Below are 71,800 nucleotides of genomic sequence, written 5' to 3' on the forward strand. Positions count from 1 at the left end.
TCAAAGTCCACAAGTGCATCACAAATATATCACAAGTCCATCACCAAGTGAACAACAAATATAAAAAATACAACATGCACTCATCTCGGCCACTGCGACTGTGGTGAAGGCCCAGATGCATCATTCGAAGGTGCATGAGGTGGATTATTCGAACCACCGTCAGATGAAGACTGCACAAAGGAGAAAAGATTGCATGTGAGATAAGATTATTTTGATAGCTAATCTAGGATGATAGAGGCCATACAAGTAAAGCACAAGCGAAAGTAAAAAACTTTGATACTCACAGGAGTAGCTGCAGGACACGGAGGCGGAGGTGGAACCAACAGCCCAGGTGGCAGAGACAAGGCCATACGTTGCCCAAGCCCTTGTAGGAAATCCGTAATGTCCATCAGCCTCTGCGTCTGGGCCTGCCGCTTGGCCCGCTCGGCCTCCATCTGGGCCCTCAGCTCCTGACGTTCCTTCATTTCTTATTCCAGCCGGGCCTGCAATATTTTCACTTCAATGTTTCAGTAATGCAAAGCTAATTAAGGTGTGTAAAGATCAATGTATGACGAGTAAAACAGGAATAACCTCGAGTGCGTCGACCCGGTGCTGTGCAGCGGTCGGCCATGTGCGAATGGCCGGGCTCTCGCTCGTGCTCCGTGCTCGGATCTAGGAGAGAGAGGGAGTAGAGACCGTGTCGATGACGCCGTCGCCAAGCCAGAACCGCCCATGCTTCTTGCCTTGCCCCGCCCTCATGACGGCCTCTCCATCGAAGTCCTGGGTGCTCGGATCGTGGTCTGACCCATGAAGCGACCTCGCCACCTCAGTGTACTCACTGATGCAGGAGTGGACGCTCGGGTTTATGTATGCCTCGGGCGGGTCCTCCAGGTTGAAGGAGACGTCAGGGCGTCGCCTTGCCCTTGTGGGCCATACACCATGCCTAGAAGTCCGAGCAAGCCTGGCCACTATGTGACGCCGACTACGAGAAAGACAGCACGATGATTAGAAATTAGGCAGAACTGAGCGTGACAATAGATAAATCAATTCGCGTACCCATGCTTGTTTGTATCCGGCGAGGTTGCGGCTGCCTTGATGGTGTGCTGGATCTTGCATCAGCAAACGACGGTCCCAGACATCCCTATGCATCTTGAGGTACTCCTCCGTGAACCACCTCTCCACCATCATCGCCCAGCACTCGGGATACGCTTGGCACCACCAGGGAATCATCTACACGTCATCAAGTATTGGACATATAAGAAGATCAAATTATGCCAACTTAATCTCAAAACGAATCAATATTGATGTTCTTCATTTACCTCAAGGTACTGCTCCCGGGTCAGCTGCATCTCTCTTGCGTCTTTCTTGGTTTTCCTCTCTCCAAACTTCGACCCATAGTAGGTTACGATGGCCTGGATGCGCACCTCGTGATGCATGTCGGTGACAAGTTTTTTACAGGCTTTGGTAGTCACCTGCTCCGCCCTGGCCTCAAATCCCTCCTCGCATCTGTAATAAGTATGCATACAAAAGCGATGTATCCATTCATTATTTCAAGAAAAGTTCAATGAATGCGACGTATTTAGCAATGTTGTGCGAGAGAGGCTTACCCAAAACTCTGCCTTCACCCGCGCCGCCTTGTTGGGGTACTCCACATCGGAGGCGACGACGTAGTGGTCAAACGAGTAGGCCGGCTCCGTCTTCGATGCGTACGTGACAATGCCGGGGAAGTGTTGCCTGCACAAAAGACCCAGGATGCCGTTGACTAGCCGTGCGCTACCATCCGACACAACCACCTAGTTCCTGCATAAGTGATTAAGAAAAATTATTAGTTTTTTTCATCATATCATATGAAGTAGTGGTGATAACATATACAGTTACTTACTTTTGTCCTTCGGGGCGAATCACTGGGCGTTGGTGAGGAAGCGGAATCTGTGGGAGGCTCGTGGGACCTCGCAAGTAGACACTCGAAGAGGAGTTGGAGGAAGCGGAACCCGTGCCTGCTGCCTCCCCCTCCTCATCCTCCTCCTCCTCCGTCTACCGAACCAGCTCCTCGTCTGACTCGTCCATGGGTGCCACCTCCTCCTGCGGCTGGCGGTCCTCCTCACGTGGCGTGGGAGGAGACGGCCCCCTCCTGCGGCTAGCGGTCCTCCTCCTCCTCCTGTTCGATCCCTCTGCCGCCCCCTCTGCCCCCTCCTGCGGCCGGCGTGGTCTTTGGTAAATCGAGTTCACGGACCTATGACGGTCGTCCGCCATCTTTGTTCAATCACCTGCAATAAAAAGGAAAAACAAGACGTAATTAGAAATAGGTGCAAAAATAAACAAAACATAATTACAAAAAATATAGTAATACATGTATTAGAAATATATGCAAAAATGAATAAAACATAATTACAAAAAACATAGTATTACATGCATTAGAAATAATCTTCATGATTGAGATTAGCTGGATCATAGGTCTCGTCATCACTATCAACATTGTCCAACTCATCAACACTATCCGAAGGAGGAATGTTGTCTTCATTGTCATTGCCCACATGTAATCGCTCAAGCAGTTGTATGTCCTTCAGATTTCGCACCTCGTCACCAGCGTCCTCGTCATCATCCCTTTCATTGTCTACTTCCATTCCTATCTCTTCAGTTAAGTCTATGTCAAACCTCCCTTGTAGCCCCTCTTCTTGATAGAACTCTCCATCATATGTGTTTGGGTTGAAGTTGTAATCTTCATCGTTTGAGACACGGTAGTTTACCGTGTGGCGATACCTTGTGCACAATAGACCAACCCTTAAGATGCTCGGCGTCTTTGCACGCGTATGACGTATAATAAACCTGGACGACCTGTTAAGCCACAATGTAGACATCTTTTCCTGGATAGACGGAATCCTGTCGAATCTCGACTAGCCCAAGCTTAGGGGTCCGTCTCGTTACACCAGGATAAAACCAGTGGCATTTGAATATGACAGGAGTAAGAGGTTTGGAACCATAAAATGATAGTTCGTAGATTTCTTCAATTCTTCCATAATAGTCGAGTCCATCAGTGCCGGGCGTAACAACTCCGATGTTTGTGGTTTGTCGATTGGGCCGACTCTGCTCGTAGCTTGCTGTGTGAAAACGATATCCATTCACATCATAACCGGTAAATGACTTGACCCTAACGGCACAGCCGTTTGCAACCTGTCTCAACTCATCACTTATAGTGCCCATGTTTCGGCAAAGAACTCTTTGCCGAGTGCAGCACTCGGCAAAGAAGGTCTTTGCTGAGTGTCCGATTTTTGACACTTGACAAAGAATTTTGTACTCGGTAAAGTCTCTGTTTCCAGTAGTGTATCCTCTCCTCCGACTCTCCGAGTGCACATCGTGTCATCGGGCACCATGCACCTAATGGTCACCATCGATCATCCACTGGTGGTGCAGCCTTGCTATCTAGTTTTTCTGTGGCAGTAGCAACGTAACTAGCAACGCACCATGCTGGCCCCCGAAGCCACGAGCCAGCAGATGGGTGGCGATGGAGGAGGCCACGGAGGAGGGATTGCAGGGTCATCAGCCTAAGTCACCTGCCCTGCCCGGCGGATGATTGGCCGACGGCCAGCCCAGTAGCGCTAACCGCTAGGAAGTGGGCCGGGGGAGCCAGCCACTGGATGCCGGTGGCCGCGACATGCCACAAAAAAGATCTGCGTCGTGACTCGTGACAACAAGATTCTTTGCTTTGCTTCCGTGACCGTCTCCATCGCACGTACAATGGCGTGTCACCGTCACATTCAGCCGCCGCCAGATATTCAGGCTGTCTGCGTACGTACGTGCAGCCACCAGATCAAACGACGGATCGGACGATCGGAGCTAGTAGATCCACACGCTGCTCGCTGGCTGGCTGGCTCACCTGGGCCAGTCCTCCGATGTCTACTACTGGCCTGTGGCCTCTGACTTAGCTCGTCGGCGGTCGGCCTCACCGGCTGCCGTCGTCTTCGCTTTCCCTCTCCTCAACCAGTGCCTCTCGTTTCTACTCTCCCTTCCCAATTAAATGCCCGATGCGGTTGGTGCCAAGAGCAAGGAACAAACCATCTGACATCTGAGCATGCGTGTGTTGTGTGCTTTATTAGCTACTGGGATTGTATTTGGATATTTTCTTCCACTAAGATTATTTAGACCAATTTAAAATCTGTATTTTTCAAATGTTCAAGGTTTCGTCGTGGCTCTACATCCCAAAATTTGTTGGACAAAAAGAACAAAAAGAATACAATAAGTTCGCGATGACATACATCACGTGCATCGCTACGTACGTTGTCTCATAGTGCCAAATTTTAGTTAGTTTATGGCGTGGTTTTTTTCGCGTGGCAAGGCGATGATGCACGAGAGGATTTATGAGACGATACAACTGATTTAGAGCTATGTAATAAGTTCAAATGTTAAAGTGCTACAAAACCAATCCTTCCGAAGTCGTAGGTGTGTATGGCTCTATGGTATGGTCTTGCTTAATTAGTGATAGCTGAGGCAGGCTAGAGTGCCTAGAAAAAAGCAGCTCGCCGCTCGTACTAGGGTTTGCTACTAAACCCATTATTGAGCCCACTAACAACCTCCCACCAGGCGAACTCACCGCTATCTCCAACTGTTCCTGCTACTACCTTTGTCTTTGGGCACTGGTATTGTGCTGCCATGCGACACACAACTTGCATGCGCCACCATCTCTTGCGCCCCTCTCCTCCTCTCGATAACGTGTCAGGAGGGCCAATAGTGCATCCCAGATGGCGCTCCTCCTAGCCTATAGTGTGTCCTGATACCTCCTCGTGGTTGTCAGCATCCATTGTTGTAGCCTTGCTGCTATAGCTTCTGTGGTAGTTGCATCGCATTGAGATGTCCTCAAGGATTCCATTTAGAAGGGCATACATGGAGTAAAGGAGCACGACGGTAACATCCACAACCACAAAGACAACAACCAACTCCAAGGAAGCCGCACCCACAGAGGTCACATGGAGGGGCAAGGTGTCTCACCCAATGATAGGAGCAAAACAAGGGTATGCATGCCACATCCGCCACCTGGGAGGGGTTTTGCCTTTGCTATCACTCGATCCTCCACGCTCTCGACCAGAACCACCACGTTGTCGTACCTCTGACTGGATGCCTTCGGGTAGTGGGAAGGTGGAGAGACGGGCTGTGGGAAAGTGGAGTGTATGGACTATGGAGCCCTGCTACGGGGAGAGAGGGGGAGAGAGAGAGAGAGAGAGAGCCAAGAGAAGAGATAGGAGGAGGACGCGGCTGAGAACTCTACATTGGGCTTTGGTCTATTTTCTGAGATGGACCTCTTAAGAGGTTCGTCTATAAAATCAGCTATTTTTAGTTTTTCCCTAAAAAAATAAGCTATTTTTAGATAGGCTCGTCTATGTAAGACATGGTTATTTTTGCACTACCTCTGTAAATGGAACAGAGAGACTCTAAAATTTGCTAGATATTTTCGGAGAGCAGTGGTAAGAGGTTCCATTTGCAGCGATTCACATGCAAAGGTTATAGGCAAAGTTGGGAAGCTGCATGTGAGCCATCCGAAATTCTGAACAAAGATGCTTGCCTCACATCTATGCTCAGATATTCATGTCGTTCCCTTTCGATTTACTAGTAGCAAATGGATCCTTGCGCCGGTCGATGTCGAGGCTTATATACACATGCACATGCACATGCACATCGACTCATGATGGACGTACTGGTGCGCGGTGTCATCATCTTCAGAAACACCCACATGTCCCGGGAAGCTTCCCCGTGGACCGTATGGTGTGCGCCTTGTCCCTGGCCTTCCTCTCGGCGCTCCTCCTCTTCTCCTCCGCCGTCAGCCTCGACGCGGCGGCCACCTTGTTGATCCTCGACATCTCCTCGTTGTACTCCTCCAGCGCCTTCGCACGCTTCCTATCTGACTCACTCTACAATGCAAGAGATCGGATCGATCGGCAAGATTAATGAAAACTAAACAAGGTCGTACGTTCCGATAAATCTTCTGAACAAAGCAGAACGAAATGAACCTCATCTTTCAGCTCCTTTTGGCGCCTGGCCTTGGCCTTCTTCTCGGACTCCCATTCAGCAATCGTCTGCATCGTCTCGTCGTACCTGCCAGAAATTAAATCGGTGGCAAATCAAACAAAACCAGTCGATTTTGCCTCCAAACAAAACCAAACTGATCACCAGCCGCTAGCTTACTGCTTCTTGATCTTCGCCAGCTTCTCCTTCTCCCAGGCATCTGCCATGGCTTCGTTTTCGCTGGAGAACGCCACTCCACCACCAGACGTGGTAGCAGCTCCACCACTCTCTCTACCGGCCGCCGAATACGAGCTCGACGTCTTGCTGTCCATTGGCCGTGCCGTTGGCTGCGCCGCCACCGTCTGGTTCCCCTGATCTTGCTCGAATCTCCTGCTTCCTCTCTTTTCTGAAGGTTTCCGGCTGAAACTGGGGTCCTTCCTTACGCGTGGTGCAGGGTCAGTGAAAGCAGGGGGCCTTTCATCTGAAACTGCACCCTCTGCTGGCTTCTTCTGAGCCGGTCTTAGTGGCCGATTCACTGACACATTAGCTGAAAATTTACCCAAATGAATATGACACATTAGCAAAAAGAAAATCTCAAAATTACAGTTAGATATTCTTTCAAAAAAATTACAGTTAGATAGTATATATACCACCTTGTTCATCTTGGTAATCGTCGTCTATGGGCTCTTTACCAGTGAACCATCTCGACGAAGAGGATCTGCTGCCTTCGAAAATTGGCTTCTTCAGGCTCTCGCCTCGCTTGGGTGTACGTGGTGACTTGCTGGACTGCGGCGTGGTCCGAGCAGGTCCATCATCCATGGAAGAAGAAGCAGCAGGACGCTGCTTGTTTCCATTTCCACGCGCAAGCTTGTCCGCGACAGCATACGGCGGCCTCTCTTGAGACGCTAACAGCCTCTCCTCCTCTCGCGCGGCGATGGCGTACGCGACTGCTGCCACCGTGGCTGCATACGCCGCGTCGTACTCCTCTGCATTGCTCATTGGCCCTAAACAAAAATGCGAGCTTGGATTAGCCATCAATCAACTGCCTTAACAGTTTTTTTTATGAAGTGCCTTAACAGTTTTTCAACCGTTGAAAAATGAAAACATAGTAGATCAGATGAAAGCAACACATGTCTCAACTATTTTAGTTTCACCTCTGCGTGAACTCGTCCTTTGCTGAGATGGCACTGGTATCGTCTCGCCGCCGGCGCCATGATCTTGCTGCCTCACCCCAGAGAAGCTTACCCTGTGCATGTGGAGAGCAAAGCAAACACCGCATATATGGTTATGGTTATGAATTTGAGCACCAAGATGGAGGAATGGAGGTAGTAGAAACCAACAGACGAACAAAGTGACAAAAGCCTCTTGCAATTTACTACCTCAGATGTTTCAGGTCGTCATCCATGGTGCATGCAACAACAACAGTTTGTGAACAAATCAAACTAAAAGCTCGATCTTCGTCGTTCGTGTAATGCGCTACTCCGAACCGAACTCCAATTTCCAATAAGCTTAAGTAGTAAGCTATGCACTTGAACGCTATATAGAGAGGAGACGAGGAAGAAGAAGAGGAGGAGGTTAGAGAGGGTACCAGGGTAAGTAAGAGCTGCAATACACGACACGAAAGCGCTAGTCTCGGAGGCACGGAATGCATAGGAGAGGAGACAGGGCGGAATCACTTTGCCCAGTTGAAATCTCAAAGAATCTTTCAATCCAGGGGGCAGCCCTTTGCCTGCCTTGTCCTGCCGATCGATTAGGAGAAATTCTTTCCTTGTCTTGCTGAGCCATATCTTGCGTGAGCGTGAGCGTGACTGACTGACACAGTGACACTCCAGCTGTCCTGTCCTGTTCCTGCTGCACAGAATCAGCGTAAGCAATCCGCATAAGTCAAATTTCAGCGAAACCGAACAGACCTGATCGAACAATGGAGGAAGCAGAGCCATACAGTGACGGAGGCAACGGTGGGGCTACCGATCCTGGGCACGTAGAGCTCCTCTAAGTCTTCTCTTGAAATTTTATGCATATATATATTAGGTAGGAGACTAAGGCTAACAAAATTTTTTCTAGCTTCATCACTGGAGCCACACATACCGCACGCTGGCTAGCTCACCTCGGCCCGTCCGATGGGCGCCGACGGCTACGGCCCGTGCCCCCTGACACCAGTCACGACATGGCTAGCACGTCGGCGTCACCTCACCGGTTGGCTGGCACTTGCTTGCCAGAGCCGTCGTCTTCACTCTAGCTAGTGCTAGCTACCTCCTCCCTCCTCCTCCTCTTTCCTTGCGCACCTCAAAACCAGCGCCTCTCGTTCACTTCCTCCTCTGCCTTCTTCTTCTTCTTCCCAAGCAGCGCACTCACCGATGCGACTGGTAGTGGTGCTCCCGGCGGCGGCGGCGCCCACCGTGCTTTAGATAGCTAGTGCGTGGCCGGCGCTTGGGTTGGGGCTGGTGATGGGCGGTGTGGCTCAATTGGTGGTGGTTACTGTGCTCTTGGCCACTGCCGCCGCCGCTGCGCGGACGGCGTCGGCGGCGGGGGCAAGGCCGAGCGAGGTGGCCGTGGGCGCCCTCTTCACGTACGACTCCACGATTGGCCGCGCCGCGCAGCTTGCCATCGAGCTCGCCGTCGGACGACGTCAACGCGGACGCCAAGGTGCTCTCCGGGACCAAGCTCAACTTGATGCCCATGGACACCAACTGCAGTGGCTTCCTTGGGACCATCAAAGGTTAGTTTCTCTTTTCGCTTCATCTATCTCTTTTTTGCTCGTTCATGCATGTGTCAACTAAGGATTTGGATTTTCGCAAAAGTTTTTTTTTCACAGCTGTATATAGAAATATATATTATGGTCAGCACTAATCCTAATATCTATGGGAGAATCTCTATAGGGTTTTTTTCCTCAGTTAACCTTTTATGACTTTAAATTTACTTAGTAAAGAAAGCATAAAAGAGCATGAAAGTCTACATTGTAATCCGCCCACAAAAAAAAAAATTGCCCACCCCACCTAAAACCCAAATAAAATTGTGATTTATCCTGTCCTAAACAATGCGTACAAATCATAATGGATGGAGCCATTCTATCCCTACCCTCTCACCACATAGGAGGCTGAAGGAAGGGGACCTTATGACTGCTGAGTGCAGCAGTGGAGCACTCAGTTCACATCGTGTGAGATGCCCACGAGCATGGTTCAAATTTTAGTTGAAAATTACATGGATGTTTATAAGATCTCGCAAAGCAGATAATGGTATTCCTTCAATACGCATTGGACACCAATATGTGTTGGTACCTATTATTTTTGTCATTTTTGAACATCATGGACGCTTTCGTATGATATGAACCCTAATCCCTTGTTCTACTCCTAAAATCCCACTTTCTATATCACATTACTACATGAAGTGCCTCCTATTTTTTCAGGGAGGGTTCACTGAGCAATGCATTTCTAACTAGTCTTAGGAGCACTATAGCTTATAGACCACCCTGAAAATATATTTTTAGGTACGGTTCTATTGAGTAAACTGTCCCCGGAAATATAGACATTTTCAGAGGCGGTCAGCTTAAGAAAATTGTCTCTAAAAATATGATTTCTAATGGCGGTTGCTTATGTCAACTACCATTTTAATGGGTGATCTTTAGGTGAAGTTAACTTAATCAACGGTATCTAAATATTGATTTTCATGGACAGGTACTAAGTCAATCGTCTTTAAAAATAGCCATAGAATTCGTAATTTTTTAAATGATGTCAGATGAAGACATAATTTATATAACAAGTATAGACAACAATGAGATTTAGAACTTTGCGGTTGAAGACTTTTTCATTTAAGATTGTTTAAGATCTCATATTTCTTAATTTTTAAAATTCAATTTGTTGAAATTTTTCAAATAATCTCGAATGGAGACACACACTTTATAAAAGTTATAGTGATAGACAAGATCGAAAACATTTAGTTGGAAATTTTTCTATTATTAAGATTGCTTTAAAGCCAAAATATTCAATATAAGAATATTCTGCTATCCTGATTTCCCTGGCAATATCCGTATGTGTGTTCGCATATTCGAATCCGTATCATTCTATCCGGCCAACATTACCTAAGAATATTATGCTAAATTGATTTCCTGGCAATATATAGAAGAGAAAAAGACAAAAAAAAATACCGGTGCAGTGGCATAACTTATGACATTGGTTAAGGTATTTTGTAAGGTGCAAAACATATTTTAGCCTGTTGGGGAGCATCAAATTCTTTACTTTATTCTAATGCAAGATTCCTTATCCTTTGCGTCATGTTTGAACCCCACAATAAAGTACAACAAATAGGTTTCATGAGACTTCTTTGTTTTAACACAATGCAACAACTAGTTTCCATTTTCTTTCAGAAAATAAAGTTTTGCTTGACATGCATAAAGTTTTAGGACAAAATAATTGGTTCAATCTTATAGTTACGGCTCGTTTATTTCAATTCGGCCCGAGATAAAACTAAACCGGTCAAAATATTTCAGGCCCGATTCAAACTTTTAGCCCATTCGAGCCCACAAACATTCCTCCGCAGCGCCGTCTCCGGTCGCCGCCGCCGGCGCCAGCTCTCCCACAGCCACCGCGAGACCGTGATCGCTTCCCGACGTCCGAGCTCGCTGCCATGGACGCTCCTCGACGCCGCCCTCGTGCCATGGCCGCTCCTCGACGCCCGCCGCCGCGCCGTCACCAACTCTGCCGCGTCGTCACTGCCATCTGCACCCCCTGCTGCCACCACCGCGTCGTCGCCGCCCTCCCCGCCGCCTGAGCGTTCCACACCGGCGCCGCATGCACCCTCTCCAGGCCCACTGCCATGTCTAACCGGTTGGGGAAATTTTGTTCAGATTTGCTCAAATTTCATTCAAATCTGTAGTGGACACCGGTCCGAAATTTCCGAATTTCGTCCGATTCGGTGTGCTCCGATTTTTTCAGAGAATCCGAGAACCTTGGCTACGAGTAGAATAAGTTATCTTTTCTTGGGATCCAATTGCAAGACATCCGAATTTAACTTCAGTTCATCAACTTTCACTGCTACTCACTTTGATGGTGCATGCATGAACTGATTCATAGAAACCTTACTTGGTTGCAGCTTTGGAGCTAATGGAGAAAAATGTAGTTGCTGTGATTGGCCCACAGTCCTCTGGGATAGGCCATGTCATCTCTCAAGTTGTCAATGAGTTACATGTTCCTCTTCTATCATTTGCGGCAACGGATCCAACTCTTTCTGCATCAGAGTATCCTTACTTCTTAAGGACAACCACAAGTGACTACTTCCAAATGAATGCCGTTGCTAGCATTGTTGATTACTATCAGTGGAAAAGGGTGACTGCTATATATGTCGACGACGATTATGGGCGAGGTGGCGTCTCGGCTCTCGGTGATGCCCTTGCATTGAAGAGGGCACAGGTTTCATATAAAGCAGCTATTCCTCCAAATTCAAACACAGATGTGATCCGTGATGTACTGTTTAGAGCAAACATGATGGAATCAAGGGTCATGGTTGTGCATGTCAATCCTGACACAGGTTTGAGGGTATTTTCTGCAGCTAAGAAGCTCCAGATGATGGCCAGTGGCTATGTCTGGATAGTAACTGATTGGCTAGCTGCTGTCCTCGATTCCTCCCCCGCATCTAGAGATCCTAAATACATAAGTAATATTCAGGGAGTAATTGTTCTTCGTCAGCACACTCCTGATTCTGATGCCAAGAAAAAGTTCATATCTAGATGGAACACTGTGGCTCGTAACAGAAGTATGACTTCTGGACTGAACTCATATGCTTTCTATGCTTATGACTCAGTTTGGGCCATTGCTCGCTCTGTCGACCAATTTCTCAATGCTGGGCAACAGATCAACTTCTCTACAGATCCAAGGCTGCATGATGCAAACGGCACCACTTTGCGTCTGTCAACTCTCAAGATATTCGATGGTGGTGACCAGATGCTGCAGCAACTTCTCCTCACAAACTTCACAGGTCTAACAGGTCCAGTCCGATTTGATTCAGGCGGCAATTTGGTACGCCCAGCTTATGATATCCTCAATGTTGGCCGTTCCGGCGCCAGCTTAGTCGGCTATTGGTCCAACTATTCAGGCCTTTCTGTGGCTGCTCCTGAAATTTTGTATCAGATGCCATCAAATGCATCCAGTGCCTATCAGCTGAAGACTGTGGTATGGCCTGGTGATTCAACTGATATACCTAGGGGCTGGGTGTTTCCAAACAATGGCCAGCCTCTCAGAGTTGGGGTCCCAGTTAAACCAAGCTTCAAGACATTGGTGTCAGGCAGTAGCCCTGATACTGTGAGGGGTTACTGCATTGATGTTTTCAAGTCAGCAATTAAACTGCTCCCTTACCCAGTTCCTTACCGGTTTGTACCTATTGGGGATGGCACAAATAACCCTAGTTACGTCGGCATTGTTGGGATGGTTGCTTCCAATGTATGTCCTCATTCTTTGTCATCCCAGTTTGTTTCACCATTAGCTTTAATTTGTTGAAAATCGTCTGATTTGTTTGTTTCATTTTCATTCAGACACTTGATGCAGCTGTAGGCGACTTTGCGATAGTGAGAAATGGAACACGGCTTGCAGAGTACACACAGCCTTACATTGATTCAGGGCTTGTGATAGTGGCGCCGGTGAAACATGTAAGCTCAAGTGCCTGGGCTTTCCTTAAACCTTTCACATGGGAGATGTGGTTTGTCACAGGCGCTCTTTTCATTTTGGTGGGAATTGTGGTGTGGCTACTCGAACATCGGACTAATGAGGAATTTCGAGGGCCTCCACGTAATCAAATCATAACAATATTCTGGTACGTCGTCTCTGTTGCTTCTGAGCCTCTATCTAAGGATGTGTTTTATCCTAGTTTATTACCATACCTGGCTTTAGTCAAAATTCATACTGGCAGTACCATTATATGGGTCAAAATGGTTGTAGCTTTATTCAATTTTCTCCTTTTCTATTTGTGTTCTTTTCTGAATGCTTAGTTGCTAACTTAGGAGTTAACCATATATACATTGTGTGCTTCTCTTTCAGGTTCAGCTTCTCAACAATGTTCTTCTCACACAGTAAGACCACTACTAGATGCCTCAATGACATCAACTTCCCCATGATTTTTTTTTTCACTGCATGGGGAGAAATTTCTTGACTAAAAAACTCTCACCTTCAGGGCAGAACACTGGAACCGCGCTTGGGCGTTTCGTGCTGATCATATGGATGTTCGTCGTGTTGATCATCACTTCAAGTTACACTGCCAGCTTGACGTCAATCCTGACGGTCCAACAGCTCGCGACAGGAATTACAGGACTTGACAGTCTCATATCAAGCTCTTTACCTATTGGATACCAGACCGGAAAATTCACCAAGAAATACCTGATGATAAACCTCAACGTTCCTGAGTCTCGATTGGTGCAACTGAACACGATCCAGGAATACGCTGATGCCCTTACCCGTGGACCAAAAAATGGCGGTGTTGCTGCGATTATCGATGAGAAGCCGTATATCGATATTTTCCTGTCACACTACTGCAACTTCAAGATTGTGGGACAGCAGTTCACAAGGGAAGGATGGGGATTTGTATGTTCATCGCCCTTTATCTTGTTCTGTGCCTTCTTTTTTTAGTAATTTGTTATATATGCCTTTCATTCGCTTTCATTTGGGCATTTGTCCTGTTACATTGCATCTCAAGGAAGCATGTGTCCATTGTTTTTTCTTTGCAGGCATTCCAGAAAGACTCCCCCCTTGCTGCAGATATGTCAACCGCCATCCTTCAGCTTTCAGAGAGTGGCAAGCTTCAGAGCATCCATGATGAGTGGTTCACAAAGCCGAGCTGCGCCACCGATGATGAGAGCAATCTGGGAGCAACCAGGCTTGGCCTCGGAAGCTTCTGGGGCCTTTTCCTCATCTGTGCCCTGATCTGTCTCTTAGCTCTGGTGATGTTCTTCATTCAAGTCTGCTGGCAGTACAAGCAGTACTCCAATTCTGAAGATGCTGACGAGCCCAATGCAGCTGGCGCTGATGGTGCTGGCAAAAGACAGCGGAGGCTGTCAGGCCTTGGCAGCTGCAAAGAGATCGTAAAGTTTGTCGACATGAAGGAGGAGGAAATCATGAAGAAGTTGATGAAACGACGGTCAGGCGAGAAAGATAACCATGCTGCAGGATTGTCAGATGCTCAATCGGTGGCTTCAGCATAGAACATGCATTCTTGCTGATCGACTTCAATGCTTCAGAAGGCAAAGCAAGGAAGCACAAGACCGATGACATATGTATATTGAATTGGGTTCTCCGCCCAAAAGAAAAGTAGTACGATGATCTAACTTTTTTTCCAGGACAAAAGGCTTTGGTTTTTTGTTGTAGGAGGATCTGAGAATCCATCTTTTATCACGGTTATTAGAATTTTGTCTCCGGTAACTTTTTTATGTTTACCTGCTATATCGATTGTACTAATTTACGATATTTATTATAGTTTCTCAAATAATTTATTATCGTAATATAGTAAATTTCATCATATATATGTGTCTACTTGGTTCATAGCCGTTACACGCCACGTCCTATTTTGTGGCGTCACCGTGGCACAGTGGGCTCCACACCTGTGGAAGTTTATACGTGAATCAAATATGAATCTTGTGCCATGTTGCAGCCCACAGCTTATGGAACAACCAACCAACAACCAAGTTTTTGTGGTGAGCCATAAGCATAGTGTGGCAAAGCTAGGCGGTGAACCAAACACACCTTTAGCTTATATTTATTACCTTTCTGTTCTAAATTATAAGCCATAGTACGTAGCAAAAGTTGTAACATACCTAGAAAAGACAACATGACTTATCCACCTTGCTCTTTCAGACACCTTGATATTGTGTCCGCTATGGAGCTTACCCACACGAAAGAGGATGTCTCCTCATTTCCTCCACACAGATACGACGCCGCTCCACATTAAAAATGGGGGTCACCGCCTTGAGCCACTGTGCCTTCACCAGAAGGTCACAAAAATCTCGAGCACTCTGAATCGCCAAGATATGGTAACACGCTCTAATTACTCAAAGCTCTCAAGCTCTAAGACCTAAATCTTACAAGGATGCACTATAGTGTCTATCTTAGTCTTAGATGTGATCTTGAATGACTTGAGACGGTGGATGGATTGTAGAAACACAATATTCAACTCTGCCAGTTATCTGATGTGCACCGGATGATCCGTAGGGTGATTTTTTTCGTCGTATCATCTGATAGGCACTGTTTCCTAGTTGACTTACTGGACTCCACCATATGGTCCTGTCTAGCAAGGAAATTTCGCCATTTCTTCTCTATTTCAACTCAGATCTTGATCAAATTTTAATGTCTAACACATCTTTAGCATACATGTTAGATCTAAGTTTGTATTGTCACCTTGATCACCAGAACTAAAAGATGATTACAAATGCAGCAAGGCCCCAAGGAGACGAGGGCAGGTCGAGGCGGCAGCTGGGGCCACGTCCACTCCTCGTCGTCGGTCCTCGCCGAGTTCTTGTGCTCGAGCGAGGTGGGATCGAGCCACATCTCTACTCCTCGCCGCCCAGCTAGAGAGAGTTGTGCCATGCTCTTACCATCGGGCGGGGTAGACTTGGACTTGGTGGCGGTGGCAAGCAAGCCCGAGGAGGCGAGGGCAGGGATAGGGCTGCTGAAGGCGGGCGGGGGTCGATAGTGATGGTGCACTTGTGGGGGCACAACGGAGGATGAAGACGGTGAAATTGGAGCAACGGGTGAAATGGGTGAACACCAAGCATGAGTGACGACAACAAGAACATTATGCACTTTTTATAAGTGAGTAATATATATTCCATCTGTCCTATAATATAAAGTATCTTAGGAATTTAGGATAAATTATTAGATAAGCCAAATGGACACATGTAGCCTTCACTTAAATATGGAGAGACCTTGTGCTTACCATATTTTGAGTCCGGTGGTTGACACTTATGGTGGATACACATGTGATTGGTGTTTTGGGGAGTTAATTCACCTATAATACCTTATAATCTGTAACAAATTTTAAATACTTTTTTTTGAACACAATGGCAGGAGCTCTGCCTTTCAATTAAGATAGGGAAAGAAAGTTTATGTACAAGCAAAGACAGACGAGGTTAAGGTTTCATCCCCCCCTTCCCCCCATACGCCCGTGAGCTAAACGTACTCAAGAGCTCTCCTCCTTTGGTGGATGTCCTCCTTTATCCTTGCGGCTACCTGCGGCCCCGTTTGTATCAAGTTGTCAAAAATTCTCCTATTTCTCTCCTTCCATATATTCCAGATGGTGTAGATAACTACCCCGTTGAGCCGCCTCCGCTCAGATCTTGGCACTTTCGCTACCGCGTCTTCCCACCATGACTTGATGTGGGTGGGGTTTACCTGGAGTTGTTGTTGCAGTTGAGTGAAGTTTTACCACGATAGGATTTGATCCCAAACCGCCTTGGCAAAAGGGCAACAAAGGCATAAGTGGAGGCTCGTTTCTAAGGGCCCGTTGCACATGACACACTGTTGTTGGTGCGGCCACCCTCTCTTTTGTAAGTTACGAGCCGTTAGAATTTTATCTTGCACTAAGATCCAGGCGAAGATCTTGCATTTGTTCTCCACATGCGCTTTCCAAATCAATTCCGTACGGAATGTGGGGAGCGAACCTCTGAATTGGATTCTGTATGCCGAGCGGGTGGAGAAAATCCCGTCATTGGTCCAACGCCAGGTGATGGTGTCTTGGACACCCTGCTGTAGGTGCACATCCTGCATTCGTATCCACAGGGATACAAGCTCCTCTATGTGGGTAACCGAGGTGATTTTCCTCCCTAGTTTACGTATCCAATTGTTGTTCCGCATCTCCTTTTGCACCGTTTGGTTAGTCCTTGAGACTAGCCGGAACAAGTTCGGGGCTAGGTACTTAGGAGCTTGTCCATCGAGCCAACTGTGATGCCAAAATCTTGTCTTTGCACCATCTCCCACAGATACATTGATTGAAGAGTTGAAGAGGAGGCGGTCATCATCAGAACACGGGAGCTCCGAGCCGCTCCAAGTCTTGGACTCGTCCGCCCATTCTTGCCAAAGCCATCGCAACCGGAGAGCTCGCCCAAATCTCTGTAGGTCAAGGACGCCTAAACCCCCAAGGTCTTTTGGTCTGGTAACTGTCTGCCAGTTAACTAGGCAGTGTCCGCCGTTTGCATTCTCCTCCCCCTTCCACAAGAAAGACCTCCTGATTTTATCTATCTTCTTCTTAGCCCATGCGGCGAGAGGAAACACTGTCAGGTGGTAGGTTGGCATGGAGGAGAGGACAGAGGTTACTAATGTGAGACGTCCCGCTCTGTTTAGCCATCTTCCTTTCTATTTTGGTAGCCTGTGGGCAATCCGGTCTATGAGAGGTTGGACATGAATCCTTTGCAGTGCTCTAATATGGAGTTGTAGCCCCAAATATTTGCATGGGAAACCCCCTCTAGTACCGGTGAAAGGTGACAGTACTTGGTCTAGGTCGACGTTTCCACAACCAATCGGATGCACCGAGCTCAATTTTAAATACTTTAATACCTTATATATCTGAGGACAGAGGGAGTAATATAAAATATTTGTGTTATATTTTATATATTTTAGGATAGAGGGAGTAGTATAAAATATTTGTGTTATATTTTATATCTTTAACTTTCAGAATGTTAAAACAACAGTAATACCGTACAAGAACCTATGCTCAAAATCTACTATAAGAACATGCTAAATCGAACTGTGTGTACCAACTCCACTTGAATGAAAGTCAAAGCAAGAACTACTAACATGTCACTAGTATGAGATATACTAGGAAACAAATCACAAATGTGGCCAACATACTGTACTACACAGCCGCCGCCACTGGGGATGGCTCGCCGTCGTCGCTGGCGACGACCATGATGCCGGCACGGCAGATCGGGCAGGTGGCGTGCCCACGCAGCCACCCGTTGATGCACCGCGCATGGAACGCGTGGCCGCACGCCGGCAGCCTCCTCACCGTCTCCCCGTCCCGCAAGACGCTGATGCACACCGCGCACTCCTCCGCGGAGGACGACGACGACGGCCCTGAGCCGCCGCCGTCCGCCGCGCGGTACTCGAACGCCGGGATGGCCTTGATGTCCCCCTGGCTGAGGCCAACGCCGCCGTTGGCCTGCAGCTGGTGCGGTCGTGGCTCAGCAGGCTGCTGCCCCACCGTTGACTCCTCCGACCCCCTCGAGCGCCGCAGGTAGTAGCACGTGAAGATGAACACGAGCGCAAGGAGCACGCCGGCGACGACGAAGCCCCAGAGCCGGCCGGCGAAGGCGTACACCAAGATGGTCACGAGCTCGGCCAGCGACCATGTCAGAAGGAGAGTCGAGCGGCGGCCCCACCGCGCAGTGCTAGGGCCAGCACCAGCAGTCCGCACAGCGTCGTCCATGGTGGATATATATAATTAGGATTAACCCTGCAGCTAAGCTAGGAGCTAGCCTTTTCTGGTGTTACTAGTGCTATATAACGCTGATCCCCAGCCGTATATGTGCGCGATGGTACGATGATTCTATCTACAAGGTAACAAAAAACTGAGTCATCAACATGTAGATAGATACTAGAATATATACTGGGATGGGTGAAGTGCGATCGAAACGAGATGAACATTAGGACGCAGATAGAACGTGTGGAGGAGAAGTAGCCAACGTGTGGAGGAGAAGTAGCCAATGTCCAAGGTGACATCCGGTCCACATTGACGACCGAATAGGTTAAACACAAGTTGCAGTGTTTTTCTAGGATTAAAACCAAATTTACCAACGTCGTCATCAGCGCGCAATTCTTCTAAGGTATATAGTGCAAAATCTTATGCACAGTGCTTTCTCATGTTACCATTATCAATGATATGATTATTAACTCTCGTAGGCCATGTCTGGACGCATAGTAATAATAATAATCACTTACAAGTGTAAAAAACCACTCCACTTGTATTTGCATGTGCACAACCTACCAGTGTAATTAAAATGTGTTCATTCTCTGTCATTGTTTGTTTGGGAGAAGTAAATCAAATAAATCAACTGTAAGTTTACAGTCCTCTAGACTGCAAAGCTAGCTAGCTTTAGCCTCTACAGGCTACCTGGAGTCAGAATGCTCGCCGCCGTTGTTGCATGCTTAGAGCTAAAGCGCAGAGCTCAAGGCCATCGGCGCCGTTACCATGCATTGCCCGTCCTTGCCTAGACAAACACCTACGGCAACCATGGTGCTGGAGCTGCGCAGGCACTACCGGAGACTGTGTAGTTATCGAGAGCCCCGACAATTACCGAGTGTCAAAAGTCAGGGCACTCGGAAAACATTGCTTACCGAGTGTCAACACTCGGAAAACATAAACACCCGGTAGTAGACCGCTTTACCGAGTCCGCACACTCGGTAACTTCAGACACTCGGTAGAACTACAATTTTACCGAAGGGGCGCACTCGGTAAAAACAGACACTCGGTATTAAGGTGCCACGTCACCTAGTATACCAACCGTGCGCCAAACGGCGTCACGGCATGACATGTTTGCCGAGTGTAGAAGTATTTGCACTCGGTAATAATAAAGTTTTACCGAGTGTAAGTGCACAACACTCGGTAAACACTATCTTTTACCGAGTGTATTGGCGCAACACTCGGTAAAATTCAACCAAATTTCTTGTTTTTCCCTTCATTCTTTTTCCTCTATCCACACATGATATTTAGTACTCCATTCCAAAATATGGTGTTTATTTCGATTTATTTACTATATTTCACAAAATTTTCATTCTTTATGATAATTAGATACATATCGTGTAAATTTAATTGTAATAATTAAAATCGAACTCGATAAATCACGAGATTGGAAGAATTAACATTGAAGCATACATCTATATTATAGAAAAATTTTCATAACGTTTCGGGAGTATTTTTACATTCGTCGCTGCCGAACCGGTACATCTCCCAAAGAGACGCTAAACATTCACAATGACGAGTAGGATTTCTATTAAGAGTGAAATTCAACATTATGATTTGAACTTGGAATTTTTTAGATAGTAAATAGATGACATGAAATAGTTCATGTGAAAGTTTGGTGAATTTTAGGATTAAATTGGTATTTTTTCATTTTTGTTTTGCATGAAATAATGGATACTTTTACCGAGTGTGACCTCAAACACTCGGTAAAGGTTAGCCACGGCCCACCTGTCTGTTTACCGAGTGCCGTAGATCTGGGCACTCGGTAAACATGTACCAGGCCCACATGTTATTGGGCTGCGGTGCTTCTGTTTACCGAGTGCCGTAGATCTGGGCACTCGGTAAACATGTACCAGGCCCACATGTAATTGGGCTGCGGTGCTTGAGTTTACCGAGTGCCGTATATCTAGGCACTCGGTAAATAGAGGCATTCACTTAGCCGTTTCTCCCTCAAATCGTGCAGACACACACACACACACACCGCACGCCCGCGCATCCCCGCCGCACCGCCGCCGTCCCCCGCGCCGGCGCCTCCCCGCCGTCGCCGGCGCCTCCCCGCCGTCCCCCGCACTTGCGCCCGCGCCTCCCCGCGCCCGCACGCTCCACGCGACGCCGGCGCCTCCCCGCCGTCGCCGGCGCCTCCCCACCGCCGCGGCCGCCTCCTCCCCTCCACGCCGTCGCCTCCTCCCCTCCACGCCGTCGCAGAACCGGCGCGCGCAGTGGAAGACGAAGCAGCTGGAGAAGGACTACGACGCGCTGAAGCGCCAGCTCGACGCCGTCAAGGCCGACAACGACGCCCTCCTCTCCCACAACAAGAAGCTCCAGGCCAAGGTCTGTACCGCACAGTACAATTCGATCATCACCTCATCTATTTGTTGTGTCGACTGATCCTCGCCGGCGCCGTCGCGGCCGCGTCCTGGATCTAGGCTAGAAGCGTGCGACTGCCCGCTGTCGCCAGCGCCTCCCCACCGCCGCGGCCGCCTCCTCCCCTCCACCACCGCCGCCACCGGGCGGTCCCCCACAGCCGCCGCCACCGGGAAAGGAAGGGCTGCAACCTCATCCATTGCCGAGGTTTGTTGCTAATCTATCTTCTCATATTGCAATTTCAGTTTCAAACTTCAGTTTTGGTTGTTGATTTAGGGGTGGATCTATCTCTCTCTCTATCATGTAGACATGCCCTTGCAGAGAATATGTGTTTCGAATTGCCTCATTCCTAGTTCCCCTGGAGTGAAATGTTGTAATACCATTTTATCTGTCTGTAGAATGTAGTTTCATTGAATTCATATTCATACTGAGATCAAGTGCAAAAAAACGATATGAATTCGTCTTGTAAGAGATAAAGCTTTCAATAGTAGAGTGATCGATGCATAATTTTTTAAGTTTAGCTTTCACTAGTTAGGTAAAATCCTAAAGCTTGGCGTGATACAGCAGCCCCGTTAACCTTTTTGCCGGCAATAGGCAAGTGGCTTAGTGGAAGAAGTTTTAGAAGGGGAAAGCATGAGAAATTACTACAACGACAAATCAAAAGCAAAACCACTTAAACAACATTTAAAGGTAGACGGTGCAGTCACGGTGCTCTTGTCTTCCTGCAACCTTTCTGTCCACTGGAACGAAGCCAGGATAGCAAAACCCAAACCAAGAGGGCCACGGTGCAGTCACGATGCTCTTGTCTTCCATAGTCTATATTTCCTTGGATAAAAGAACATTTTTATGGCTGCTTCAGACTTCATATGCTTGTTGAAACTCAAAAGCGCAGACGGAGTGGAAATTTATGAGACTGTTCACAAAAGATCTACAAATCGTATATCAGCTGCACATCCTAGAGTCCTAGCTGCAACTGCATGTGCTCGTGCACCGGTCCGTCGTCTTTCCTACACAGGCCCACTGATCCTTCAAGAGGTGCTAGAAATGAAGACTACTAAGCAGAACCATTTCCAGATGTCTCGCACTCCGACCACCGTACCCATGCTGCTGGTAGCTGCTGCTTCGAAGCCATACAGTCCTACATGAGTACATGACCTTGACTAAGATCTACCAGCTATCCCACGGCCATGGGTGTTGCCTGGGGTGGGGGGCTGTGGCCAAATATATAGGAATCACACGATTCACACACTGAGACAGCTCCTGATTTGCAAATCGGCTAGTGCTAGTGTAAGAACTAATAGAGACTGCATGTGAATAGTAGAGAGGTCCTCTGTCTAACGTGGGTCCCATGTCAAGTGCCAGCTAATAATAAGATGTGAGTACATGGGCCCCCACGTGGATATTCATATGCTAATAATCTCTCCTGCACCTATTACCTGCGTCAATAATATTAAAGTGATATATTAAGCAGTAGTACTCCTCTCTGCATGCATCCCAGTAATTGTAGCCCTGGAATCATAAGTTTGTTACATGTACGTGAACACATAAACTGTAGCTAACCTACCAAATGGTACATTTCCTAGCTCATGTATTTGCTTTCAATTAAGTCAGATTTCTTAGTAAATTGGTAGGTTAGATATGTACATGGAATCGGGCTGAATTTTTTTAGATAATGAAATCTGACAATAATAGAATACTTAAATTTTGTTGTTATATCCATTTCATTTATTGCTAAAACAGCAATTGTATGTGCTTCTAGGGGCTTTCACCGGCAACGTCTCATCTTTACAAAACTTCAGACAGTCTCAATTGATGCATGACTGAGACCACTTGTTGCCCGCTAGTTACAATTCACAAAGTTAAGTCTGTGCCACCGAATCAATCCATGATGTGGCATTTAATTTGCAGACTGGAATTTTGCTTTGGTAGTAAAGCTGGAAGATATGTATTTTAGCAAGATAACTTGCACCGGAATCTTAGTTGAAATAAAGTAAACAAGTTACATAGTTGGCGAAGCCAGCTTGCCTGCTTCAGACAACAATGCACGGCGGCATGCATGCCAATGTGCTTAGCTGTGCCTCCATCTACAAGTGACATAGCGGCCTTTCAACCTTAGGTAAAATCTCATCATCCAATCTAGCAAACATCTTCTATGTGAATCGACCAAGAACATGGATGTCTCTTTATCATCTCATATGGTTTTTCTCTAGCACTACTACTCTATTGCTCTAAACTGCAATATCGTCTATATGTTAGGATGGATGACCGTCAGTGGATGTACACGGGCTATCAGAAGAGGGGTCAATACACAAATGAATGGATTGAGAAGGCCAATGATTTCATGACGAAGGCATTTGCAAACGGACGGCGACATGCCTGGTGTCCCTGTAGGAAGTGTAAGAACAAGGCAATGAAAACATATGAGGAGATGAGTAAAGATCTTGTCAACAATGGATTTGTAGAGAACTATACCCGGTGGACCATGCATGGTGAACGCCATCGTGCGAGAGAAGAGGTCGTGAGACAACGGATCGAGGAGTTTGATTCTGAAGCCAGGGTGGCAGAAATGTTAAATGACCATGACATGGCTTTCGATGAAGGAAGTGCAGAGCAAGAGCCAGAGCAAACTGCAAAGGCGTTTTACGCCATGTTGGATGCGGCACAACAACCCGTTCACGGGCGCACCAATGTTTCTAAATTGGATGCCATTGCACGTCTAATGGCTGTGAAGTCCCAGTTTAGCTGGAGTAGAGAATCCTTCGATCAACTGTTGACAGTAGTTGGCACCCTACTTCCGGATGATCACGTTCTGCCAAAGAACACGTATGAGTCAAATAAAATCCTTCGTGCACTCAAGATGTCGTACGAGCAGATACATGCTTGTCCGAACGGATGCATCTTATTCAGGGAAGAACATGCTGACGATAAGTACTGTCCGAAGTGTAAGGCATCTAGGTACATTGAGTTAGAATCTGGTGATGGTCGGAAGACGCAAACAAAAGTCGGCGCAAAGATCCTGAGGTACCTTCCTTTCATACCGAGGATCCAATGGCTTTTCATGAGTGAGGAATCCGTAAAACAGATGACGTGGCACAAAACTGGACGCCGATACACTGACAAGATGATACATCCGTCCGATGGTGAATCATGGAAAAGCTTCGATCGGAAGCATACCGACAAAGCTGACGAGGCTCGTAATGTACGCATTGCACTGGCAACTGATGGGTTCAATCCTGATGGTATGGGTTCTTCACCATACACATGTTGGCCCGTATTCGTCATCCCTCTCAACCTCCCACCTGGCGTCGCCTTTCAACGGCAAAATATTTTCTTGTCACTTATAATTCCAGGACACCTGGGGGCTAATATGAGTGTGTACATGGAGCCTTTGATAGACGATTTGGTCCATGCATGGGACGAAGGGGTAGTGACATACGACCAATTCACAAAGACAAACTTCAGAATGCATATTTGGTACCATTATTCCATGCATGACTTCCTGGCTTATGGGTTATTTTGTGGCTGGTGTGTTCACACGAAGATGCCATGCCCGATATGCAAGTCAGCTGTGGAGTTCTTTCGGTTGGAGAAGGGGGGCAAGTTTTCTTCGTTTGACAAACATCGACAATTTCTCCCTCTTGACCACCCATTCAGGAGAGACAAGAAGAACTTTCGAAAAGGTGTCACAGTGGAAGACTCTGCACCGGAAATGATGATAGGTGCCCAGGTTCTTGAGATGTTAGATGGTCTTGTGGTCGACAATGAAAAGGGGGGCTTCATGGGATACGGAAAAGAGCATGCCTGGACACACAAGTCGTGCTTGTGGAAGCTTCCTTACTTTAAGGACCTCCTTCTTCCACATAACATTGATGTAATGCACACTGAAAAGAATTTCGCCGAGGCGGTCCTTCACACAATCATGGACTGGGAAAAGTCAAAGGACAATGTCAAGGCTAGATTGGATCAAGCAACGCTGTGCGATAGACCAAAGCTAAACATGTTGCCTCCCTTACGCGGGAAGTCATGGAAGAAGCCTAAGGCCGACTTCGTCCTAACGAGGGCCCAAAAGAAAGAAGTTCTTCAATGGTTCCAATCGTTGATGTTCCCTGACGGGTATGCAGCGAATTGGAGGAGGGGTGTGAACTTAAGTACCATGTGAATCACAGGGCTCAAGAGTCATGATTACCATATATGGATTGAACGCCTTCTTCCGGTGATGGTTCGTGGCTTTTCCTTGATCACATCTGGCGAGTGATGGCAGAGTTGAGCATGTTCTTCCGCAAGCTATGTGCTAAGGAGATATCTCAGACCGAGATTGAAGAAATGGAAAGAATGGCCCCGGTGTTGCTCTGCAAGTTGGAGAAGATCTTTCCCCCCGGCTTCTTCAATCCGATGCAACATTTGCTCTTGCACCTACCATATGAGGCAAAAATGGGGGGCCCTGTGCATGCCCGTTGGTGCTATCCAATTGAGCGATGCCTAAAGGTTCTTAGAACAAAATGCAAAAATAAATGCAAAATTGAAGCTTCCTGTGCAGAGGCATCCATTGTGGAGGAGGTGTCATACTTCACAACAAGATACTATGCCGACAACCTTCCTAACGTGCATAATCCACCCCCTCATTACAATGCTGCCGACAATCAGTCGACCCTCAGCCTTTTCCGAGGGCAACTCGGAAGTGCAAGTGAACCTACCTTGAAGATGTTGAGCCTAGAAGAGTGGCGCTCTATCCAGCTATATGTGTTGCGGAACCTTGAAGAGGTTGGCCCATACATTGCGTAAGTTTTACACAAACTTGTTTCTTTTCTTGTCAATATTTCGCATGCACCCATCCAACCCTCTTGTTAACGGCCGTTACAGCAAATTTGTTCTCCTCTACCATCGTCCATCACGGAGGGAACCCACCGAAGCGGAAGTTGAAACCCTTCTAAGACATGGCGCGAGAGAACGAAATCCCACTTTTATTTGTTGGTTCAAGGAGGAGGTATTGTTCAATTTCATTGGTTGTTTGTACTTAACTCTCAACTCGACAAATATATAACGAATCATCCTACTTGAACTAGCAGGCCAAAACTGACGTGTCTATGAGTGCCGAGTTGAGGCAAGTTGCCAATGGATTTGAATTTAGGGTCAAGTCATTCTCTGTGTACGATGTCAATGGATATCGCTTTCACACAACTCGGCACGAGCAGAGTCGGCCGAATCGAAGAACCACAAATACCGGTGTTTTCACGCTAGGCACAGATGGGTTGGACTACTATGGAATAATTGAAGAAATATACAAACTCAAGTTTCCTGGTTGTGTACCTCTTCGTCCTATCATATTCAAATGCCATTGGTTTCATCCCAAAGAAGTGATAAAGACCCCTGAGCTTGGGTTAGTCGAAGTTCTAAAGTCATCCATCTTGCTAGGAGACGACGTGTACATTGTAGCCCAACAGGCCACGCAAGTTTATTATCTCTCATACCCGTGCCAAACCAAAGACCGTCTTAAGGCGTATGATGTTGTGTACAAGGTATCGCCGCATGGTAAAGTACCCGTCCCAAACGATGATGATTATAACATCGATGCAAACACATATGACGGAGAGTTCTTTCAAGAAGAAGGATTAGAAGGGAGTTTTGAGATTGTCTTAGATGTAGATCTCGCAATGGAAGTAGACAATGATACGGTCATTGTTGATGGGAATGATGGAGAGGAGGTTCACAACGCGAAGGACTTGTTATTACTTGAGCAACACCATTCAGGCAGTGTCGCTAGTGATGAGACTTTGAGAGACGATCATAATTACGTCAACAATAGCGATGATGAGATTTTTGGCCCACCTATCGATGATCTTGATGATTATTTCTAGTACATGTAAGATCTGTAGTACTTATGGCAATTTTATACATGTATGATACATTTACTTATTTTGCATCTCTTTTATACATGTATGATACATTTACTTATTTTGCATCTCTTTTATACATGTATGATACATTTACTTTTGTATATGCGTACTGATAGTTTATTCCTTTTGTTGCAGGTGATTGATGGTGGGCGGTGGAATCAGGAAGATTAGGTCGGTTATGACCTTACTGGCTGGTGGCGAGGGGTCCAGCCAGGGTGGAGGAGGAGGGCGTGCACAGACTGAGGGTGGAGGGCGTGCCCAGGGAGGAGGAGGAGGACAACGACGAGGGCGTGCCCAGGGAGGTGGAGCCCAGGGTGGAGGTGGAGCCCAGGGTGGAGGAGGACGGCGACGATGAGGGCGTCGAGAGCCAACACCTCCTCCACAGGACGACGACGACGAGTTCGTAGCGGCCATGGAGGAGGATGAGGAGGAGGAGGAGACCAGGGAGGAGATAGCGGAGGCGGTGGAGGAGGCACGGAGGGAGGATGAGGCCGAGCGGGCTGAGCGCGAGGAGGATGCCGACTTGCTGGCAAAGGAAAATGGGGTGCCTACGGTTTGGCTGCGAGGGTCGTCGCGCCTCCCAGACTTACCCATACAGAGATGGCCAGTGATTCGACCCTCTGGAACTAAGTAAGTAATTTTTGCATGTTAACACTACTTCACAGGTTTTTAAGTTATAACAGAAACTAATATTCAATCTCAATAACTTTGTGGAGGGATTGGGAAATGGTGATCCCAGGGAGTCACTCTCGCCGAGTAAACGGGATCCTGGGTCTTCTGTGCAGGGCAAACTACCCCGGGATGGTGAGGATCGATGGTGTTGTGCAGCCCGCCATGAAGTGGTCCCACTGGCACGCCGCCAGCGATCAGACTGATCGAGCTGGCAGGTGTTATAACAGCAAGGCCGACCGGGTGATGAAAGAGCTGTGGGTACGTGTTCATCGCACTATGCTGATAATAACATCACATTAATTGTATATTACTGACTGTATTTGCTTGTAGGATTACTACACCTTGGCGGAGGGAGTACGTAGGGAGGACGCGGATGACGTGGTGAACAGAGTCTGTGTTCACCGAGTGCAGGACCTCTTCTACGAGACAAAGCTCCTGTGCAGAAGAATTTACCATGGCCGTAGAGGACACAGAGTCACCAGAGCGCAGGCAGTGCACCTGCCCCTGACTAAGGAGCAATACTTGACGGTAAACATGAGATTACATCGTCTGCGATTAATTGCACTGAAATTGATTTATGATTTGTCATGTGCTCGTGTACGTGCAAGTGCCTCCTGCTTGGTGTGCGGGGATGGACAACTGCTGGGAGGCCATTGTGGACAAGTGGTTGAGTGAGGAGTACGAGCAATATCACGCCGTACGCTCACGTTGCCGTGCGATGATGCAGGGTTCCTCGCACAAACAAGGCCCCACTACCCTCAAGGAATATGCAGTCAGATATGTACGCGGATTTCATTTCGTTGTTGCTATGCTAACTTCTGAATGCATAATATCTTATTGTTGTGCTTCTTCCTGCAGACGTGGTTCCACCCCGGCCAGGAGTGCGCCTCGTTCAAGGCATATGCCTTGGCACACAAGGGCAAGGCAAAGGACCCCGACCTCGTCTACAACCCGGAGGACTCGCCCGAGGCATACAGCAACCCGAGCGTGCACAGGCGCCTCAGCGAGTACACGGCGATGGCGAGAGAGATCCATGGGTCAGAATTTGATCCGAGCACCGCTGACCTCGAGGGTGACATCGTCATGAGGTTGGGACCAGGTAAGCCACACGGGCGGTACTATATGGGCAACAGCACCATAGACACGGCCAACACTCAGACACTCGCCCAGATTAGAGCCCGGAGCACGAGTTCGAGTCCGGCCATACGCCCACGCTCACAGCCCCAGGTGGTAGCACTCCAGGTTAGTTCTGTTGTATTCGTTGTCCATTCATTTTCTACTCGTTCTTTATTTGCATTCTAACTATGTGATAAATAATTGTAGGCCTAGATTGAAGCCCTGCAGGAGTCACAGCAGGCCTCACAGAGCCAGCTTCAGGCCCTCGAGCTGTCGCACCAGGCCGAGTTGGCACAGGAGAGGGCGCGAGTGCAGACCCAGCTTGAGGCCTTCCAGCAGGCGCACAAGGACTGGTATGAGTACATGGCCCGTTTTTCTCAGAGCATGGGCCAGCCTCCACCGCCTCCGCCGCCGCCGATGATACCGTTGGTGCCTCCACCTCCGCGCGACGGCACTCCTGTGAGTCACTTAGATGCACTCTTCACTTTCGTGTCATATAGAGCTACCTTCGACTTATACCTTAGTTTGACCTACCATAGCTTAGACCTTAGAATTTGCTTTGATCCAGATAACTCACATGTGCAATCTCATTCTAGGAACCTTCTAAAACTGGATCGAACAACGATATGCAGGGTGATCAAGACCTGGACTTGACTCCATTTCTCCGCAGGCCTCCGACCATGTGACAGGCCATCCGACCTTGTTTGATAGTTTTGTATGTTGAACTGTGGACTTGGTTGAACTTTGTGGACTTTGGACATATGTTGATGGTGTTTGTGGACTTTGCATGATGCTTGTCGACATATGTTTGTTATTGTGAGTGGATGTGACATTTGTGGACATATATGTGATATATATTGCCTATCTGTCATGTTATTATAATTTTCTGTGATTTTGTTGCTTATTGTGACTGGATATGCACTGAAACAAATAAAAAAAAATTATGTGGACATATTTTACCGAGTGTAGCACTCGGTAAAACAGAGATTCTGTCAGTTTTACCGAGTGTAGCACTCGGTAAAACAGCCAATAGAACCAAATTGGTTCTGATTCTGTGAATTTTGCCGAGGGTGCCATTTTTTACCGAGTGTCGCTTCCCCACTCGAAAATATTTGACTACTTTTTACCGAGTGAGAACACTCGGTAAACATTATTCCTGAAGTTTATTTGCGGAATTGTTTTAATCACGAAAATGGTTATTATTTTACCGAGTGTTAGGATCTACACTCGGTAAACATTATTCAAAAAATTTATTTGCGGAATTGTTTTAATCACGAAATGCTAATTTATTTACCGAGTGCTGCTAGTGACACTCGGTAAACGTCGCCGTTAACGGTCAGTTTGGAGGCTGACGACCGTCAAGTCATAATTGTTTACCGAGTGTCATTATAGCACTCGGTAGCCGATATTAGACACTCGGTAAAATAACTTCACCGAGTCGTTGTTTGCCGAGTCCACTTTACTGAGTGTGGCACTCGGTAAAGAGTTTGCCGAGTGTGTAGCACTATTTGCCAAGTGTTACTCACACTCGATAAATTAACAGTATCCCGTAGTGAGGGCTTGCAGCACCTCAAGTGTTTGACTTCAAGAAAAGCATGGATCAAATTGAGGCAATGAACAAGACATGCACTGAAGCGGCAAGCACGGAGCTCGACCATGCCGACGACAACGACGTACGGGATGATGATCACTATACTACAAAACCGACTTGCACTATCGATCAAATAAAATCGGTTTCGTCAGCTGTGGCTACAAGACCGCAGCTAAAAATTGAATTTCTAGAGGCGGAGTGGTTCATCTATAGAAACCGACTTTTATAAAAAAAGATGCACGATGACCATATGCATAACACCATTGCCATTCGCTAGCCGTTCACATCCATTTTGGATGAGTAAGATTTTTTGTGGCTGGCCATCAAATCGGTTGTACCTAACTGCCTACTGTGGCAAGCACTTCACTCAGCCAGATCCGCCATGGCCGAGCCCTTCTCCCGTCGGATCCGCCAAGGTGAAGCACCTTCCTACCTAATACACTCAACATGGCCCCACTACGCCGCCATCTGAACCACTTCGTCGAGGCCCCATCGTGCTATCACTCTGAGCCTATCAGCCGAGGCCCCTATTGTAGGGTAGAGAAAAGAGAGGTCATATGTGGAGTAAAGAGAAGATAGAGACATGGGTGGATATGCTGAGTGGATAGACGAGAGTGGGTGAGAGGCCTTTGGTGGCTGTTGTGGTTAAAGAAAAGATAGAGAGGCAAGAGAGTAAAAGACCCGCGGGTTTGGTGCCTATAAAGTCTATAGATTAGGTATTCGAGATAATAGGCCAGATTTATTTTTAAAGGCGGTCGATATATGATTACCCTTAGAAATGCTATTTCTATCAATCACCTTAAGAAATGGTTTTATTTTTAGAGGCAGTTTATAGCACAAGCCGCTCATGTAAATAGTATTTCTAGAGGCAATTACAAACACCAACCGCCTCTAAAAATGCAATTGACTATAGAAATTGATCTCTATGGGCAGTCAGTCTCTAGACCCACTTTTAGACGTAGTTCATGATACAACCTTGGATAAAGAAAATTGATACATCTCTAAAAAATCGTTTATAATAGTGGATGTCGTTATGGATCGAATCTAAAACAACTGTGACTTTGTAGGTGAGGTGAGATGAAGGCATGCCGAAGATTCAAGCTCGAACCACAAAGACGGCGCTGGTGATGGAGGTTAGATCGATGAGGGTGGTGCCATATTTTCTTTAAAGATCAACACCATGAATTTGAAAGCCGGAACAACAATGCCAAAATTTGTGCTTATTAGATGTTGACAAGGTAGCCATCACGGATGGAAGGCTAGAATGTTGGCAGCGGCGAGACGAGATCACGATAACTACGGTGGTAGGGAACTACGGATGTGGCGAGAGCCACGACACTTGAGCAGCGGAGCGGTATGGCTTTGACTCCACTAGTTAGGAAAAAAAAACACCTCCTTAGGCAATGTTTATTTTCCGCTGGAACAGCATAGGCCGACTATATTATTTTTCTTTGATACTGTTATCCATGTAGAATATATAGAATGCTAGCGTGGAAAAGGTTTGAATAAGTATTAAAAGTTGCATGCCCAAAAATGAAAATAATGCCAAGGAAGGTTACTCCGTAGAAGAGAGTGAAATAGGCATTAGTTGTCTTTCCATGTGTATAGGAGTTGTTTACGGCAGAGGCACGCCACTTTGTCCTTAACTCAAATTAGGATTTTACAAATGTTTCAAAATATTTGAGGGCAAAATAGTCAGCACCAGCGTGAAAAAGACTCCATCGGTGGACTCGGAGTACAACGAACCAAGGACTTTCAGGACCCGGATCCACAACGTGAAGTGTGGACAGACTGCTTCCGCTGTTAGTTCTTGTTCACGCCAAACTCAACTTCAGTGGTACCAGGGGACACGTGCACACACATGTGTGTGTGACCTTCATCACTAACAACGCCGAAGACGTGAACGACATGCAATGTACGTGTGCTCCTTTCTAGATGTGGTGGCGCTTATAGGTCAACATCTTGGCAGTCCACTGGGTGATGTATCGTGACTCAACAATGGAGGTGTTCCAGTGTTGTAGTGCAAGCACGGGGAAGGAGTGAGCCCTGGACTATCCTGGCATGGTAACGGTGCACAAGTCCTAGTGCCCATTGGCGCTCGCCTCATTGACCAATAGGTGGTCGACGCATGGTTGAAACAATGTTGCAAAGAAAGGGCTAACGGTAGGGCTATGCAATCACTTGTGGAGAACGGTAGGGCTATGCATGAGCAGGACAAATGATGAGATTGAGCTAATTCAAGACTTGGTTGGTTTGTTATTAAAATTGGCCATGACAGAGGTCTGTGAAGCAGAAGTTATTAAAAAGTTTGGTTAACATATGTCAGCCAGATGTGAAATGTGGACAAGTTTTGGTTGTTCTCAAGGGAAAGAAAAACAAATGTTAGCAAAGGGCCTTGATTTCCATGCTATCACTCAGAGAGATCAGAATTGTTGAAAAATTACTGGTCCATGGAGACGCTGTCCACCGACGGACCTGGCTGCGACTTGGCACGAAAAAAAAATATCTTTCTCGCCTGGGTCCGACGTCCGTGACGACAAAATTCCTTCCTTCCCGTCTCCGTCGCGCGGTAGCATCACCCATTCATTCACCCTCAACCTCCCCAAGCTCCATCTCGCTCGGCGCTCGCTGTCTCTCTGCTGTGCGCGCTTGGGTCATGCGTGACTTCACACCTACGCATTCCGACTTCCGAGTTCGGATTCAGATCCCATACAGTCCCCAGAGTTCGGAGACTCGGAGTCAGCTCCGGTACAGTGCGTCGGCTCCTCAAAGCCTCATCCCGGCATCCCGCGGCGAGGGAGAGAGCTCGGCTCCTCACCAGTTGTCCTCTTCACCGTCCTCCTTCCTTGCCCACCTCAAAAACCAGAATCTTGCTTTGCGACGATACCATAACTCCACCCAGAACCAGCCGTCGCTGCCCCTCATCCTCCCAGCGCTTCTCATTCAGTCATTCCTCCTCTCCGAGCTGACTGATGCGGTTGGTACCAAGGTTCCGGCCCGCGCCGTGCTCTAGCCTCTAGTGCCGCTTGAATTCCGGGTAATGGGCGCGGCTCAGTTGGTGATTCTGTTCTTGGCGCTTGCCGCCGCGCGGGCGGCGTCGGCGGCGGGGGCGCGGCCGAGCGAGGTGACCGTCGGCGCTCTCTTCACGTACGACTCCACAATTGGCCGCGCGGCGCAGCTCGCCATCGAGCTCGCCGTCGATGACGTCAACGCGGACGGCAAGGTCCTCCCGGGGACCCAGCTCAATTTGGTGCCCCAGGACACCAACTGCAGCGGCTTTCTTGGGACCATCGATGGTTGGGTTTTCGTTTCCCCCTCTGTCAGTGGCTTTTTTTTTTTTTGTTTGGCGAAGCTTCAGTTGCTCGTGTAGGCATGTCCATGTGTCAAGATGTTGTTGTTGTTGTTGTTTTTGTCTTTCAAAAAAAAGTAGGTTTTTTCCTTTTTTATAGTTAAGAATTAGAATTACTGCAGAGGTAGCAGCGGAAATGGAAATATGGAGGCCTTTTTGGATACAGAGCTGTTTCAAAGTTTTGAGGAAATATTATAGCCAGCAGCTGTAACAGTAGTCTTAATCCTGCTGTTTAATCTTTATACTTATTATCAGTAAAGCATAAAAGAGGGGGCAATGTCTATCTTATTATTATCCATGTTCAAAAAAGTTGATTGTTCGTCTAAAACCTGAACAAAATCTTAGACTGATCCAAGAGAGAACTTTACTGCCGGCAAAAACATAGGAGGCGGATGGGAGGGGACTATTCAGTCCCACTGTATTATTGGTTTAGTCAAACTAATCCAGGTACTCCTACTGGTCGGATTTTTATATTCTTAATAATTGCTCGGCTCGTGTTTCATAAGATGATTTGACAATGTTAGCTTTTCTGTTTGTCTTACGTCGATCAAAAGTATCTTATAATAACATATTCCTTTCTGAAGAACTATGATTGCACAGATACTTACAAAAGTTTGCATATCAGATAATGATGCTCCTCAAATATACATTGGACACTGATAATCGTCGGTATCAGTAATTTTTGTAACATTCAAATAAATAAGATACTTTTTGACACTTGGTCAACACCCCATCCATGCTTTCGGATGCCTATGAACCCTGACCCCTCATTCTACTAAAATACCACTCTCTAGTCTCTAGATCACTTCCACTTGTTCCCCTCATTATGCGTTCACTTATCCATATCCATATTGATCTACCTATGCAAAAATAGCTTAAGAATTCTACTAACCCGATTGTCCTGGTAATAGAAGAGCAACAGACAGAAAGAGTGCTGACGGAGTGGTACCACAAATAGCGTAACTTGTGAAATCGGTTAAGGTATTCTGTAGGATGCAGGAAACATGTGTCAGCTGTTACTGATGGAGTGGTGCCGTAACTTGTGAAATCGGTTAGGTATTCTATAGGATGCAGGAAACATGTGTTAGCTGTTACTGATGGAGTGGTACCACAAATGGCTTAACTTGTGAAATCGGTTAAGGTATTCTGTAGGATGCAGGAAACATGTGTCAGCTGTTAGGGAGCATCCAATTCCTCACTTTATTCTCATTCAAGATTCTTTGTTTCCTTCTGTCAAGTTTGAGAACCAGAACAAAGTAAACTATATAGGTTTATTGGAGACTGTTTCTTTGTTTGAATCACAGCTAGTTTTCCTGTTTTTATCAGAAAATAAAGTTTGCATGACATGCATAAAGTTTAAGGTCAAAATTAGTGGGATCTTTATAGGCACGAGTACAATAAGCTGCCATCTTTTCTTGGCTTGAAAGACATCAGAAATTAACTTCAGTACCTCAAGTGTCACTTCTACTTTGACGGTGCATGAACTGATTCATAGAAACCTTACTTGGTTGCAGCGTTGCGGCTAATGGAAAGAAGCGTAGTTGCGGTGATTGGCCCACAATCCTCCGGGATAGGCCATGTCGTCTCCCATGTTGTTAATGAACTACATGTACCACTTCTATCATTTGCGGCTACAGATCCAAGTCTTTCTGCATCAGAGTATCCGTACTTCATCAGGACAACCATAAGTGACTACTTCCAAATGAATGCCGTTGCTAGCATTGTTGATTACTATCAATGGAAAAGGGTGACTGCTATATTCGTTGATGATGATTATGGGCGAGGTGGCATGGAAGCCCTCGGTGATGCGCTTGCATTAAAGAGGGCAAAGATTTCATATAAAGCAGCTATTCCTCCAAATTCAAATACAGACGTGATCAATGATGTACTATTTAGAGCAAATATGATGGAATCAAGGGTCATGGTTGTGCATGTCAATCCTGACACGGGGATGAGAATATTTTCTGTAGCTAAGAACCTCCGAATGATGGCCAGTGGCTATGTCTGGATAGTAACTGATTGGCTAGCTGCTGTCCTTGATTCCTCAACATTTAGAGATCTTAAAGATATGGGTCATATTCAGGGACTAATTGTTCTGCGTCAGCACATTCCTGAATCTGAAGCCAAGGATAAGTTCATATCTAAATGGAATGATGTGGCTCGTAACAGAAATATTACTTCTGGCTTGAACTCGTATGGTTTTTATGCTTATGACTCGGTTTGGGCCGTTGCTCGTGCTGTCAATAAATTTCTCAGTAGTGGGCAACAGATCAACTTCTCAACAGATCCCAGATTACAAAATTTAAATGACAGCACGTTGCATCTATCAACTCTGAAGATATTTGATGGTGGTGAGCAGATGCTGCAGCAACTTCTCCTCACCAACTTTACAGGTGTTACAGGTCCAGTCCAGTTTGATTCAGACCACAATTTGGTACGCCCAGCGTATGATATCCTTAATGTTGCTGACTCTGGCTCCCGCTTGACTGGCTATTGGTCTAACTATTCTGGGCTTTCCAGTGGCTGCTCCTGAAATTTTGTGTCAGATGCCACGAAATACATCTACAAGTGCCCAGCAGCTGCATGATGTGGTATGGCCTGGTGATTCCACTACTAAGCCTCAGGGATGGGTATTCCCAACCACTGGCCAACCTCTGAGAGTTGGGGTTCCAATTAAAGCAAGCTTTAAGGAATTAGTGTCAGGGAGAGGAGATAACATGAGTGGTTATTGCATCGAGATATTCAACGCAGCAATTAAACTGCTTCCTTACCCAGTTCCTTACCAATTTATAACTATTGGGGATGGCACAAAAAACCCTAGCTATATTGACATCATTAGAATGGTTGCTGCCAATGTATGCTCTCATTCTTGTCCCAATCTATTTCACATTTTTGTTGTCAGACCTCTGATTTGTTTCATTTTCATTTAGTCACTTGATGCAGCTGTAGGCGACTTTGCTATAGTGAGAAATGGAATGCGGCTTGCAGAATACACACAGCCTTATATTGAGTCAGGGCTTGTGATAGTAGCGCCCGTGAAACACGTAACTTCAAGTGCCTGGCCTTTCCTTGAACCTTTCACATTGGAGATGTGGTGTGTCACAGTTGCTCTTTTTATTTTGGTGGGTGTAGTAGTTTGGCTTCTTGAACATCGTACTAATGAGGAATTTCGAGGCTCTCCAAGGCGACAAGTCATAACAATGTTATGGTACGTCTGTTGCATGTTGTAACTTTGTGGATGTTTTTTTGTCCTAATTTACCTTACCTTGTTTGAGTCAAAGTTCAGACTGGCAATACCATTATGGGTGAAAAATGTTTCTAGCTTTATTCAATTCATGCTCATCTTATGATTTACTGTTATTTTGTTGGTGTTTTTTTTCCTAAATGCTTAGTTGCTAACTTCAGGAATTGACGGATGATATGTGCTTCTCTTTCAGGTTTAGCTTCTCAACAATGTTCTTCGCACACAGTAAGTCCACTAGACGCGTCCATGATATTAACTTATAAACTCTTCCATGATTCTTTGCCTATATGCATGGAAACGTCTTGACGAGAAACTCACTTCAGGAGAGAACACTGTAAGCACACTTGGGCGGTTCGTGTTGATAATATGGTTGTTCGTTGTGCTGATCATCACTTCAAGTTACACTGCTAGCTTGACGTCAATCCTCACAGTCCAACAGCTCTCAACTGGAATTACAGGGATTGATAGTTTGGTTTCAAGTTCTTTACCTATTGGATACCAGGCCGGAAAATTTACCAAAAGGTACCTGAGTGAAAACTTCAATGTTCCTCTCTCTCGACTGGTACCACTGAATACGATCCAGGAATATGCTGACGCCCTTAACCGGGGACCAAAATACGGCGGTGTTGCTGCAATTGTTGATGAGAAGCCATATATTGATATCTTCCTGTCAAACTACTGCAAATTCAGAATAGTGGGAGAGGAATTCACAAAGGAAGGATGGGGCTTTGTATGTTCATTGTCCTTTATCTTGTTCTCTTCCCTCATTTACTTCATCTCAGGGAAGCACACATCCATGTCTGGCACTGTAACGGAAATGATTTATTCTGCTCCATTGCTTTTCTTTACAGGCATTCCAGAGAGACTCCACACTTGCTGCAGATTTATCGACCGCCATCCTTCAACTTTCAGAGAGTGGCCAACTTCAGAGAATCCACGACGAGTGGTTCTCACGGTCTAGTTGCTCCTCAGATGACAGCCAAGTGGGAGCAACCAGGCTTGGCCTTGGAAGCTTTTGGGGCCTTTTCCTTGTGTGTGCCCTGATATGCGTCTTCGCACTGCTGGTATTCTTCATACGAGTCTGCTGGCTGTACAACCAGTACTCCAGTTCTGAAGCTGCTGGCAAGCCCAGCGCAGCTGCTTCTGGTCCTGTCATAAGACAGCGGCGGCTATCACGCCTTGGCAGCTTCAAAGAGCTGATCCAGTTTGTCGACAAGAAGGAGGAGATTAAGAAAACGATGAAACGAAGATCAAGCGATAAAGATAGCCAAGCTGCAGGATTCTCATATGCTCAGTCAGTGGCTTCAGCTTAGGACAATCTTTCAGATTTCTGTCCTTCAGATGGATATGGCAAAGCAGGGGAAGTTCATTATCAATCGTATTGAGTTAGGTTATCTCCAAAAGCAAAAACAAATCGATGTAAATAGTAATGGTATGCTTTGATCTATACTAGGAGTCCATTTCTTATGTTCCTGATATAAGCTGTTTGTATTTGACAAAACTGTTTTCAGCAATTGACCATTGCTCCAAGCTGTGCAAAGTGGTTTATTTCAATTGTTTTTCTGGCAGGCGCCATTTTAGCTTTCCTCTGATTTATGGTTCTGCTTCAAGATTATGCAAGTGGCATGAGCAATTTGGGTAACGCTCTTGAATTCTGAAACCCTGAAGCCCAGAAGTGAGCTTTAAAGTGGGAACAGATCGGCCGTTGGGCTATTACACGGATCTGGTCACCCTCGCGTGGGCACGAGAAACCATCAGCCTGTTCGCTTGTTCGTAAACGATCGTAAATTTCCAGTCGGAAACAGTATTTTTCTCTCACACCAAATTAGTCAACAGTAAATAATCCACGATACGATACGGCCTCCCGAACAGGCTGCATAATGATCTAGTAGCCACGCTGGTCCTGCGCATCGAATCGAAACACGGCATTGTTAACAGACAATCCCACTCTCCAAAATCGCTTCGCGAGCTCGACATATATATAGGAGGAAATGCCACTGCAGTTGCTCAGCTTGACCGCTGCTCCAGCCTTCGGTGTAGAGTCCGGACACACAGTACTGGCCCTGGCCATGGACAAGCAACTTAGGTGGTATTTGGTTGCCTCTCCTAAAATTTAAATTTAATCGTTGTCCCATCGAATGTTTGGACACATGTATGGAGTATTAAATATAGATTAATTATAAAATTAATTGCATAGTCTGCGACTAATTTACGAGATGAATCTTGTAAGCCTAATTAGTCCATGATTTGACAATGAGGTGCTACAGTAAACATATGCTAATGACGGGTTAATTAGACTTAAAAAATCCGTCTTATGGAGTACTGACGGATTATGTAATTTGTTTTTTTATTAATATCTAAATACCTCATACAACGTCCTCTCAACACACTTTCTAAATTTTAGTCATCGGATCAAACACCACGTTATTCCGGTTCCCCGCACTCAGCAGCTAGTAGCCGCACACTTACAGAACCGTTACCAAGTTTTTACGATTTTTATTTTAATAAAGGGAAAATGGTGTTCTTGCCCCTTACACAGATGTGCAATTGTGATTTTGCCCTTGTTTTTCTAACTTTGTGATTTTGCCCTTAACTGTTCACAAGTCAACGCGATTTTGCCCCTGGTCAACGCGAATTTGCCCCTGTTTTTTCCGTTGACCAGGGGCAAAATCGCGTTGACTTGAACAGTTAAAGGCAAAATCACAAAATTAGAAAAATGAGGGCAAAATCACAATTGCACATCAAAATAGGAGCAAGAACACAAGAGCCCCAATAATAAAATGGAGTGGCTTAGAAGGACTTCATCCGTCCAAGAGTAACTTTTTTTTTTGAACAAACCGTTCAAGAATGACAAGGCGTGTTTAGTTTAGTTTCCTTCGGTCTTCGAAGTTAAACTTTAATCATTCTTTCCCCGTGTAATATTCTCTTTGTTCCAAATTATAAGTTAAATTTTAGCTTTTGTTTCTTTGCATAATGCTCCTATATCATTAATATAATAGGTATAAAACCAATACAGTGAAAGTAGTCAAATATGAATCCAGTAGTATATAACTTTTATTACATGAACATACTTATAATTTGATGAATTGTTAGTCAAAATAGACGAAAGTTTGATTTTTGTGAAATAAAATGTGCCTTAATATTTTGAACGGAAGGAGCATTGACATTTCACATTTGGTTTATATATATTGGGACCTTTCTAAGTATGAAAGAAAAACTAAAAAGCATTAGGCATGTTTGTTTCAGCTTTTTATCTGGCTTCTGTCACATAGAAGATAGAAGTTGAAACAAACAACATATTTATTGGGCTACCTTTTGAAAAACTAGAAATCTGGCTTCTGATGCAATAAACTAAAAGCAGAAAAGCAAACTGAGATCGACTCTTTTGGCGTTTTGTGTACTGAGAAGTTAAATATTTATTAAGAAAACCAATAGCAATAGTCAAAAGCCAGAAAACTGACTTTTGAGTCAAAAACCTAAAAGCTACAACTCAAACAAATAGACCCTAAGCCTGTCTTATCCTGACATACTAGGCTATCACCAACCCACTACTTTTGCTTTATCTGCTTGTTTGGGTTTAAACTTTTTCCTAGGATCAACAGCGTAAAAAGGAGTTGATTAGGGACATATAGTCGATGCTTACGCAGCCACTAGTCCACTCGAGGAAGGGCTTACAACGTGTTCTTGAGCTCCATTTGGTGGAGGTTCATCCAGCTCCGGCTTCACCTTCTAGTGCACTGTAGCTATGATGTAGTGAAGGACCGTCTTTATCCTCTTCTCAACATGAAGTAGAATAAGCCATATCTTTTCTTCATGTGCTCTAGCTCATCGGCGCAATGTAGCAAGGAGCTGAATGAATCAGTGCCAAATAGCCCTTAGAAAGAAGAGAAAATTACCTACATGGCCCTCTTAAAACTCAGTCTTTCTTTCTTGGCCTTGAAAATTTCCAACTTACTTATTTGGCCTCCAATCCAATTTTCGATTCCTTGTATGGCCTTCTCGTCAGTTCTGTTTGAGGGCACCGTGAAGTCCAACTGAAGACTAATGTGAAATGACATGATTACCCTTCACTACATCTCCTTTTCTCCCAGTAACGCACGACTCAGACCGGATCAGGAAAAAAGCTTCGAGGCATACAGCTCCTGCACCCGTGCGGATGGAGGCGGAGTCGGCGCAGGCGGAGGAGCCTCCAGTGGCTTGCGAGGCAGCGGCGGAGGCCATCCCGCGCGTCCCTGTGCCCCTGCGGACCGGGCCGCGCTCGCCCCTGCGGACCGGGCCGCGCTCGCCCCTGCGGACCGCGTGAGCGAGGTCGCGTCCCTCGACGGTGGCGGCTGGGCCAGCGTAGGGTCGGCGCTCCCCAGCGATGGCTGGGCCGACGCTCGCCTAGGCGGAGGCAGGAGCGGCGTCGCGCTCCTCGGTAGGGGTTGTGCCGGCTCTCGCCCAGGCCTGCTCCGCGTGGCGTTCCCAGGCGGCAGGGCGAGCCATGCGCACCGAGGCAGCGGGCTCTCTCACGCGCGCCAGGCGGTCGGACCTTCAGCGGGTGCTCTCGCGTGCGCCCAGGCGGCCGGACCTTCCGCGCGCGCCTAGCCAGCAGGGCGAGCCGCGCGCGTCGAGGCAGTGGGGACCAGTTGCTCGGCACCAAGCGGCGGGTGCTACCCATGGTTCAGGCGACGCCGGTTCGGGCTCTGCAGCAACCGTCACCAATGGTGCAGCTGTCGATGAACCGCAAGTAGTGGAGACTGATTGGCTCGACGAGTGAGTCCATCTTTTTTTGTTCAACTGCAGTACTAGACATGCATTTGTAGATCTTGTTTGCGTTACTTAGGTTTCTTGTTGAAATAGCAGATTTGATCCAAATTCAAGTTTCTTGTTGAAAATTAAATTGTTGGGCAACAGAAAGAAGTGCAGAAAGGATATTAAATGTTTTAGCTTTGAGATGGTTGTGGATTCAGACTTGACAAATTATAAGGATCTTGTTGAATCAGTGGTAGAAAGGTATCCACCACGTTATTTGGAAGTTGCCCATGTTCAATATTATGATGAAGTTCTAAAAAGCTTCCCAGAAATAACATCTGACCAACAATTAATGACTATGTTTAGTAAGCACTCTAAGAGCAAGATTGTCATCATGTTCATTGCATATTGTGGTCCTTCTAATGCTTTTGAGCCGATCTCTGAGTGGGATTTTAATGATGAAAGGCAGCCTGACAACAACATAGAGGCAGTGGACACCAACACAGAGCCAGTTAACACCAACACAGATCCGGTTGAGGATGATTACCTTAAAAATCCACTACCACAGAACGAACATGTAGGCATTGATGAGGAGATTATGTACTTGGAGAATGAACCCGTTAATGGTCTAGCAGTTGTGCCTTCTTCTGATAAAGGAAAAGAGAGACTCGGCCTATGTCCCTGATGATAGTGAGGGTGGAGATGTGTCCCTTGATGATAGCGAGGGTGAGGATGTGTCAGATGAGTTACCATGTGAAGAGGAGTTGCCATATGATGAGGAAAACTATGCTCCAAATGTAGAATATGATACAGAGGATCCTCCGATGGTAGTAGACTCGACTTATGATAGCATGCCAGAGTTTAGACTGGCTATTTCTCAGCATGCAATAAAACATGATGGCTATTTCTCAGCATGCAATAAAGCATCACAAGTCCCTAAACTTGGATGATTTCATGGACAAGTTTAGGCAACTACTTATGACCAAGTGGAACCAAAGGAGAAAAATAGGAAAGAAACTTGATGGCTTGATTCTACCTCACATAATAAAGAAATTGAATGAGGCCAGTAGAGAATTAAACTTGGAAGTGCTAGAATGCGGAGAACATGTGGGTGAAATAACAACAATGGGTGGTAGTGGCTTCAGGTTTGTGGTTAACCTACTTGAGGGGACATGTTCTTGTCGACAGTGGCAGGTTTCTGGAATTCCTTGCAAGCATGCACTCGCATTCATCACATCACTTAGCAATGCACCAATAGAGCAATATGTTGACATGTATTACTGCATTGAGAAGTTTAGAGTTGCATATAGTCAGCTTATCCCTGCTATGCCTGACAAGACTCAGTGGCCGAAATCTACTCATTATTTTTTCATGCACCCACCTCTATTAAAGCAAGTAGCTAGGTAGGCCTAAAACAGAGAGGCACAAAGGTAGCTCTGATAAGAAAAGGAGTAAAGGCCAGCACCAATGCCCTATTTACATGGACTACGGACATCATTGGCATAATTGCAAGCGAGGAAGACCAGAAGACATTGCTGCTATGAAAGCTATCAAGTAATAATTTGTCTACTCTTTCTCTACTTTTAATAAAACACATATTAGTGACTTTCTTATTTTTGACATTGCAGAGGAGAACCAAAGAAGAGGGCAAAAAAACAACAAATCTGCTGAAAGTTCCATTATGCCTTTGGAAGAAGCACCATCTGCATCCATGTCTTTTCCACCAAGGTTTGCAATTCCATATCCCTTGCAATGTCAAACTTACTCCCATGTTCACTTCAAACTTATGATTGATTCTATGTTCCTACTGTCTCACCATAGTCAAAGCTTGGAAACTACTGCTAAAAAAAGAGAAAATCTGTTGATTGTACTCCCAACACATCTAAAAGGTACTTATCACTAGTGCTGAAAATATGAATTTATGCTATCATGAATGACTATTTGTCTTAGATACTAAATAGATTGCTTGTCTTTCACCACAGCCAATCCTTGGAGATATCAAGTAAGAAAAAGGGGAAATATGGTAGCTCCAACTCAGGCACATCAAAAAGGTACTATTTTCAACTCTGAATTTTTTCATTGTTCATATTTCTATTTGCTAAAAATCATTGTTGCCCTATATTCACATGTCCAGGTCAAGGAGTGGCTCCAATCAACCCGAGGCACTTTCCATTGATTTCTCTGCCCACACAGATCAACTAGGAAGGCCAAGGCTAAAAAGAAGGTCACATTCAAAACGAAAAAGAAAAGTGCTTGGCAAAGAGACGGTAAACAAGCCAAAGGTGATACTTGACAGTCCCAGCAATGGGCACACGAAGCAAAACTTCTCAGCCTACTAGCCCGACGATGAGTACAAGAAGTAAAAGAAGGCTTAGCCTATGATTTCTCATGTGTGTAGCACTAGCTTGCGTATGTGACAACTAAATTTATTTGACTTATGTGTGAACTGAATTTATTTTAGATGTCCAGTATGTGTGAACTGAATTTATTTGAGATATCAAAAATGTGCGAACTGAATTTATATGTGCAATTGGCTCCATGTCTGGAAAAAAAATGCGTGCTAATGCTGTAGTTATGATGTGCTCTAAAGTTATGTGCAAGAAGTGAAAATAATGCTCAAAATGAAACATATGCAATTTACAAGCATCTACAAAATGTACAGTAGAATTTGAATTATAAAATATCAAAAACTGAATTCTAAACTATCAAAAACGATGCTTTGGGGTAGAATCGACTTTTCGTCTCCATCTAACACCGTTACAGGGTCGAATTGATGGGAAGGCCAGATAAGGAATCGAAAGTCGGATTGGAGGCCAAATAGGTAAGTTGGAAATTTTAGGGGCCCAGAAAAAAAGCCTGAGTTTTAAGAGGGCCATGTAAGTAAATTTCTCTAGAAATAATCATTTGGGTGATATGCCAATCTGCGGTGGCCACACACGATTAGCATGGTAGGGAGGGAACTAGAGTGCCACTTGCCAAGGTGGTAGAAGATGGTTGGTGTTATTACAGCAGCAGGCGAGACAACAAAATTGCAATACAACAAGGTTAATGTATAAGCGAATCCGGCAGAGTGATTTTTTATCAGAAATAGAGGAATACAAAGGCATGCAACGGCGCATGGTGGAGAGAGAAGATCAAAATGTACTAAGGTTAGGAGGAAGAACAAATTGAGGATTTTATCCATTGGCTTTGCAACTGTTGACTAAAGTGGAAAGAGTGTTAAGTCAATTTGTAGTTTTGTGTCTTTGGTCTTAGGCTATCTCCAACAACAATACCTAAAATATAAGACATATTCGTCCTTTGGGTAGCGCTACAGGCAAAAGGTTCAATAACTATTCAGCATATTCTCCAACAACAAGACCCAAAAGAGAATCATTTCTGCAAATGGGTTTTCAGGAGAGATGATGCCCATATTTAGGTTGTGCCTCTCATGTAACCTAAAAATAGGTCTCCCGTATAGGTACTCTGTTGAAGGCTGATTTTGGGTCTCTTGCTACCCATTTTGGATTTGGGTGTCCATATGAATTCCTTATTGGAGATAGTCTTATATGATCCATTGCCGACTAAATTAAAAAAAGTGTAAGCGGTTTGTAGTTTTGTGTCTTTTGTTTTATATGGCTAATGGGTGCAAAGGTAAGGACTTAAATAAGTCCCTACAAGAAGCTAAGTCTAGCCTAGTCATTTTGTTCTCTACTTGATGGAATAGTTCAATGTTCACATTTTAACTTTATCTATATAAACGTCTTATACTTCAAAAACCTAAAATGGATGAATCCTTTAGACAACCATGTGAAAACAGTTATGAACGTTCGTCGAGCCACCGACTCTAGATTCAAAGATCCAAGGAAAGGTTTTATGTCGCCAAACTTAAATATGTAGATTTTAGGTTTACAACATCTCAGGGTCAGGGTTGTAGGAGAGGTGATTGAGGGGCAGGAGGCTTATCTTATCAGCCATGGTATAATATTTTTCTATCACAATAAATCAGCAAACTAGTATTTTTCAGCCTGACTTTTCAGCGAAACGAACAGGGCCTTAGAGAAGTAAATTTTGTTTTTTTATGGTTTGAGTGCGTCACACCGAAGAAGAAAGAAGAATGGGATCGAATCATCGAAGGCAAACCGGAGGAGAAAGAAAACAATTCCACGTACTATATAGTCAAAGATCCAAATGCCTTTCATTCGTCACCCGAGTTGAACATGTATTTCGGATCATCATCACGGTATAACATCATCTATACCCGTATTCCTCACTTGGGTTTGCCACATTTTTCTAATATAAATTGTTAAAATATTGCAATTGCTAAATAAGGCAGGATATTTTGCCATGCATATATGTATTTCTTCAATACTATAAGCAGAAAGAATTGCATATAATGTATGGATGTATTGCATTAAGCCTCTTGAATGGTATATATAGACTATAGAGTACAGTGACTTGAGAGCAAGACATCTCTCTAGATATATATATGGCAATACTAGATTACAATGTTAACTACTAAAGTTGTTTTAATGAACCTTTTGGTAAAACAACTCTGCGTGCAAATTTCATTAAAACATGCTATCACAAAATCCCACAAGTGCGAGGGTTTTCAGCTTCATCCATACCATTCCTATGCGAGAGCATGTTTAAGGAGCTTCATTGGTGAGATTTTGTGAGTATGTTTAAGGAGCTTCATTGGTGTGAAATAGCTTCGAAGCTATTTGCAAAAAAAAAAAAAAAAAAAAAAAAAAAAAAAACTGTTTGGTAAGAAAACGACTTCAAACAAATCATAAAGATGATGGTGAAGCTATGAAACTAATATCCTTGTAGCTATAGCGAGAGCATCGTCACAGACGATAAGACTAGATACTACGGAGTAGAACCTAAAGACTAACCTATGTACAAACTGTAATAAACCGGCGGCTAAACACACGAGGAATCTTTGCCAAATATAGATGGTGGTGGTGGGTGAAGCGCCACCCGGAGCAAGCTCCAAAACTGAGCTTTCGCCATCAAATCCCCATATCTCCGTCGGATCATAACCGAATACCAGCGACATGGTACTGATTGCTATGCCTGGGGCTGGGGGCTTCTCTCTCGGCTCTCACTATCGATTTGATCGACATGGCCGGCCGGCGAACGGCGTCAAGTGCTAACCAATTTGGCCTGCCCTCTAACGCCGAAAGGTTGGGAAACAGTTCCGTCCCTGCGTCCACGTCAACATAAAGATCACACACACACACACACACACACACACACACACAGAGGCGAGGCGAGCCCCAAACACGAGCCGGCCGGCCGGCCGGTGCAACCGCGAGCCAACCCAAGCAAGTACCCAGCCAACCGCATCGGGCACGGGAGGTTGGTCTGTACTAGGAGTAGCTAGCTCACTGTCACAGTGGCACTGGCCAGTCATCACGCGGCCGTCGTCGCCGTCGCGCACGCGTCGTCTCGTCTCCCCAACCGCACCGGCTCGTGCACTGTAGCTCTGCTGTAGCACGCGGGAGCCGGAGCCGGTGAAGCTCGAATTTCTGGTTGGTATCGGTGAGAGGGGAAGAAGGGAGAGAGAAGAATGGATCCCGGTAACAGAGGAGCCGGAGCCCCCGAAATCTGTACCTGTGTGAGCGCGCGCGGGCGCGCCATGGGTGGCCAGGCTGCTGCTGGTTTTCTCCGAGCTCCCACATTGAATGACAAGCAGGAGCATTGATGGCCCCCTTTCAGATGGTAGATGGCGCGCATTTACGCCGCCACGGTACGAGCCCGAGCTCAGCTCCCCCTCGCTGCTCCTCCGCTATATAGAGCTAGCTCCATCACCCAGTCACCCACTGCCCTCCCCAACCGCCATTGCTCACTGCTCAGCTCAGTAGCAGCAGTAAACCCACGCTGACAGACAGCTAGCTGGTTCATTTCTGGCTGGCCGGCTGGTGGCGCGGCGGTGGTGGTAGTGCTCGGCACAGCCAAGAACAGAGAAGAGAGAGAGAGAGATCATCGATGGATGTGAACGACGTGCTGCTGGTGGTGCTGGCGGCGGCGCTGGGAGCCATGTGGTGGCGCCGATGCTCCAAGACCGGCGGCGTCGACGGGCTCCCGCCGGGTCCGCCGGGTTGGCCGGTGGTGGGAAACCTGTTCCAGGTGATCCTGCAGCGGCGTGCCTTCATGTACGTGGTGCGCGACCTCCGGGAGAGGTACGGCCCCATCTTCACGATGCGGATGGGGCAGCGCACCCTGATCGTGGTCACCTCGGCGGACCTCATCCACGAGGCGCTCGTGAAGCAGGGCCCCATGTTCGCGAGCCGGCCCGAGGACAGCCCCATCCGCCTCCTCTTCAGCGTCGGCAAGTGCACCGTCAACTCGGCGCCCTACGGCCCGCTGTGGCGCGCGCTCCGCCGCAACTTCGTCGCCGAGATCGTGTCCCCGCACCGCGTCAAGTCCTTCTCATGGATCCGGGAGTGGGCCGTGGACGCGCACCTGCGCCGCCTCCGCGCGGAGCTCGCCGCGGAAGGCGCGGTGAGGGTGATGGCCAGCTGCCGCCTCACCATCTGCAGCATCCTCATCTGCATCTGCTTCGGCGCCAAGATCCCCGACGAGCTGATCCGGGAGATCGAGGAGGTGCTCAAGGACGTGATGATGATTTCCTTGCCCAAGCTCCCGGACTTCCTGCCCCTCCTCACGCCGCTCTTCCGGAAGCAGCTGTCCGAGGCCCGCGCCCTGCGCCGCCGCCAGCTCGGCTGCCTCACGCCGCTCGTCCGCGCGCGGAGGGACTTCCTCCGCGACGGCACCAAGGGGGCGGCGGCGGCGAAGGACGGCGTGGAGATGATGAGCGGGCCCGGGGAGGCGTACGTGGACTCGCTCTTCGACCTGGAGCCGCCCGGCCGCGGGAAGCGCCTCGGCGAGGAGGAGCTCGTCACGCTCTGCTCCGAGGTCATGAGCGCCGGCACCGACACCAGCGCCACCGCACTGGAATGGGCCATGATGCACCTCATCCTCGACCCCGCCGCGCAGGAGCGCCTCTACGACGAGGTCGTCGCCAGGGCCGGCAAGACCGCCCGGATCACCGAAGCCGACGTCGAGGCCATGCCCTACCTCCAGGTAACACTAGTTCTTTCTACCGAACTTCCTGATATCCTTTCTTTACATTCATTTCGGTTGCGGTTTCCATTCTATACGACACGGATGTTCCAAACAACATTGGAATTCGATAAAATACACACACACACACACACACACACTTGGAAGATACATTGTTTAGAACACGAGAATGTCATAGGTATGTGTGTGGCACAAATGTCGCATATATATATATACACACACACACACTACTAGTAGTATACTCCTACACTAGTTCAATTTGCACATGCGAGTAGTAAATACGAAATTCTTCCGGTTTTCCAAGAAAATGTACATTATTTTTTGACTGCACGAAATTGGTAGCTGCATTGGATATGAAATTGCAGATGGATAGGCTTTCACTGTTGACTGTACAGATGCATATGCGAGATCGATCCCAAATGAATTCAACGGATTAAATAAAAGGCAAATTAAACTGAATCGTGGACATGATGTATCTATATATATCCTTGGGCATTTACATATTTACCATTATTACGGATGACATCTTACACTATATCACTAACACATGAGTCACTGACATGGTACTTTTTATACCACTTATATCATAATGATGGTAAATATGTAAATAATCCATTCTTGGTACTGGTAGCTACTAGGTAGCAAATAGATAGACGGCTTCACATTCGCTTTTATCTGAAAGACAGTCACACCAGACAGTGATAGCTGACTAGTGATTACTGTACATTGGTTCATCCGTCAGCAACTAAAAACGAGTCTCTTAATTAAAATGATGTTTTTTGTACTTGATTCCGACCTCCAACAAAATTGCGGCTACTAATTAGTAACAGTTGACGCCGAAATTAAAACCCTTGTCCATAGCAAGCAATAGTCAGTGATGTGCTTCTAGAACTACAACAAGTGATTTGCTAGTGTCCATCCGTCATGAAAACGACGTGCTTTCAAGATTCCTGGGTTTTAATACCACAACTGTATATAGCTGAAAACCGAAAGCGATGGTCGCACGCGCGCGCACGTACATTCCCAGGGGCATGTTGGTCCCTCTCGCCGCCGCCGCCGCCGCCGATGACGACGACGACCGTTTTAACTTACCCGGCCGGTGCATGTGCAGGCGGTGGTGAAGGAGACTTTCCGGCGTCACCCGCCGAGCCACTTCGTGCTGTCGCACGCGGCGACGCGGGACACGGAGCTGGGCGGGTACCGCGTGCCCGCCGACGCCAGCGTGGAGTTCTACACGGCGTGGGTGACGGAGAACCCGGCGACGTGGCCGGACCCGGAGGCCTGGCGCCCCGAGCGGTTCCTGGAGGGCGGCGAGGGCTTCGACACCGACATCACGGGCACCCGCGCGCTGCGCATGATGCCGTTCGGCGCCGGCAGGCGCATCTGCCCCGCCGCCACGCTCGGCGTGCTCCACATCCAGCTCATGCTCGCCAACATGGTGCGCGCGTTCCGGTGGACGCCCCCCGCCGGCGAGGGACCGCCGGATCCCACCGAGACGTTCGCGTTCACTGTCGTCATGAAGAACCCGCTCCGCGCTGCCTTCGTCGAGCGGAACCACCCCGCCGCGACGGCGACGGCGACGGCAACGGCGGAGTGATGGTGAAAGTTAAAAAAAAAAAACTGGGCTCTCTGGCTGGGTAAGTTGCTGCCACGTGTACGTGCGTGTCCTGCGGTGCATTGCATGGTACGGGAGGGTGATTATGGCGCGCGGCGGTATAATAAAATTACAGTTATTAATTACTCCACGGTGAAGGTCATCCTAGCTGTTGGTTGGTTGACGAATGGCTGGATGGACACGTACGTACGGCCGGGGGCAAATGGATGTGATTCATGTGGATGCAACGCACGATGCTGTCACAATACCATAAAATTTTTCTAGTGTTCCCTGTGCTATTAATTTTTAATAGTAGTACTGTGTTTTAGCTTTCTCTCATTTTTCTTTTCTCTTGATTTGATAAAAAAAATGTACGTAATAGTTATTGCATGATCGATCTGCAGCCGGTTCGTTTGGCTGCTTGTCATAAACGATCGTAAATTTTTAGTCCAAACAATATTTTTCTCTTACATAAACCAGCGAGGAGTATTTTTTCACGAACCAGCCAACCAAACAAGCTGCTGGCTCAGCTCTGCTCAGCTACATGCATGGCGGCAACAGCCGCCGCCGTACCCGCTCGACTGGCCGCCTTGCCAGTTGCCACACTCCAACTCTACGCGTCGCAGCCGATTTTGTTTGGCGTCGTCCGACCCACGGCACTGTCAATTTTTAAGCCATTTTGGTCCCGTTCGGCGGGTAGAATTTTAGCTGAAAAATACGGTTTTGGTTGAATTGTTGTGAGAGAAAAACACCGTTCCGGCTGAAAAAAGAAGTCGAATAAGTTGAATAGGGCCAATTTGTTTAGTTTATAAACTCTAAATATGAATTGGAGATGTGCGTTGGAGTTGTGTGCAAACTGGGAAATCTGTTTGTCGAAAGAATAAAACAATTTATAACTTCAAATATGCAAGTTATCCTGGATTTGCTAGGCACTCCCTTCATCCAGATTATAAGTCATTTCAACTCTCATGTAGAGTCAAAGTGTTTCAAATTTGACCAAATCAATATAATAAAATAATATGATATGAATAAGTATCATTAGATTTTTTATTAGTTATATTTTTATAGTATACCTATTTAATGTTATAAATTTTGACGCTCTTTAATCAAACTTGAGATATTTTTACTGTCCAAAAGTTAAAATGACTTATAATTTATGACAAAAGGAGTACTCTTTTTTCTACTTACGTTGAGCTGGCCTACTACAGCTATTGCGGCAGCCGGTTACAGCAATTTTATTTTTGTAAGACTGTGCAGCAATTGTTGGTTGTTCCATGCGGTCAGAAAGAAGTGCAGCTGAGCATGCCAAATTAAATAAGAGATGTAGCTAAAATGTCACCTTAATGATTTTATTAGTAAGCAACATTTAGTATTACAAGGTGTAACAGACTGTTAATTTTATATTTACCTGTATATGTATATATCTTCTGACGAAAGGAGACCACAAAGTACTATTATTATTACTATTATTGTACAGCTTCTCTAGTAATAAAGTTGGTATGAACATTGACACCTGCCGCTGTTCATGGGGCTCAGGGGTTGCCCTACGCATGGAGTGAAAAATGGTTTCTACTGACGATTCCTAAAAAAATAGAAAGAATGTATATATTTTTCTTCTACCAGTTCACCAGTTTCAAAAAGGAAATTGTAATCACTCAGGGCCGACACCCCCGACTCAGATAGGAGCAGTGGAACCCTATGGAGCCCCTATAAATTTTTAAGCAAAGTTATATAGTGTAGGAGGACTGAGACTTAAGATCGAACAGCATTATTGTTCAGGCCCATAAAACATTTCCTCGGTCCGTCGCTGGTAACACTATAATATAATATGTACTATGATTGTACCTGCAATGCTTGATTAAGATTCTTAATCCAACTGTGGGGATTCCTGCTGCTGCCTGTCTGAGCCTATGAGGTTGTAAACAAATGGATACGGAAACAAACAGCACAGTGCTGCTATGCCAAGGTGGTACCCCATCGGCCATCAACACAGATGGACGCCTTGTCTCTCAGGGTACACGCCGGATCACAAGTCAGGAACGTAGCTGTAGAGACGGCCCCGTTGCTATGAAAAAGGGCAAGTGGAGCAGTGGTTGGGCGACCCTTCTTCCACCCGTGGCCCCCGCCATGCCGTGAGACCGGCCACTGCAGGGAGTGTGCAGGCTGCACAGGTATGTAATGAAGCTGAAACAGGTAGCGGCCAGCCCCCGGTTTGAAACTGATGAAAACTTGCTGCTGCGATGCGAAGAAGGATCGGACGTGACCTGTCCCTGGCCGGCCGCCGGCGGCCTGGCCCGGGCTTCACATGCTCTCATTCAATTACCCCCGGCAGTAGTGCATCGATCGATCTGATCTCTCGTTTCTTTTCACATCGGGGCCGGCCGGGGTGGGCGCGGGGCATCACTCAGGGCTATTTGGCAGCCCCTGCGAATTCTTTGGGCCAATCTCTCCGCGCCGATCTTCCTCCGGGCTAAATTTTGGTGCTCTTTGGAAGCCCACTAACCCGAGGTTCGCAACCCGTTTCCCTTCGTTTTTCACACGAAAATAATCCACGAGCGAGGAGGCCGGGAGGGTTTCCCCGTGCGATCGCGAGTCGCACGCGGCTTCTTCCTTCGCTCGCGAGGCCGCCCAATTGCGAGGCCGCTACCACCATAGCATCCGGTCGCTGCCGCGCCGGTATCTAGTCTCTGCCGCCCTCCGCCTCGTGCCAACGGTGAGCCCGTCTCCGTCGCCGCGACTTCTCTGGTCAGCGCACCCCGGTTCCACTTCGCTCCACCACCGTCGTTATCGCCGGTAAGTCCACCTCCATCCACATCTCCTTCCCCACAGAAGCTTCTCGATTTGCTAGGGTTTCATCCACATCTGTTTCTGGGTGATCTTGGAGTTACCAGTCCGCGAGCTCAGACGCCTCTACCGCTAGCCATTGTGCCATCCGCGAGCAACACCGACGTCGCCAGCAACACGACACAACCTCTGCCTCTACAGGTTAGTCTTCTGTCCACATCTCACACCCCTACTTGTAGATCTGAGCAAAACAACTACTAGGAAGATCTATTGTGCTGTACCAAGGTTGTTTCAGATCCAATTGCTTCATGTAGCTTAAAGAACTCAACTGTTGAACTACTTTACTATTTATTAGCAGAGTGATTCTATGGTTTCTTGTTTGTGATGTGAAAATAGTTGTCGTGAATTATGATTCTTCAATAATCGGTAGAGATTGTAATGTTCATTGGTGAGCTGGTTTCTGTGTTCAGAACACCATTGCAATAAAATAGGATGGCATGCTGTGATGGATTTTTTTTCTAGCATTGCACAACAACTATATACATGCTTATAACGGTCCAGACATACAATGGTTGGGACGTTTGGCAGTCTTGCTATTTTCTAGCATGCAGACTAGTATAGTAACCGGTCACTACAGTAGCAATTTTCTGCAAGGTGACTGAAGCATTTCTTTATTCCATTGTAACTTGTTGTGCTTTTTAGTACAGTCTTGCTATTCTCTAGATGTTAATATATTTTTTTTTCAAAAAACTGAGATAGCCAAACTTGACCCTATGGTTTGGAAAAGAGGGAGTAGCGCAATTAAACCTGCAAAGCCAACACCACACCTAGGTTCTGAATCAGAAGGATCTGAAGGATTATTGTCTACTTTGTGCCATGTTTGTTAACTTTTACTCTCGCTGACACTCGGCACGAGATCTTAAGAAGAGTGTGCCTTTTTAATTTGATGGCAGTGTGGGATCTTAAGCAGAGTTTGTTTTTTAATTTCAGTGGCGTCTATACTCGTCAATTACTCAATCTAATAATTTGCGTGCTAAATCTTGACAAGTGCTTCCGCTGCAGTCTCTGATAGCACAAGTCTATTTGCTACTTTTGATGGGATAGACGTCTCAAGTGCACGCAATGAATCTCAATCTGCACCTTCCAATCAAGATTCTATGCAAGGAGCGAGGGGTGGGAGAAAGCGTAAGAAAAGTCATATTGGTTCTGCTATTGAGGATTTTGTGCAGTATAAAAAGATGCAAACAAGCAAAACCATGGAAGCTCCTCTCAATGAAAAGAAGAAACAAGATGAAGAATTTTCAGTCCACAAGTGTCTCGATAAAGTGTATGCAATGGAACTTGCTGATGTGGAGAAAGCGTATGTTATACATATCTTCAAATCTCAAATAGACATGGAGGTATTCATGAAAATGAAAAACAAAAGTGTTCGCTTGATTTGACTCAAACAGCAGATTAGGTATATTATTTGAATCTGTCCTTGTAATATCTGGGATATATATGAACTGCAGTCATTAGTTTAGGTACTTCCATTTTTCTTGTCTGAACTGCAGCTCGATTCTAGTCCTATGTTCTGTTTCAGTTCAGAGCAAGCAACCTACTATTGTCCATTCAACGATAGCTTGTTCTGCACAACTGTACTTCTTTTTTTTTGTTCTGGTCTGAATTCTTGACAGCAACAATGACTTCCATTATCATTTACATATTATATATTAGTGTAGACTTATTTTGAACATATTTTTTCTGTTGCACAACGATGACCCGGTGGTCAAAATACACTTTGGGTCATTATTGTTGGAACAGACTAGTATACACTTATTTTAGTATTAGTAAAGTTAGTAACTTAGTACGAAGTATATCATTCCTCTTTTTTTTCCTGTGCCAACAGTCTAGCCATGGTTGGTTTCCTAAGCTGTCCAGACAAGTAGTTGACAACTATTTTCACCCTGTTTTGTAGCAAGTTTGAATTGAATATTTCCACCCATACTAACATGACCTCACAAACTTTGTGTTTTGTTTGTGCACTTGTATGAATACAGTGAAAGTAATAAGTCAATCCAAGATGTTAGATGGCACTTTGCTGTTTCAATCATACTTCTTTTTTTTCTTTTGAGAAAGCTAAACTGTCCTTTTTATGCCTAGTGATTCATTATATCGTATAATCATTGAAATAAGCATAGTTCTTTCTTTTTTTGTGAGAGAGCATGGTCACAATTGAGCTGCAAAATGAACTTGTTCTTGACCATATTTCTTTGAGCTGCAAATGATAGTCATCAGCACATAGTCCAGGTGGACAGGCTCCCAGCTTGTCTGCAGGCTGCCTCTAGCAGAGCGAGTGCATCTGTCCTCGCCCTAAGCACAAACTCCCAGCTTCTCATATCATTGATTTTGATTTTGTCTAGTTGTAAATTTGTGTAAACTATTATACTTTTTCTTTGTGTTACTTGCAGAGGGATAGGTGGAAGCAATGCATGATTTGAGAAAAGTGATGCAGACTTGCTCAACATTTGTGCTGTCATCTTGTCTGCAGTCAATCAATGCATGATCTGAGAATTGTCAGTCCATAGTGATCCTATTTTATTTTTCATTACCTCGTTAGGTATGTTGATGGAGATAATAGTAGGAAGGCCGTATATTAGCTTTGTTGGAAAAGATGATACTTGAGTAGAACTTCTGTACGAATTTAACCTGTGGTGCTTTAATCTATTTATATTATGTTTTAACGCTATTTTGTGTATATATCTTTGTTGGAAAAGTGTGGTATAGTGATAATATGTAGATCTGTACGCATAGCTTATGTGACAACAGTAAATAGAGAGACTCCGTACGTATTTTCTTGTGACCGAAGCAGGAAAATTGCCTTCCGCTTCCAAACGACAGGAGGAAAATTGTCCCTGGGGTTTGGACGGGGATTGTACTGTCCAAGGAAATCCCCCCCCCCCCCCCCCCCCCCCCCCCCCCCCCCCCCCCCTCGTTCCCAGGGTTTGGATCCACTGCTACTGGCCATGGCGTTGCATTGCATTGGTGTTGTAGATCGAGTACTCTGTGCACAGCAGATCGATCGAGCAGATCCGACAGATACGACGTGGATCATGGCTGGGCTCGTGTCCAGCTGGAGCAGCAGCTAGCGCACACGGCCTGGCGTGATGGCGTATTGGCAATGTGGCATGCCAGTGGTGGAAGGCATGAAGTGCAGTGAATTCAGTGTGTACGTAAAATAGCAGATGAGGGATGGAGCTACCCCCTGGGCCACCGGAGTAACTCCGGCGGCGCTACCTAGCTCCTCCGTCCCCGCAGGCCGCAGTGCGTGCGCTAGCGCACTGTCACGATCTTGACCGAAGTGCCGTGGCCGATCTTGACCGCGCGCGGGATCGATCTGGTCGAGGTTATTGGCTTCTTTAATCTTAATTTATTACTGCGCTAGCGCACTGTCACGATGGACGACTCAGCTACAGGTAGAGACCTGCCGGCCGGTGCGTACGTACTGGCAGAGTGGCACAGCACGCAGTTACGTACATTGGCATGGGTAATGCCAGACGAGACGACGCCGCGCCAAGGGGCCATGCATGCCGAGCGTGTTCAACGGCAGAATTTCGCCGTGGCCACCGGCCAGCACGCAGCCGGCCGGATCGGATACCGGCACGCGGCGCGCGTCCCTGACGGAGTGACGGACGCGTGGTCCAGTACCGGCCTGCAAAAACATCGCCACGTCCCCGCCACGTCCCTGCTCCCATCACTGTTGGGCATGCACCAGCGGCGGGGAAGAGGCTCGACATCCCTGCCGGTGCGGTCGGGGCCTCGATCCGGTAATGCGTGCACGCACGCGGGCGCTGCTAATGAACACTTGATTAACCCGTGCAGTGCGTGTGCCGTCAACGAAAACGTACTGGCCACAGTCACGTACGCCTTTATCATGCATACGGCACTACGGCAGGCCGGCTGGGAGGAGATCGAGAGGAGACGAGGACCACTGGTCACTGGAATGCCGGCCCACCACGTCGGGGTCATCTAGAAGCCGGTCGTCGAAGAACAACCGTCCGATCGATGGCGAGTAATGAGCCAGCTAGCCTCCAATGCGGTGGTGCCGCACCCGCACGTGCATGCACGCGCCCCGCGCCGGTGAGGCTAGCCGGCCGGCCGGGCGGGTGCGGGGGTGCCCCGGCCGTCGCATGCCCGTGCTGCCGTACACAGTTACCGATGGATGGACGGACGGACGGACGGGCGAACGACCAACCGAGAGCTAGCAGCCGCGGCGTACGCGTACCAGGTCGACGTGCGGCCGGACGGACGGCAAGTCGATCGCCCGTGAAGATCGGTACGGCGTGTTAATGCTGTGACGACGACGATCGGTTGCGCGTCGGCGTCGTGGTACGTACACGGCGATCGATCGACCGGCGGCAGCACGCGCGCACGCACGATCGAAGCCGTCGTCCGCGTGCATGGTACGTAGTTGGCAGAGTGTGAACGTGTAGGCGGCCATACGTGCGCGCATGTGCAAGGTTTTTTTTTTTTTTTTGAGAAAACAGGAAGGGCCGAGGCCCCTACTGAAATTTTATTACCGTAACCAAGGAAGTTACCAGAAAAGAATACAAAGGAAAGGGGAAGGAGAAGAGAGCAACTCAAGAGACCAAAAAAAGAAAGGAAAACTATAAGCTTGATTACACAATGTGCTCTAGCCATAATTCAATTAAAGGAAAGTATTTTTTCTTTGCGCGCCACAAGAGCAGGCAAAAGATTTGCTTAAAGGTCTCAAGACATCTCTGACTGCTCTCCTGAATACCCCTGAAAATGACATCATTTATGATTGTCCAAATGCTCCTGCTCATAATAATCAGGATTTCCATGGAGAAGGGCACAGCTAGCTGGCCTCTGAAGCTTTCAAGCACTTGAAATGGGTTGAGAGAGTCGTCCACTGTTAGTCCAAGCTTGTACCAGCAGGCTTTGGCAAAACTGCATTTAAAAAAAAAAGATGCTCTACTGTTTCTTCACTGTTATCAACACAGAGAACACATGAATAAGAGGGTAAATGAAGGTTCTTCCTTCTCAAGATGTTCTGGTACTTAATCTATCTTGGGCCAGCAACCAGAAGAATACTTTATGGTTGTGTTGATAGGAGGATTTCCAGAGCCACTTAAAGACTGGGTGGGTCGGACTGGTACCTTTGAGGTGACGATAAGCCTTTCTAGAAGAGAAAAGGGAGCTACCCCAGATGTATGACCAGACATCCTTATCAGCACTGATCTGGAAGTTTTGAAGTGAGTTCTGAACATGTTGAAACTGATCAAAAGCCTCTGCAGACATTGGAAGGCTGAACAAGTCTGAAGATGGAAAAACACAAGTGAGATATTTGGTTTCTTGGCATAGGAGTAAAGCTCACGGAAGGATAATTTCCACGGTGGTCCTTGCCAGCAATCTTCCCAGAGGAGACATGTAGATCCATTTAAAGCAGTGACTGAGGCCATACCTTTGTATTTGTCCAAAAGTTTCAGATTATCACGCCACCAGAAGGAGCCCCTTTTAGTGTGATCAGGTAACTTGTCATTCATGTAGTGTTTTTCCCAAATAAGCTAAACCCAAGGAATGTCAGCTTTGTTGAAGAATTTGTGGAGATTTTTCAGCAATAGGGCTTCATTTTAGGCTTTAAGATCTAGTACTCCTAGTCCTCCCTCTTCCTTTGACTTTGTGACCATGTGCCAAGCAGCTTTGGCATTGATCCTATTGGTATCTTCAGCTCCTCTCCACAAGCAATACTTTCTATATTTATCTACTTGCTCTCTTATTGTGACATGAAGTGAGAAGGTGCTCATGAAAAATGTTGGAAGGGCAGTAAAATCTGAATTAGTGAGCTGAACCTTTCCTGCCTGAGAAAGGAAAAGGGAAGTGCTGGCCAATCTCCTCTCACACCTGTTTACTAAGGGCATGAACTCCTCAACTTTTGGCTTGGTCAGAACGAAAGGGAGCCCAAGATAGGTGAAAGAGAGACTTCTAGTTGAGCACCCAAAGGTTGCTGCATGATGATGTAACTTCTCAGTGGTCATGTTAATTGAGACCATCATGGACTTCTGGAAATTGACTTTCAGACCAATGGAGACAGCAAAGGAATTAAGAATGGCCTTCAGGAAAAAAAAGTTGCCTACTACACCCCTCCATGATGATAAGGGTGTCATCAGCATATTGCAATATTGGGAAATCAGAGGAATGCTGGAAGGGTATTTGAAGGTTTAGCAGTCCTTGTTCGTTTGCCATGTTAGTAACAGACTATAAGAGATCTGCAGCTAATACAAACAATAGGGGGGATAGGGGATCCCCTTGCCTAACTCTCCTTCTGCAGTGGAAAACTTTTCCTGGAGTTCCATTCCAGAGTACTGAAGAGGTGCCAGTGTTGAAGATCAGTTTCATCTAGGAGATTCATCTTTCTCCAAAACCCTTCTTCTTCATGATTTCCAACATTACCTCGTGCTCAATTCTATCGAAAGCCTTTTCAAAGTCCAACTTCAAAATAACCAATTCCCTTCTTGACTTATGGCAGAGGTGTAGATACTCAAAAGACCATGCTAGGCAATCTTGAATGGATCTATTTTTGATGAAACCATATTGGTTCAGATGCACTAACTTGGTTATGAAAGGTTGAAGTCTGTTGGCAAGGAGCTTGGTGAGGATCTTTAGAGAAGAGTTCAGGAGAGAAATGGGTCTAAACTCACTTATCCTTGTTGGACCATCAATCTTTGGAACCAAGGTGATGTGTGACCCATTGATGCTCTGAAGACAGATCTGACCATTATAAAAGGCAGTACAGAGATTGTAAAAGTCTTGTTTGATCACAGGCCAGCATTTTTTGAGGAACTCGTTATTAAATCCATCTGGCCCTAGGGACTTGTCAGTTGGAAGATGTCTAATGATATCATCAACTTCATGATTGCTGAATGGCAACTCTAAGGAACTCAAATCCACTCCAGTATTTAACAAAGAATCAAGATTGAATTGCATATTCTCAAAATTGGATGTTCCTAGCCTTTCCTTGAAGTCCTTCCAAATAAGGTCTGCCTTCTGGGTGTGATCATAGATCAAGGAACCATCTTGGTCAGCAAGACATGTGATAAGATTTCTTCTATGCTTTATGGTGGCGTTGGCATGAAAAATTTTGGAGTTTTCATCCCCTAATTTCACCCATTTGATAGTTCCACTTTGCCTCCAATACAAGCTCTGCTGGTGGAGGAGGCTGGCTAACTTATGACTAAGAATCTCTTTAAAATTCCATTCCTACAGAGACAAATCCCTCCATTCCTCAATTGCTTCCACAAAGGAGATGACAATCTTGACATTGCAAATGGTGGCTTTGAGGTTGGACAACTGGGACTGCCAGGCTTTGAGATTGCATCTGAGGGTTTTGAACTTAGTAGTTAGTAACATTGCAGCATCTTGTTGATGAAAGTTTCCATTCCAGGTGCTTGAGACCAAGGGGAGGAAACTGTCATGAGTCATCCAATAATTCTCAAATCTAAAGATTCTTGTTCTTGGGATAGAAGTCTTTATTTCAATGACACAAGACCAATGGTCAGAGGTCTCCATTATAAGTGACCTAGCCAAAGTGTGGGGATACTTGAGAGTCCAGGCATTAGAGGAGAAAAACCAATCCAATCTTTCAAGAAGTGGTGGCTGCTGCTTATTTGTCCAAGTGTATCTCCTGCCATGGAGAGGAATTTCAACTATTCCCAAGGAGCTGACGGCTTCATTGAATAACATCATTTCCCCTATGCTCCCTCCAGGCCTTCTGTCCTCTGGCTTCCTTAATAGATTGAAGTCCCCTACAATAAGCCAGTCTATCTCATCTGACATCTGAATATTTCCAAACCATTCCATAAAAGCCTCTTTCCCCTCAGTGGTGCAAGGCCCATAAACAGAAGTAAGGATCCAAGCCTCATTATTATGAAGAGATGAGAAGTCTACTGAGATTGCAAAGTTATTCTGAAAAATTTCTGTGCCACTGAACATTGAGCTCTTCCAAATGACTAGGATGCCGCCTGAGGCTCCAATCGAGGGCAAAAAGCAGAAAGCATCAAAAACCCTGGGACAGAACTTTCTAATGTAAGCTAGGTCAAAGGAGCTTCTTTGGTCTCCTGGATACTAACAATGTCACAATAGCTCTCTGTAATCTTGTTCCTTAAGGACTCCCATTTGTTTTCAGCATTCAAGCCTCTAATATTCCAACACAATACATTCCAAGATCTAACATGATGATTTTGATTCATTAAAACAATGGAAAAGAGGAAGGCCTAAGTGCAAGTATGCTTAACATACACACAAAACAAGGCCAACATAGTTCAGGGGATTCACTGTCCTTGAACGACTTCCTCCAAGCTTGATCTTGAGCCTTCAACGTCTTCAGCGTCTTCAGAAACTTCTTTGGAGAAGAGGAGATTCCCCACCAAGGACCTCCTTCATACTTCTTCACTAGAATTATCATCTTCAATGTTGTCTTCAGTTCTCTTCCCAGAAGGGGACTTAGTCACTACTGGTGATGCGCTTTTCTTCTTTTTGGACAACTCCATATCAGTAAGTAGAGCACAATCAATATCACAGAGTGAAGATCCCAGCTTTCTAATGGTCTTTGAAGAGAGATGGTGGCTTTGCCATACAGCCAAGGCAACTTTTATCTTTGCATTGTGGGCTTTTGAATCCCTGCCTGACCACCTTTAGTCGTGGGCTTCTTCTAACTTGGCTGTCAACCACAATTTTGTCTCTCCGCTTACACTTTGTTGCTTTGGATATCTCATCTGTTTCACTGGATGGAGGCAACTCTTCGGCATCGTCAGTGGGAGTTTCATCTTCATGTCTGTCTTCCTTGCTAGTCACTTTAACTTCGGAGGATTTACATGAAGGTAGCTCTTTGACTAGGCAGCTGGTTGGCAACGAGAACCCAATGGAATGATTCTCTCCCAGGGCCGACATCAGAGCTTTAGAGCTCATTAGCTCTTTTGCCCTTTCAAAATGAGGTGGGGAGAGCAGGAGGGTGGTGAAGAAAGGTGCCCATTTAGAAGGAATAGTAAGCTGGGGGCATGTTCCAGTTCGCGGGGCAAAAAACTGTTAGATTGAACCCACCAGTTGGCCCAACGGCCAATTAGGCCTTGATCCACGCCTTGATCGGGGGCGTCCAACCCTAACTATGGTTGGTGAGGCCCCGTCGTACAGCGCCATAAAAAGGAAGGTGGGGGCCGGGGCACAAGGTACGAAGTTCACCTGAGCCGCCAGACACCCCATCTACATCCTAACCCTAGACGATCTAGAGAGGGGGCGCTGCCAACGACAGGAAGCACCGCCACCGGCCACCGCCGCCTCTGCACCGCCGCCACTGCGACCGCGTCTTCACCGCCTCACCGACAAGCACCGCAATGGCCAGCTCGTCTTCTGCGAAGGCGGCCGATGGTTTGCCACCCCGCATCTTTGTTTCTCTCTGTTTGCTCGCACTAGATTACGTTCTAGGGTTTACTATTTCATTCCAATGTCAGTTCTACATGCTAGATCTATGGCTAGTGATCCTGTTAGTACTATCAATGGTATCAGGGCCTAACTAGGCGTAGATCTAGCTCTTGGAGTAGATCAGAACAAGAAAGTAGAAGGAGGGGACTTGATTTGCCAATCGGATCGAAACCCTAACACAACACAAAACCCTAACCCTAACCGCAAGAGAGTAAGGACGAAGAAGAGGAGGACCTACCCGGACTCCCACCACCGTAAATCACTTACTAAATCATGTCATGAGCATCATACTTAAGCGATATTGCAAGTGGTGAAATGGATAGACGAAGCATTGTAACTTAAACGAGTCGTGAAAATAAAAAACCGAAAAGTTCTTTCGTGATTTGTACAATTATCGAGTAGGGTTGTAAACCAATTTTAATTAAGCAAAAATGCTATAAACATGTACGTGACATCAAATAAGGTTTGAAGTGCAAACTTTATAGGAAGCAATGCAACTCTTGTTTTAGCAAAATAATATTGCTAGCTAGTATTGCTAATAGCTTGGAAAATTGAAATTGAATTTAAATTTGGCTTTAAACTCTAGAGTTTCTCTAAGTCTAGTAATGTAATGACTATGCTATGTTGACCATTTAATTTTGGAAAAATCTAGTCAAGCTATAAGGTCATGTTTTGGTTTATCTTGGTAGCTCAACATGTCCTTTTTAGCATAATTTAGTTGGTTGTGTTTAGATCATGGTGGCATAGTTGTATTGGTTGCTTTAAATTTCGTGCCCACCAATAGCTCGGGCTGCTTGGCCTGGCCATGGCCGGCCACCGCCAGCTGCTGCGACTGGCCAGTCGGTCACCGCCGGCTGCCTGTCTGCCAGCCCTGGCCGCCGTAGTCCTGCTGCTGTTGTCGCCTCCGTCGCTGCTTTGCTCTGTTCCGCCAGCCGCTGTCGCTGCTCGTGCCGCTGCGCGCACACCGCCACACACATGGTTGCCACAACCGACGCCTGCCCCCTCCCTCTGCTCTAGTGGCACTACGTCGGTACAGGATCGAGGCCGCTGCCTTGCGCACGCGCACCTGTCCCCGCTAGCGGTCACCGTGCCCTGTCGAGGTGACGCGGAGCTCCCGCGCGCGGCACCACTTGCCAAGCCGCTGCTGGCCTCGCCCTGCGCCGCACGTGTAGTTGTTCGTCCTCTCGCCTTGTTCTTTTCTGTTGAATGGCTACGCGACGTATCGAGCTGTCCCCTCTCTTCATCTCTCGTGCGCGCCTTTGCTGCCGCCAGGGGCGAGCGGGCGGGACCGAGCCGTGCCAAAGCCAAATCCGCAACGCCTGGTCATTTTCAACGCAATTACTCGTGCCAGGTGCTAGTACCGGAGTCCCGCTACCGCCCAGTCCTCTCCGGCCTTCAATTGAGCCTGGCCGAACTCCAATTGGTCATTTCCCTCGCCGCCGAGCCATTAAGTCCGCGTAGGGATTTCCATTGGTTCCATCCTATGGGGGATGAACGGCCTTGGGTCAGCTCGCAAGTACGCCATTGCTTCCCTTGCTGGATGATGATCGCAAGGAAAGAGATGTTCTGGACTAGTAGCATTGGGGTTTTCTGAGGGCTGAGAGCTGACTGACGGAGCTGACGGAGGAGGCAGAGGGCCCCAATGAATAGTGCGGGGAAACCGAAGGAGCACCAGTGAAGTTTGCAAAGCCAAAGAATCTCAGCGGCGTAGACGGGCCCGCTGTCATAGAAGGTGATGTCTTGAATCAGCCGCTGCAATCAAAGGTCATGCCATATTTCCTGGAAAAATTATCCAAACTGCGCCCGGCAGTAAGTTGTTTCAGCTTCTCTCGCTGAGAAGGGCAAGAGACTGCCACAGGACCCCACTTCATGCATACATTACATTTAATAGGGGAATTGCATGCACGCCTCGTATGGAACGGAGACAGGCAGCGCCGACAGAGCACAGGAACCGAAGGGCAAGCTCCATTCTCCTCTCTTGAATGCAAAACCTCAGATTCAAAATTTGGATGGCCCAATGCTAATTCCAAATTCAAATTTGCTGGTTCCTGTTGGGGAGCTTGGGCTGGTTTGGGGATTTGAACTGCTCGGGAAGTCTGATGAATTTGATCGTCAGTTTGATCAGCAGCTTGGTCATTACTCCAGCTCAACCTATCAAATGCCGATTTTCTTGGAAAGATTAACCGATCCAAAACCGATTTCTTATGCTCTGTCTGAGCTTTGGATCGTGGCGCTTGACGAGCACCAACGGGGACTCTGTTGGCCCCTGAAAGAACTTTGGCCGGCCTTTTCACCATGTCTGCATATGAAGCTTTCTTTCTGATTTCCACCCAGGGGTAGACAGGTATGTTGCTTACGAGAGAACGGGCGTTGGCAAGTCCAGAATCATTGAAAAGATGGAAACTCAGCTCAAAGTCAGCACAGGAAAGCCTTCTGATCCTGTAAATCTCAAACCCAACTTCTTTGCAAGAGACCGAGAATAGGAAGATTCTATCTTCCACCAGAAAAACATGAAAGCAATCTGCCGGATCCCCAAAAAGAACACCAAGAGTACGAGCAGCAAAAGATTCATCCAGACGGGAGCGACATCGCCCGAAAGCTACTAGCAGACTGAAACCTGCCTTGGTAGAAGAGGGTGGGGCAACCGGCTCGCCAAACTTGCTTCTAATGAAAGCTCTGAACGCCTCGCCAGCCGCCAAGGAGGCCAGAGGGAGGTCCTCCGGAAGCCGGGACATTGGGGACACGGCAGACGAGGAGGGGGGGGGGGGGGGGGGGGGGGGGGGGGGCACTCACCAGGGATGGCGATGTTAAAACTGTTGAATGGCTAGGACCATAGATCTAGCTAGGGTTTGATGAAACAAAGACCTAGAACACGTTCTAGTGCAACGATAGAGAGACAAAAAGAGGTGGATGAGGTATGACGAACCTGACATCGCGGAGGGGTAGATCCAGAGGCCTCCATCGGGTTCGTTGGTGAAGTCTGCGCACGGGCAGCGACGGTCGGGGAAGACGTGTCGGAGATGCGGTGCCGGCGGTGGAGATCGATGACGGCGCAGTGCTATGCTGGAGGTACTTCCCGTCACTGGCTGCGCCCCTCACTTAGATCGGGTTTAGGGTTTGTCGGTGGGGAGCTCGGTTCAGGCGAACCTCGTGATTAGAGCCGCCGGCCCCCACCTCTTTTTATAGCGCAGGGTGACAGGGGCCCTCCAGCCATGGTAGGCTGGACGCCCCCGATCAGGGCGCGAATCAAAGGCCCAACTAGGCCGTTGGGTCCAGTTAGGTTAGAGATCAATCTAACGATCTCTCCCTTGATCTCTTTCCATCTTTCACTTTCATATTATTTACTTTTATTCATTCCATTACAGATTAGCGGATAGAGCATGTCTCATCGTCATGGCCCATTACCGATAGATTTAACAGCTACAACACACTACTCTGTTCTGAAATAGATACTTATCTTTGGGTCTTCTTTTGTCAAGGAATTATAGGCTTTTCCTTAAACTCATGCCGGCTACATGTTCTCTGAACACGTTGGGTGGTAAGCCTTTTGTAAGCGGATCCGCGAGCATCTTTACTGTACTTATATACTCAAGACTTATGACTTGATCCCAGACTTTATCTTTCACAACATAATACTTTATGTCAATGTGTTTGGCAGTACCACTTGACTTATTGTTGTGAGCATACTGTACTACCGAATTATTATCGCAGTATAACTTTAGTGGTCTATAGATGTCGTCAACCACCTTCAAACCGGGTATGAACTTCTTTAGCCAGTTCACCCGCCCCGTTGCCTCATAACACGCTACAAACTCGGCATACATTGTAGACGATGTAGTGACGGTTTGTTTTGAGCTTTTCCATAAAATAGCTCCCCCTGCGAGAGTGAATACATATCCAGACGTGGATTTTCTATCATCTCCCGCGTAATCAGAATCTGAATATCCCACTATATGGAGTGAATCAGATCTTCTATACGTTATCATGAGGCCTTTCGTTTCTTACAAATAACGCAAGACTTTCTTTACCAATTTCTAGTGTTCTATTCCAGGATTGCTCTGGAATCTGCCAAGTAATCCGGTAACAAATACCAAGTCAGGGCGCGTACATACTTGAGCATAGTGCAAGCTTCCGACAGCTGAAGCATATGGAACCGCTTTCATTTGATCGATATCATATTGGTTCCTAGGGCATTGAAAATCCCCATATCTATCGCCCTTGATTATAGGAGCAGGTGAGGGACTACATTTGTGCATACTGATTTTTTTAAAGATTTTCTCTATGTATGCCTTTTGTGACAGTCCTAATACATATTTACTTCTATCTCGGTGAATCTCGATCCCTAGAACGAACGAAGCTTCATCAAGATCTTTCATATCAAATTTTGAGGACAAAAACTTCTTTGCCTCCAGTAGTAGACTGACATCACTACTAGCAAGTAAGATATCATCCACATACAGGACAAGGAAGATGAACTTCCCATTCTTAAACTTTGTATAGACACAATTGTCCTCTATATTCTCTTTAAACCCAAAATTCTTTATTGTCTAATCAAACTTCAAGTACCACTGTCTTGAAGCTTGTTTTAATCCATAAATGGATTTCTTTAGGCGGCATCCCATTCATTCTTTTCCTTCCATGACAAAACCTTTCGGTTGTGCCATGTAAACATTTTCCTCCAAGTCTCCGTTGAGAAATGTCATCTTTACATCCATCTGATGTAATTCTAAATCATAATGTGCCACTAATGACATTATGATTCTAAAGGAATCCTTACATTAGACTAGAGAAAAGGTCTCATTGTAATTAATCCCTTCTCTTTGCGTAAAGCCTTTTGCCACAAGTCGGGCTTTATATCTCTCTATATTCTCTTGAGAGTCAAGTTTTGTTTTGTAGACTTATTTACAATCTACTGTTTTAGCTCCTTTAGGAATTATCTCCAAATCCCAAACTTTATTGGTATTCATAGATTTTATTTCATCTTCCATGGCCTCAAGCCACTTTGATGAATGATCACTTCTCATGGCTTCTTCAAATGAGGTGGGATCATCCTCCATTTGAAATTCCTCAGTGTTGTACACTTCATAATCAGCAGAAATAACTGATTTTCTAACTCTTTGAGACCTTCTAGGGGCCTCCACATTTGGCACATCTTCTGTTTGAGGCTGTTGTTGCTCCCCCTCATTTGTGGCAATAGGTTCTACGGGATCCTGAAGAACATGTTCCTAATCATCATTCATTGTTGCCACAGGCGAAATAACAACAGGTGCTGGCACCACAGTATTCTGCATTGTTGGTGCAGTGATAGCAGGTAGTGAGAAAAATGGCTCATGAATCATCGGAGTGGGCGCATACACCCACTTCTCTTTGAGGTCAATTTCTCGAGCTACCATGCTCCCCCTCATCATTTCATCCTCTAGGAAGACAGCATGTCTCGTTTCCACAAACTTTGTATGTATGTTTGGACAGTAGAAACAAAAACCTTTTAACTTTTCTGGGTAGCCAATGAAATGGCAACTCACTGTTTTGGGATCTAGCTTCCTAATGTTTGGGTTAAATACTTTAGCCTCAGCAGGGCTCCCCCCCCCCACACGTAAGTGGTTTAGTGAGGGTACTCTTCCTGTCCACAACTCATACGGTGCTTTGGGCACCGACTTACGTGGTACTCTATTGAGAGTATGAATGACGGTTTTTTAACGCCTCCATCCACAGACTCAAAGGTAAGGTGGAGTAACTTATCATACTACGCACCATATCCATCAGGGTATGATTGCATCTTTTAGCTACTCCATTCTGTTGAGGTTCGTCCGGTGTTTAATACTAGGCAACTATAACATTCTCCTATAAGAACATTGCAAAAGGTCCAGGAACTTGGTCATATGGGGTATGCCGACCGTTGTACTCCCCTCCACGGTCGGACCTGACTATCTTAATCTTTAAGTTGTGTTGGTTTTCAACTTCTGCCTTAAATATCTTAAATTTATCCAATGCTTCTGTTCTTTCTTTGATTGGATAAATATAGCCATAACGGGAGTAATCATCTATGAATGTTATGAACGAGTCATAACCATCCACACTCTTTACAGGAAATGGACCACAGATGTCTGTGTGAATAATCTGTAGAATTCCTACGCTTCGTTTGGCATCTTTCTTAATTTTCTTTACATACTTTCCTTTAATGCATTCTCTGCATTGTTCTAAATCTGATAGCTCTAATGAAGGAAGAATATCATTCTTAACTAGCCTTTCTATTCTCCCCCTTGAAATATGGCCTAAATGACAGTGCCATAATTTCGACAACGCATCGTGAGCTCTCTTTCATTTTCTGGTTACATCCGCAGACGAGGATACATTCACATTGTCGCACGCAACGTTCCCATCATCGCATACAACATTCACATCATCACGTAGTGATAACAAATAAAGCTCATTTTATAAGATAGAAAGACCAACACATGCATCATTAAATGTTATCTTACATTTGCCATTTCCAAAATGGCAATCATATCCATCGTTGTCCAAACATGAAACACTAATCAAGTTCCCCTGTAACGAGGGAACATAAAGAACATCTCTAAGTATAAGTTTGAAACCATCAGCAAGCTCTAGAGAAAGATCGCCAATGGCTTCAACTTCTGCTTGGACTCTATTTGCTACTTTAACGTGTCTTTCGTTTCTTTACGTAGTCCTCGTTGAACGAAATCCCTGTAAAGAATTAGCAACATGAACAGTTGCACCTGAGTCAATCCACCAAGTAGATTTCGAATACTGTACATACAAGGATTCATTTATGAACGTAATAATGTTCTCACCTTTCTTTGCCATGATCATCTTTAGGTAATCGAGATAATCTTTCTTATAATGTCCCATCTTCTTGCAGTAGAGACATTGATCTTTCTCTACTGTGAACTTGTTTTGCTGAGGCTAATGCAGCATGAGACCCTTTCCCTTTGACTTTGAGGAGGAGTTAGCATTATTATTCTTTTTCTTATTGTCTTTCAAATAATTAATAGAGCCACCATTGGCAACTTTCATTGTCTCCTCCTCTTGCACACACATAGCCATGAGCCTCTCCATGTCCCATTTCTCGAGCTGTATGTTGTAGTTGACAACAAAAGTGTCAAACTCTTTTGGCAAGGAAGCAAAAATCAGATGGATAAGGAACTCATCCTTGAGAGCCAGATCCATTAGTTTTAGCTTGGATGCCAAATTGCTCATCCTTAGTATGTGCTCTCTAATGCCACCATTACCTGAGTACCTCTCTATTACCAGCTGCTTTATCAGTTGGATATCATATGTCTTTGAAGAGCCTGTGAACTGACTCTTTATTCTTTCAAGATACTCGTTGACGGTGTCACACTCTGGGATTGAGCCCACAATTGTAGGCTCAATCGTGTTCTTTATCATAGCCAAACACTTCTGATTGGCAGTGACCCACTTCCTATGCTCAAGGTCATAGGACATTCTTTGGGATGCAAAATCCCTCTCTCTGGTTGCCCAAGTGGCATCAGCCTCGTTTGTCTCCCTCACTGGTGCCACAGGCTGTGTGGGACATGATGTGGTGACTATCCAGTCCACCTCAGCCAAGATGAAGGCTAGGTCGGTCTTTTTCTTCCACTCAATGTAGTTATCACCTTTGAGAGTGGGGATCTCTTTGATACAACTCATCAAGTTGTATCCGCCTGAAAACACAATTCAAATAGAGTGAAACATAAATAATAACAATAACAATTGCATGCCTTAGTTTCAACGTTGGTCAATATTAAAACATACAATTGTTCTCTACACTAATTCTACATCACCGTTGGGCAGAAATAGAATTAATGCATGACAAAACATCATAATATTGCCATTAATCAACGTTGGTCAGAATAATAATAATATTATGATCAATTAAAACATACCATTTTCAAAATTAAATTCTCCCGTTGGTTCGAATTTAATAATGAAAATAACATCTTTAAATACATAGCGAAATAAATGAACACATTTTCTTGAATTTTACCCACAGGGAAAAATACTTTTTCTATTTTCTTTTGAGCCAATTTCCATTTTTCAATTTTGCTGGAAAAAGAAAAATTTGAAACCGGGCTCTTTCTTTACTGTTACTGGGCCCAAAACCAGCAATTTGGCTCGGCCCACACCTCTGCGCGGCGCTCGGCCGTACCTAGGCCGCAACCTGGGCCTGGGCCGGCAAAGTCGCTCGACCGCACACGCCCACCTGGGCCACGAGTTGGCCCGCTCTATCTCGGCCGTCCGTCCAGATCCAATGGCCACGCGCGTGTTTCGCTCGAAATAAAAAACCCGATGCCGCGTGCCCCCAAGGAAACCCTAGAGGCCATTCGGCTCTTTCCTCTCTCTCTCTCTCTCTTCGCTGCTCTCTCTTCTCTTCTCAGCACAGCAGTACCGAGCGAGCAACCAAGAGTGAGGATGGTGGAGCAATGGCGCCGTCGCCGGCCCCCTCGCCGGCGTGCACGCTCCCCAGCGGGTGAGCGCGCCGCCGTCGAGCGGCCTGGCTGCGATGCCCCCTTGGCCAGAGCCTAGCGAGCAGCGCCCCGGCTCGGCGTTCTTTTCCTCACGCACCGGCGAGGCAGTATCGCTGCGCAGCGGCGAGGTAGGCCACCCCTTCCCCTTCAGCTTTGGTTCTCTGTTGGTGCTCGGATTCAACCAATTTGGGATGGGGATCGAAGTTAGGGTTAGGGTTTTACTGTTATTCTTTTTCCTTAATTGATTATGGGTTTTAGAGTTTGGTTTAAACGTGAAACCAAACCCTCCTTCTTCTTTCTTTAACCCAGTTAGGGTTAGGGTTCATCCGAACCCTCCTTTCTTTAACCCAGTTAGGGTTAGGGTTCGGCTTTCTTCTAAGACCCCTTCTTTTCTCAGATCCGAAAGGATCTAAACTGATAAGCTAGATCTATTCCTAAAACTGGCTCTAGTACTAATGTTAAAACTGTTGAATCGCTAGGACCATAGATCTAGCTGAGGCTTGATGAAACAAAGACCTAGAACATGTTCTAGTGCAATGATAGAGAGACAAAGAGAGGTGGATGAGGTATGACGAACCTGACACCGCAGAGGGGGTAGATCCAGAGGCCTCCATCGGGTTTATTGGTGAAGTCTGCGCACGGGCAGCTACGGTCAGGGAAGACGTGTCGGAGATGCGGTGCCAGCGGTGGAGATCGATGATGGTGCAGTGCTGTGGTGGAGGTACTTCTTGTCACTGGCTGCGCCCCTCACTTAGAACGGGTTTAGGGTTTGTCGATGGGGAACTTGGCTCTAGCAAACCTCATGATTAGAGCCGCCAGCCCCCACCTCTTTTTATAGCGCAGGGTGACAGGGGCCCTCCAGCCATGGTGGGCTGGGTGCCCCCGATCAGAGCATGAATCAAAGGCCCAACTAGGCCGTTGGGTCCAGTTAGGTTAGAGATCAATCTAATAGGCGATAGTAGGGGTCTCCCTAGCGGGAGAGGGGGGCTCAACTCAGTGGCTGCCCCCGGGTAGGAGCGGGC

General features: G+C 46.4%; 3 protein-coding genes and 2 pseudogenes across 4 annotated transcripts; 3 read left to right on the forward strand and 2 right to left on the reverse strand.

The window, feature by feature from the left end:
- Positions 1 to 5,398: 5,398 nt before the first annotated feature.
- On the reverse strand, positions 5,399 to 7,732 carry LOC136526989 (uncharacterized). Of its 2 annotated transcripts, none has more exons than XM_066519577.1 (6): positions 7,353 to 7,732; positions 7,128 to 7,219; positions 6,624 to 6,977; positions 6,154 to 6,520; positions 5,979 to 6,063; positions 5,399 to 5,879 (listed from the first exon to the last, which is right to left on the reverse strand). In XM_066519577.1, the coding sequence occupies exons 1-6, from the start codon at positions 7,622 to 7,624 to the stop codon at positions 5,688 to 5,690; spliced, it is 1,362 nt and encodes a 453-aa protein (XP_066375674.1). In that variant the 5' UTR covers positions 7,625 to 7,732; the 3' UTR covers positions 5,399 to 5,687. The 2 variants fall into 2 exon arrangements, with proteins under 2 accessions (XP_066375674.1, XP_066375675.1); XM_066519578.1 differs by having other exon boundaries at positions 6,627 to 6,977; positions 7,353 to 7,727.
- Positions 7,733 to 8,289: 557 nt separating this feature from the next.
- Positions 8,290 to 14,469, forward strand: LOC136526987 (glutamate receptor 3.5-like; annotated as a pseudogene).
- A 3,176-nt stretch (positions 14,470 to 17,645) lies between these two features.
- LOC136525306 (RING-H2 finger protein ATL39-like) lies at positions 17,646 to 18,467 on the reverse strand. The gene has a single exon (XM_066518311.1). The coding sequence runs from the start codon at positions 18,367 to 18,369 to the stop codon at positions 17,797 to 17,799; it is 573 nt and encodes a 190-aa protein (XP_066374408.1). The 5' UTR covers positions 18,370 to 18,467; the 3' UTR covers positions 17,646 to 17,796.
- Positions 18,468 to 32,626: 14,159 nt separating this feature from the next.
- Positions 32,627 to 38,381, forward strand: LOC136527860 (glutamate receptor 3.5-like; annotated as a pseudogene).
- An 8,390-nt stretch (positions 38,382 to 46,771) lies between these two features.
- On the forward strand, positions 46,772 to 50,330 carry LOC136529220 (cytochrome P450 77A1-like). Its single transcript, XM_066522312.1, has 2 exons — positions 46,772 to 48,437; positions 49,549 to 50,330. Exons 1-2 carry the CDS (start codon positions 47,340 to 47,342, stop codon positions 50,032 to 50,034), a joined length of 1,584 nt encoding a protein of 527 aa, XP_066378409.1. The 5' UTR covers positions 46,772 to 47,339; the 3' UTR covers positions 50,035 to 50,330.
- Positions 50,331 to 71,800: the final 21,470 nt, after the last annotated feature.

The sequence above is a fragment of the Miscanthus floridulus genome, chromosome 19 (genome assembly GCF_019320115.1).
Source record: "Miscanthus floridulus cultivar M001 chromosome 19, ASM1932011v1, whole genome shotgun sequence".
Lineage (NCBI taxonomy): Eukaryota > Viridiplantae > Streptophyta > Magnoliopsida > Poales > Poaceae > Miscanthus > Miscanthus floridulus.

What these genes read in the sequence shown, in the direction of transcription:
- LOC136526989 (XM_066519577.1), bottom strand. Translation starts at nt 7,624, where the DNA reads ATGCATTCCGTGCCTCCGAGACTAGCGCTTTCGTGTCGTGTATTGCAG. An exon ending in TTACCAAGATGAACAAGGTG is followed by an intron (nt 6,521 to 6,623) that starts GTATATATACTA and finishes GTAAATTTTCAG; the next exon opens with CTAATGTGTCAGTGAATCGG. An exon ending in CTGGCGAAGATCAAGAAGCA is followed by an intron (nt 6,064 to 6,153) that starts GTAAGCTAGCGG and finishes AATTTCTGGCAG; the next exon opens with GTACGACGAGACGATGCAGA.
- LOC136525306 (XM_066518311.1), bottom strand. Translation starts at nt 18,369, where the DNA reads ATGGACGACGCTGTGCGGACTGCTGGTGCTGGCCCTAGCACTGCGCGG.
- LOC136529220 (XM_066522312.1), top strand. Translation starts at nt 47,340, where the DNA reads ATGGATGTGAACGACGTGCTGCTGGTGGTGCTGGCGGCGGCGCTGGGA. An exon ending in AGGCCATGCCCTACCTCCAG is followed by an intron (nt 48,438 to 49,548) that starts GTAACACTAGTT and finishes GTGCATGTGCAG; the next exon opens with GCGGTGGTGAAGGAGACTTT.